The 72089-nt window shown below is 46.7% G+C and overlaps 1 protein-coding gene and 1 long non-coding RNA gene across 5 annotated transcripts; one reads left to right on the top strand and one right to left on the bottom strand.

The window, feature by feature from the left end:
- The first annotated feature begins 23108 nt into the window (after window positions 1-23108).
- On the top strand, window positions 23109-42800 carry RIMKLB (ribosomal modification protein rimK like family member B). 4 transcript variants are annotated; one of them, XM_044299218.1, is made up of 7 exons: window positions 23109-23280; window positions 26223-26284; window positions 33986-34188; window positions 40563-40793; window positions 40887-40973; window positions 41111-41314; window positions 42267-42800. In XM_044299218.1, the coding sequence occupies exons 3-7, from the start codon at window positions 34017-34019 to the stop codon at window positions 42764-42766; spliced, it is 1194 nt and encodes a 397-aa protein (XP_044155153.1). In that variant the 5' UTR covers window positions 23109-23280; window positions 26223-26284; window positions 33986-34016; the 3' UTR covers window positions 42767-42800. The 4 variants fall into 4 exon arrangements, with proteins under 4 accessions (XP_044155153.1, XP_044155151.1, XP_044155154.1 ...); XM_044299216.1 differs by having other exon boundaries at window positions 23109-23375; XM_044299219.1 differs by lacking the exon at window positions 26223-26284.
- Window positions 42801-52661: 9861 nt separating this feature from the next.
- On the bottom strand, window positions 52662-64701 carry LOC122941783. Its single transcript, XR_006390521.1, has 2 exons — window positions 64434-64701; window positions 52662-53555 (listed from the first exon to the last, which is right to left on the bottom strand). It is a non-coding gene; the product is annotated as an uncharacterized LOC122941783 (long non-coding RNA).
- Window positions 64702-72089: the final 7388 nt, after the last annotated feature.

The following is a 72089-nucleotide window of genomic DNA, read 5'->3' as shown; positions in this document are numbered from 1 at the left end:
TCCACAGAGCCCCCATAACAGCGCCATCCACAGAGCCCCCATAACAGCGCCATCCACAGAGCCCCCATAACAGCGCCATCCACAGAGCCCCCATAACAGTGCCATCCACAGATCCACCCAAAACAGTGCCATCCACAGATCCACCCATAACAGTGCCATCCACAGATCCACCCATAACAGTGCCATCCACAGTGCCCCCATAACAGTGCCATCCACAGTGCCCCCATAACAGTGCCATCCACAGTACCCCCATAACAGTGCCATCCACAGTGCCCCCATAACAGTGCCATCCACAGTGCCCCCATAACAGTGCCATCCACAGTGCCCCCATAACAGTGCCATCCACAGTGCCCCCATAACAGTGCCATCCACAGTGCCCCCATAACAGTGCCATCCACAGTGCCCCCATAACAGTGCCATCCACAGTGCCCCCATAACAGTGCCATCCACAGAGCCCCCATAACAGTGCCATCCACAGAGCCCCCATAACAGTGCCATCCACAGAGCCCCCATAACAGTGACATCCACAGATCCACCCATAACAGTGCCATCCACAGAGCCCCATAACAGCGCCATCTACAGAGCCCCCATAACAGCGCCATCCACAGTGCCCCCATAACAGTGCCATCCACAGTGCCCCCATAACAGTGCCATCCACAGTGCCCCCATAACAGTGCCATCCACAGAGCCCCCATAACAGTGCCATCCACAGAGCCCCCATAACAGTGCCATCCACAGAGCCCCCATAACAGTGCCATCCACAGAGCCCCCATAACAGTGCCATCCACAGAGCCCCATAACAGTGCCATCCACAGTGCCCCCATAACAGTGCCATCCACAGAGCCCCCATAACAGTGCCATCCACAGAGCCCCCATAACAGTGCCATCCACAGATCCACCAATAACAGTGCCATCCACAGATCCACCAATAACAGTGCCATCCACAGATCCACCAATAACAGTGCCATCCACAGATCCACCAATAACAGTGCCATCCACAGATCCACCCATAACAGTGCCCCCATAACAGAGCCATCCACAGATCACCATTAGTTCAAAACCCACCAAAAGCACACCTTTTGGTTAAAAATATTTTTTTATTTGGCTATTCCCCACCCCTCTTGCAATTGTTCCGCTACTTGTGGGCTGCGCGGGCATGAGTTCAGTCACTTCGGTGTGCAATGCCGTCCTGCAGCCCGTGTCCCCCTAAATTTTACTTGCATCCCTGTTCTCTAAAGGGGCGTTTTTAGGGGGCGGTCCTAGGGGTGGGTGGGGGCGTGACCAGGGGAGGAGGGGGGGTGAGTTCCACCACCTTTTCTCTGAGAAAAAAAGCCCCGCCCCACTATACACGAGGGGTGTTAAAAATTCACAAGTAGACACCAGAGGTATTATAAATACCCCCAATAGACATCAGAGATGTTCTAAATACCCCCAATAAACATCATCCATGTTATAATTACCCCCACTGGACACCAGAGATGTTATAAATACCCTGCTAAACAACAGGGATGTTATAAATACCCCCATAAACACCATTAATGTTATAAATACCTCCACTAGACACCAGGAATTTTACAAATACCCCACTGGACATCAGGGGTGTTACAAATACCCCCACTAGACAGCAGGTATGTTATAAATACCCCTATTAGACACCAGGGGTGTTATAAATACCCCACTAGACATCAGGAATTTTATAAATACCCCCAATAAACAGAAGGGATGTTATAAATATCCCACTAAAAACCAAGTATGTTATACGTACCCCAATAAACATTAGGGATGTTATAAATACCCCCACTAGACACAAGGGGGCGTTATAAATACCCAACTGTACACAAGGGATGTTATAAATTCCCCACTAGACACCAGGAATATTAAAAATACCCCCACTAGACACCAGGGATGTTTTAAAAAAAAACACTAGACGCCAGGGGTGGTATACATACCCACTAGACAACAGAGATGTTATAAATACTCCACTATACACGAGGGGTGTTAAAAATTCCCAAGTAGACACCAGAGGAATTATAAATACCCCCAATAGACATCAGGGATGTTCTAAATACCCCCAATAAACATAATTGATGTTATAATTACCCCCACTGGACACCAGAGATGTTATAAATACCCTACTAAACAACAGGGATGTTATAAATACCCCCAATCAACACCATTAATGTTATAAATACCCCCACTAGACACCAGGAATTTTATAAATACCCTACTAGACATCAGGGGTGTTACAAATACCCCACTAGACAGCAGGTATGTTATAAATACCCCCACTAGACAATAGGGATGTTATAAATACCCCCACTAGACACCAGGGATGTTATAAATACCCCACTAGTCACCAGGGATATAAAAAATACCCCCACTAGACACCAGGGATGCTAAAAATACCCCCACTAGACACCAGGGATGTTATAAATACCCCAGTAGACACCAGGAAAGCACACTAGACGCTAGGGGTGGTATACATACCCACTAGACAATAGGGATGTTATAAATACTCCACTAGACACCAGATGTGTTATAAATACCCCCACTAAACACCAGGAATGTTATAAATACCCCAACTAAAAACTAAGTATGTTATAAGTACCCCACTAAACATTAGGGATGTTATAAATACCTCCACTAGACACCAGAGTTGTTATAAATACCCCACAAGACAGCAGGGATGGTATAAATACCCCACAAGACACCAGGAATGTTATAAATACCTTACTAGACACAAGGGATGTTAAAAATACCCCCACTAGACACCAGGGATGTTATAAATACCCCCACTAGACACCAGGGGTGGTATACATACCCACTAGACAACAGGGATGTTATAAATAACCCACTAGACACTAGGGATGTTATAAATACTCCACTAGACACCAGATGTGTTATAAATACCCACACTAGACACCAAAGGTGTTACAAATACCCCCACTAGACACCAGAGGTGTTATAAATACCCCACTATACACCAGGGATGTTATAAATACCCCCACTAAACACCAAGTATCTTATAAATACCCCACTAAACATTAGGGATGTTATAAATTCAACACTAGACACCAGGGATGTTAAAAAATACCCCCACTAGACACCAATAATGTTATAAATACTCCACTAGACACCAGAGATGTTATTAATACCACACCAGACACCAGGGCTGTTATAAATACCCCAATAGACACCAGGGCTGTTATAAATACCCCAATAGACACCAGGGGTGTTAAAAATACCCCCAATAAACACCATGGACGTTATAAATACCCCACTAGACAACAAAGATGTTAAAAAATACCCCAATAGACACCAGGGATGTTACAAATACCCAACTAGACACCAGGGATGTTATAAATACCACCAATAGACACTATTATAGTTATAAATACTTATAAATACCCCCACTGGACACAAGAGAGGTTTTAAATACCCTACTAGACACCAGGGATGTTATAAATACCCCCAATAGAGACCAGGGATTTTACAAATACCCCACTAGACACCAGAGGTGTTATAAAAAAAAATAAAATAAAAGACACCAGGGGTGTTACAAATACCACACTAGACACCAGGGATGTTATAAATACCCCACTAGAAACAAGTTATGTTATAAATACCCCCATTAGACAGCAAGTATGTTATAAGTACCTCACTAAACATTAGGGATGTCATAAATACCCCTACTAGACACCAGGGGTGTTATAAATACCCCACTAGACATCAGAAATGTTATAAATACCCCCAATAAACACACGGGATGTTATAAACACCCCCACTGGACACAAGAGATGTTATAACTACCACCACTAGACACAAAGGGTGTTATAAATACCCCTGTAGACACCAGGGATGTTAAAAATAGCCCACTAGACACCAGGGGTGTTATAAATATCCCCATTAGAAATCAATGATGTTATAAATACTCCAACAGACACTAGGGATGTTATAAATACCCCACTAGACACCAAATATGTTATAAATACTCCAACAGACACCAGGGATGTTATAAATAACCCACTGGATACCAAGGATGTTATAAATGCACCACTATACACCATGGATGTTATAAATACCCCACTAGTCACCAGAGGTGTTAAAAATACCCCACTAGACACCAGGGATGTTATAAATACCACAATAGTAATCAGGGATGTTATAAATACCCACAATAAATAACATAGATGTTATAAATATCCCCTCTGGACAATAGAGATGTTATAAATGCCCCACTAGACAACAAAGATGTTATAAATACCCCACTAGAAACCAGGAATGTTATAAATACTCCACTAGAAACCAAGCGTGTTAAAATACCCCCACTACACACCAGGGGTGTAATAAAAACCTCCAATAGACACCAGGGATGTTATAAATACACCGCTAGACACCACGGATGTTATAAATAGTCCCACTAGACACCAGGGGTGTTATAAATACGCCCACTAGACAGCAGGAGTGTTATAAATACCCCAAATAGATACCAGGGGTGTTATTAATACCCCCACTAGACACCAGGGGAGTTATAAATACCCCCACTAGACACCAGGGGAGTTATAAATACCCCCACTAGACACCAGGGGAGTTATAAATACCCCCACTAGACACCAGGGGAGTTATAAATACCCCCACTAGACACCAGGGGAGTTATAAATACCCCCACTAGACAACCAGGGGTGATATAAATACCCCCACTAGACACCAGGTATGTTGTAAATACCCCTGTAGACACCAGGGGTAGTATAAGAAAAAAACACTGGACACCAGGCATGTTATAAATCCCACACTAGACACCGGGAGTTTTATAAATGCCCCCATTAGACACCAGAGATGGTACAAATACCCAACTAGACACCAGGGATGTTATAAATACCACACTAGACACCAGAGATGTTATATATACCCCACTAGACACAAGGGGGGTTATAAATATCCCCACTAGACCCAGGGATTTTATAAATACCCCCTCCAAACACAAAGTATGTTATAAGTACCCCACTAAACATTAGGGGTGTTATACATACCCCACCAGTTACCAGGGATGTTATAAATACCCCACTAGACACCAGGAGTGTTATAAATACCCCACTAGACACCAGAGATGTTATAAATACCCGACTAGACACCAAGGGTGTTATAAATATCCCCACTAGACACCAGGGATTTTATAAATACCCCCAGTAAACACCAAGTATGTTATAAGTACCCCACTAAAAAGCAGGGATGTTATAACTACCCCCACCGGACACCAGTGATGTTATAAATACCTCACTGGACAAGAGGGATGTTATAAATACCCCACTAGATACCAGGGATGTTATAAATACCCACTAGACACCAGAGATGTTATAAATATCCCTCTAGACACCAGGGATGTTATAAATACCCCAACTAGACACCAGGGATGTTATAAACACCCCCACTAGACACCAAGGGTGTTATAAATATCCCCACTAGACACCAGGGATTTTATAAATACCTCCAATAAACACCAAGTATAAGTACCCTACTAAAAAGCAGGGATGTTATAACTACCCCCTCCGGACACCAGTGATGTTATAAATACCTCACTGGACAAGAAGGATGTTATAAATACTCAACTAGATACCAGGGATGCTATAAATACCCGACTAAACACCAGGGATGTTAAAATACCCCACTAGACACCAGGGATGTTAAAATACCCCACTAGACACCAGGGATGTTATAAATATCCATCTAGACACCAGGGATGTTATAAATACCCCCACTAGACACCAGAGGTGTTATAAACACCCCAATAGACATCAGGGATGTTATAAATACCCCTACTAGACACCATGGGTGGCAAACATACCCACTAGGCAACATGGATGTTATAAATACCCGACTAGACACCAGAGGTGAAGAAAAGACTCCAGCATATGATGTATTAAAAAAAAATTTATTATGAGGTTACTGGGGTATATCCGCATTCTACACTGCGCTAAACCTTATTCCTTCTCTCACCAGCGGCATTAGTCTGAAGAAGGCCATAAGGCTGAAACGTTATTCAAAGCCGCAGTAACCACATAATAATAATGAAAAACATATTTTTTTTTACACATCATATTCTGGAGTATTTTCTTCACTGACAATTGGGGTGGGGACCCTACTCCAAGCAAAAAACAACAGAGTGTGACAAGGTTTAAATAAGATAGACACCAGAGGTGTTATAAATACCCCTACTAGACACAAGGGGCGTTATAAATACTTTACTAGACACCATGGATGTTATAAATACCCCCACTAAACACCAAGTATGTTATAAGCAGTCCACTAAACGTTAGGCATGTTAAAAATACCCCCACTAGACACCAGAGGTGTTACAAATACCCCCAGTAGACACCAGGAGACACCAATGATGTTATAAATACCCCACTGGACACCAGGGATGTTATAAATACCCCCCACTAGACACCAGGGGTGTTATAAATACCCCTGTAGACACCAGAGGTGTTACAAATACCCCACTAGACACCAGGAAAGTTATAGATACCCCCAGTAGACACCAACAGGGATGTTATAAACATAGAATGTGTTGGCAGATAAGAACTATTTGGCCCATCTAGTCTGCCCAATATACTGAATACTATGAATAGCCCCTGGCCCTATCTTATATGAAGGATGGCCTTATGCCTATCCCATGCATGCTTAAACTCCTTCACTGTATTTGCAGCTACCACTTCTGCAGGAAGGCTATTCCATGCATCCACTACTCTCTCAGTAAAGTAATACTTCCTGATATTACTTTTAAACCTTTGTCCTCTCGTAGCAGTTTTTCTTCTTTTAAATATTCTCTCCTCTTTTACCTTGTTGATTCCCTTTATGTATTTAGCAGTTTCTCTCATCTCCCCTCTGTCTCGTCTTTCTTCCAAGCTATACATGTTAAGGTCCTTTAATCTTTCCTGGTAAGTTTTAGGGCTGTTTCACACGAGCGGATGCCGTGCGTGGCATCTGCTCCGTGAAAGAGTGCCAAGACCTGATGCAGACTGCAGAGGCACGGAGCAGTCACATGACTGATAATGCTCTGTGCCTCTCTGTGAGATAAAGTTGTCACTGTGATTTCGTAGTAAAGAGGTCACAGAGAGGCACGGAGCGTTATCAGTCATGTGACTGCTCCGTGCCTCTGCAGTCTGCATCACGAAACAGCCCTTATTCTGCAATCGATGTACTAGTTTAGTAGCTCTTCTCTGAACTCTCTCCAAAGTATCAATGTCCTTCTGGAGATATGGTCTCCAGTACTGCGCACAATACTCCAAATGAGGTCTCACTAGTGCTCTGTAGAGCCCCACTAGACACCAAGGATGTTATAAATACCCCACTAGACATCAGGGATGTTATAATACCCCACTAGACACTAGGGATGCAAAAAATACTCCCACTAGACACCAGGGATGTTAAAAATACTCCCACTAGACAACAGGGATGTTATAAATACTCCACTAGACACCAGAGGTGTTATAAATACCCCATTAGACGCCAGGGATGTTTATAAATACCCCCACTAAATACCAAGTATGTTATAAGTACCCCACTAAATTCCAAGTATGTTATATATACCTCCACTAGACACCAGGGGTGATATAAACACCCCAACAGACACCAGGGGTGTTATTAATATCCCCAATAAACACCATTGATGTTATAAATACCCCACTAGACAACAGAGATGTTATAAATACCCCTATAGACACCAGGGATGTTATAAATACACCCAAAAAACACCAGTAATGTTATAAATACCCACAATGGACACCAGAGATGTTTTAAAGACCCCACTAGAAACCAGGGATGTTAAAAATACTCCCACTAGACAACAGGGATGTTATAAATACCCCCACTGGACACCAGAGATGTTATTTTAAAAAAACACTAGACCCCAGGGGTGTTATAAATACCCCATTAGACACCAGGGGTGTTATAAATACTCCCAATAGACACCAAGAGTGTTAAAAATACCCCAATAGATACCAGGGGTGTTATAAATACCCACACTAGACACCAGGGGTGTTTTAAATACCCCCACTAGACACCAGGGGTGTTTTAAATACCCCCACTAGACACCAGGGGTGTTTTAAATACCCCCACTAGACACCAGGGGTGTTTTAAATACCCCCACTAGACACCAGGGGTGTTTTAAATACCCCCACTAGACACCAGGGGTGTTTTAAATACCCCCACTAGACACCAGGGGTGTTTCAAATCCCCCCAATAAACACAAGGGATGTTATAAATACCCCCACTTGACACCAGAGATGCTATAAACACCCGACAAGACACCAGGGATGTTATAAAAAACCCTATTAGACACCAAGTATGTTATAAGTACACCACTACACATTCTGGATATCATAAATACCCCCACTAGACACCAGGGGTGTTATAAATACCCCACTAGACATCAGGGATGTTATAAATACCCCCAATAAACACAAGGGATGTTATAACTACCCCCACTAGACACCAGGGATGTTATAAATACCCCCACTAGACACCAGAGGTGTAATAAATCCCCCAATAGACATCATGGATATTCTAAATACCCCAATATTATAAATACCCTTAATGGACACCATGGATATTATAAATACCCCCACTAGTCACCAAGTTATGTTATATGTACCCCACTAAACACCAGGGGTGTTATAAATACCCCCACCGGACACCGGAGATGTTATAAATACCTCCCTGGACACCAGGGATGTTATTAATACCCCACTAGACACCAGGAGTGTTATAATTCCCCTTATTAGACACCAGGGGTGTTATAAATACCCCCAATAGACACTAGAGATGTTATAAATACCCCACTAGACACCAGGGATGTTATAAATACCCAGGGGTCTTATAAATATTCCCAATAAACACCAGTGGTATTATAAAAAACCCTAATAGACACCTGGGGTGTTATAAATATCCTAACTAGATACCAGGGATGTTATAAATACCTTACTAGACACCATGGATGTTATAAATGCCCCACTAGATACTAGAGATGTTATAAATGCCCCACTAGACACCAGGGGTGTTATAGATATCCCCACTAGAAACCAGGGATTGTATAAATACCTCCACTAAACACCAAGTATGTTATAAATACCCCCAGAAGACACAAGGGATGGTCCTGTAAATCCATTGGCTATAGAACAGTTTTTGGATTCTATTGATCTCCCAAGTCTTAATGCGGCTCAGTTAGAAAAATTAAATTCCCCAGTAACAGAGCAGGAAATTGTTGAAATTATTACGAAACTACCGAACAATAAAGCTCCAGGACCAGACGGCTTCTCAAATCCATATTATAAGTTATTCCAAAAAGAACTTTCTCCTTATTTATGTCAGATTTTTGGGGAAATGATGAGCACAGGTCGCACTCCTAAAGAGATGCTGGAGGCTAGGATAGTCACCATCCCCAAAACTGACCCACCTTCGGACGATGTGAGAGGTTATCGTCCGATTTCGTTATTGAATACGGACGTAAAGATCTACGCTAAGGTTTTGGCAAGTCGTCTGGTCCCATATATTACAACTTTAGTCCACAAAGATCAGGTGGGATTTATAAGGGGCAGGCAATTACAGGACAACACTAGGCGGATATTAAACATCCTGGATTATGTCCAGAAAACGAAACTCTCCACACTTCTAGTCACCCTTGACGCCGAGAAGGCGTTTGACCGCATTAGTTGGCGGTTCGCCTTCTCGGTGCTGGGGAAGATGGGATTTAGGGGGGCAATCCTGGCGGGTATCAAGGCACTTTATACTCAACCTAGTGCCAGAGTGTGGGCCAATGGGGCACTCTCTGATCCGTTTGACGTTGGTAATGGTACCCGCCAGGGCTGCCCACTGTCCCCTTTGATGTTCGCTCTGACTATTGAGCCCTTAGCCCAGGCTCTCCGCCAATGTTCTGAGATGAAAGGAGTTGACATAGGGGGTATAGAACATAAAGTTAGTCTATATGCAGATGATACTATTCTGATGCTGTCTAATCCGCAAACATCTCTGAAGGCAGCAATTGAGGTAATAACCCGATTTGGTGACCTCTCATTCTATAGACTAAATCCTTCTAAGTCTCAGGCTCTCTTAATAAATATTCCCCCTGATCAGATGAAGGAGCTGAAGAATAGCTTTGATTTTGACTGGCAAAACTCCCAATTAGACTATTTGGGGATAAAACTTACAGTGTCATTTAAGAAGCTATTTGTGGCAAATTATACCCCATTGTTAAAAATAGTGGAGAGGGATTTAGATAAACTGGCTAAGTATGAGGTGTCTTGGGTAGGCCGCATCGCCTCTTTCAAGATGTTTACACTACCAAAACTTTTGTATATATTCAAGACAGTACCTATTACGCCCCCATGTAACTTTTTCCAGAAATGTTCTAAACTGATTAACGCGTTAATTTGGAAACGACACAAACCTAGAATAGCAACGGCAATAATGCAGAAACCTAAACTTCAGGGTGGATTAGGTCTCCTGAATATCTATGAGTATTTTTTAGCCTCGCAGGTATCACAACTGAGGGAATGGTGGGTAGATAATGAGGTGAAACAATGGGCACAAATTGAATCAATATTATCTCCTGGTAGGAACTTGAAAGCTCTTCTACTTGCGGCTCTTTGCCCGACATTTAACTGGCCACCTCTCCCGACCTTAGTAGGTATGGCTTTGAAAAATTGGCTTCGATTCCATGGATTATGCACTTTGGAGTCTGGATCCTTTCCACCCAGCGCCCCAGTAACCATATTGAATTTTCTAATTCCGAATATTTCGGTGTCGTCTTGGGCGCTGGGCGGATTGGACCTTCTCTCCAAATTGTTTATATCAGATACCCTTGGTCCGTTTGACTACCTCCATGAGCGGTTCCTGGTCCCACACACAGATTTTTATAAATATTTGTGTATTAGACATTTTTTTAAAGCTAATTATCCGTTTAATCTGGTGTGCAACCGGGAGGTGTTTAGGCTGTGGTCAGCGACCCCACCACAAAGTACACGTTTAAGGCCTCTATACATGATGATGGGAAATAAGGGATCATTTGTTAAAACGACACCATTGATCTCATGGGAACGAGATCTGGGGCTGAAGATCACTGACGAGCAGTGGTCTACGGCTTTTATTTGCATAAATAAAAATATCAGATGCGCTCTATATTATGAATCTTTGATGAAGACCACATTAAGGTGGTACTTCACCCCAGATCGTTTGAATCATATGTTTCCTGACCTTTCATATTTATGCTGGAGGGGATGTGGCAATAGGGGTACATTATATCATATTTTGTGGTTATGTCCGAGATTACGGGATTTGTGGAAGGCTATATTTTGTCTTGCCTCGGATTTGTTGGGTCTCCAGCTCCTGCCATCTCCCTCTCTGGCCCTCTTATGGATTGATTTGGTTCAATTACCATGTGAGGGGAGGGTAGTAACGGGTCATCTTTTCTTATCAACCAAATTAGCTATAGTTAAAAATTGGAAATTACGTCACGCCCCCTCCGTAGCTGAAATTGTCTGTAGGTTAAATTCTACCTATATACATGAGCGGGCGTTGGCAGGGGCTGGAGAAGCAGGTGCGAGGTTTGAGAGGGAATGGGGAGTATGGAGAGTTTCTCCATTAGCTCTATCATCCCCTGATTAATATATCTGCATGTATTTGGGATACCGTTGATCCAATGCCGTATATATGTATATATACATATATATATACAGATATGCCTATATAAAATCAACGTGGTATAAAGCCTTTTAGTAATTTGCACTGCATGTATATTTTTTTTTTTTTTTTTTTGTTGTGTTATTTGTCTGGTATGTCCTGTGATATGGCTAAGCCTCGGTCAATAATACGATGATGTATAGAAAGCTGACTGTGTAGCCATGTCTTTCCTTTTTGCTTTTCTTCTTTTTTTTTTTTTTTTTTTCTTTTACTTTTATGTCTTAACAATGTATGTTTCTCTTATTTCTCTTAAAAATTAATAAAATATGGAATGACTAAAAAAAAACAAGGGATGGTACAAATACCCCACTAGACAGCAGGGATGCCATAAATACCCCCACTAGACACAAGAGGTATTATAAATACCCCACTGGACACCAGGGGTGTTATAAATACCCCCACTAGACACCAGAGGTGTTATAAATACCCCCACCAGACACCAAGTATGTTATAAATACCCCCAATAGACACAAGGGATGTTATAAATACCCCACTAGACAGCAGGGATGCCATAAATACCCCCACTAGACACAAGGGGTACTATAAATACCCCACTGGACACCAGGGGTGTTATAAATACCCCTACTAGACACCAGGTATGTTATAAATACCCCACTAGACAACATGGAAATTATAAATACCCCACTAGACACCAGGGATGTCATACATACCCACAAAAGACACCAAGTATGTTATAAGTACCCCACTAAACATTAGGGATAATATAAGTACCCCCACTAGACACCAGGGGTGTCATAAATACCCCAATAAACACCAGGGATGTTATAAATACTCCAATAAACACCAGGGTTGTTATAAATACCCCACTAGACACCAGGGGTGTCATAAATACCCCCACTGAACACAAGGGTTGTTATAAATACCCCAATGGACAACAGGGATGTTATAAATACTCCACTAGACACCAGGAATGTTATAAATACCCCCACTAGACACCAGGAATGTTATAAATACCCCCACTAGACACCAGGGATGTTATAAATACCCCACTAGACACCAGGGATGTTATAAATACCCCTACTAGACACCAGGGATGTTATAAATACCCCTACTAGACACCAGGGATGTTATAAATACCCCCACTAGACACCAGGGGGGTTATAAATACTCCCACAGGACACCAAGGATGTTATTAATACCCCCACTAGACACCAGGGATGTTATTAATACCCCCACTAGACACCAGGGATGTTATAAATACCCCACTAGACACCAGGAATGTTCTAAAAACCACAATAAACACCAGGGATGTTATAAATTCCCCACTAGACACCACGGATGTTATACCATTAGACACCAGGAATGCTATAAATACCCCCACTAGACCCCAGGGATGTTATAAATACCCCACTAGACACCAGGGATTTTTATAAATACCCCCACTAGACACCAGTGATGTTATTAATACCCCACTAGACACCAGGGATGTTATAAATACCCCCACAAGACAGCAGGGATGTTTAAAATACCCCAATAGAAACCAGGGTGTTATAAATATCCCTACTAGACACCAGGGATGTTATAAATACCCCACAAGACACCAGGGTTGTTATAAATACCCCCACTAGACACCAGGGTTGTTATAAATACCCCCACTAGACACCAGGAATGTTATAAATATCCCACTAGACACCAGAGGTGTTATAAATACTCCCACTAGACACTAGAGATGTCATAAACACCCCACTAGACACCAGGGATGTTATAAATACCCCACTAGACACCAGGGATGTTATAAATACCTCCACTAGACCCCAGGGATGTTATAAATACCCCCATTAGACACCAGGCATGTTATAAATACCCCACTAGACACGGCATATTACATATACCCTACTATATACCAGGGGTGTTATAAATACCCCCACTAGACACCAGGGATGTTATAAATACCCCCATTAAACACCAGGCATGTTATAAATACCCCACTAGACACTAGGGATGTTATAAATATCCCCACTAGACACCAAGTATGTTATAAGTACCCCACTAAACATCAGGGATGTTATAAATACCCCCACTAGACACCAGTCATGTTATAAATACCCCCACTAAACACCAGGGGTGTTATAAATACCCCACTATATACCAGGGATGTTATAAATACCCCCATTAGACACCAGACATGTTATAAATACCCCACTAGACACTAGGGATATTATAAATACCCCACAGTACGTTTTTAAATGGGGCAATTTATAGGAGGTTTCTATTATGTACACCCCTCAAAGTCACTTCAGAACTGAATTGGTCCTTAAAAAAGTGGGTTTTGGACATTTTCTTTAAAGGGGTTCGCTGCACCTCCCGCAATGCTACGGAGGCTCATCCCGGTCGTGGCCTGCTATTGGCTGCTACCCTACCCACACCGGATGTTTTGATCGGTGCGACGTGGAGATGCAGCAGCGACCACGCAGGCATCAGGAGAGAAGTGGGTGCTGCGGAGCAGGGTAAGTATAATCTATATGAGATGTCCGGGCATTTTAACATTTTTAAAAATTGCTTCCAAACTTCTAAGCCAATATTCTAAACTATAACTATTTTATAAGGTTTTATTACCTGTCTTAAGAGCAGGGAAATACACATTTAGAACATTTTTAAAAATAAAACATATTGACCACATTTACCAGTAACATGAAGTGCGACGTGCCACGTAAAAACACTCAGAATGGCTGGGATAAGTAAAAACATTCCAAAGTTAATACCACATTAAGTGACACATGACAGATTTGCAGTTAGGCTTGGTCCTTAAAGGGGTTGGTCATCTCACACATTGGTGGCATATCACTAGGATATGCCACCAATGTCAGATAGGTGCAGGTCCCACCTCTCACGACTGGGCCCCCAAACTGTAGAGGTGCGCACCTATTTCTGGAACTCCCACAGAAGTGAATGGAGATCGCACCGCTCAAGCTCAGCCACCCCTACATTCACCTCAATGGGAAGCAAATGGAGGATGGGCGTGCTTTCCCCTATAGTGTTCCAGCAGTATTCAAATTAGTGTCCAGAAACATTGATGGACATTTTAGGTACCCATGGGCCCCCCAAGAGTGTCAGGCCCCGTATGGCCTCCCCAAAACACCCTCTAATAATCCGCCATTGCCACTCACACACTGCCTGCTCTACATAACATGCTCCTCGGGGTATCCCCTGGGACTGGATGTGGTGACGGATCTGCCATGAACAGCCGACCTGCTGTGCCGTACCTTTAAGGCTGCTGACAGACTCCTATGGCGGTATATTTGTAGCTGCACTCTGCCGTGCAGAGGGATTCGTGAAATACAAATAATACGCGATGCATCTGTATACCGCAGACCACATGGTCGTATTATACAGTAGAACTCCTCGCTGAGGACGGCCGCAGTGCCTGATGGTCCGACAATAGTCCTATTCATTACATCTGATAACGCAGCACCTATCTCCTCCGTGATGCCAGATTAAAGGAAATTTACTGCCGCTCTTAGTATGTATTCAGATGGTGCGGTAAACCAGATCAGGTAAGACCTAGGCATTTTTTCCAAGGTTTCAACCGCCATACTATGCTAAAATCCTATTCGCTATACCATGCAAGAGCTGTTATGTCCTCAGACTGGCACACCTGTTCAATAAGACCTGTGAATATGGAGATGGCAAAAGTGCCGCCATATAAGTATCAACAACCAGTGCCTCCATATCAGTACCAGCCACAAGGCTCTTGTATAAGAGCCTGCTATCAGTGCCAGTCACTGTGCACACATATCAGTGCCAACCATGATGCTCCAATATCAGTATGTCATACTGAACCCATATCAGTGCAAGCACATTGAGCCCAAAACAGTGCCATCCATGATGCCCTCACATCTGTGCCATCCATAATGCTACCATATCAGTATGCCATACTGAGCCCATATCAGTGCCAACCACAAGGCTCCCATATAAGTGCCAGCCATAGCGCATGCATATACAGTAAGTGCCAGCCACGAATCGCCAATGTCAGTAGGTCATTCCGCACCCATATCATTGCCAGCCACAATGCCCTCATATCAGTGCCATCCATGATGCTCCCGTATCAGTGTCATGCATGATCTTCCAATATCAGTACTTCATACTGTGCCCATGTCAGTGCCAGTCCCAGTGATCCCATAACAGTTCCAACATAGACAGCCTCAGTGTTTCTTGCCCATGTTATTTCCGCCACAGTGCCTTAAACATGTCCGCCAAAGGCCTCGTTTAGATGGCCAAATGTATTAGGCGCCACGTAGTGCCATATCTAGATAAACCTCCCCCCCTACCTGCCGCACCAGATGACTATTGTGGCACAGTGAGAGGTTTAGCCTGGGAAAACAGGTATTTTCCTCCCAGCATGTGCTGCTGAGCTGATTTACAGCCAGGTGAGGTCAAATACCGGACTGGATTTTAAGTGCCGGTCCAGGTTTTGGCAGCACCTGGCTGTCCTTAAATAGGCAGCTGGGCTCAGAAGCCATGTCTCTGTGTTGGGATCTGGGAGCCTTGTGTCTGGATGAAGGCTTGCTACCTGTTTGGAGTGAAAACAGGTTGGTGCTGCTGTGGTTAAGGATTTTTTGAGGCAGAATTGCTGCATGGTGTGAATTACCACCAACACCGCAAGGTGACTGGTTGATTATGACTGCTTGTTTTGTCACTTGCCTAAAGTGTGAATAAAACACTGAACTGTTTAATCCAAAGAACTTGTTGTTGCCTCTATACTGCGTCCGCTAATCATGTCTACCAGAGCGAAACCCCACAATTGGTGGAGGATGCGTGCAAGAGCAGTGAGGCTGGCGTGAACGCCGATATTTTTTTGGTTTCTGCATTTTTCAGGCACGGTTGTATTTTGTACATTAAACCAGCTGTATTACAACCAGTGCCCCACGACAAAATGGAGGCTGTTGTGAAGGCCCTTATGGAGGCTAATCTGCAGCAGCGATAGACAAACCTGCAGCAATGAGAAGCTAATAAGCAGCAGCAGGAGACTAACCAGTTGCTGCTACAACACGTGATGGCTTTGCAGACAGTAGGAGCATCCCCGAGAGTCCACGATCCCCGGAAAGCAGTCTTTGTCGCGATTCCTAACATGACCCCCGCAGACGACAGCGAGACCTACCTGGCGATGTACGAGAAAGTGGCCATCAGGGAAAAGCTACCCTGTGACCAGTCGATCCGTTCCTGGCATCTGATTCCCAGCGGGTGTATTTCGACTTGCCGGACGATCAAGCGGCCGACTACCAGAAAAGTCAAGGGTGAGATTCTGGCAAGACTGGGGGTGAATGTGTTGGTCCGGGCCCAGATTGTACATCAGTGGGGGTTTAACCCGGCTGAGCCTGCAACACCCCAGTATAATAACTTACTTCACCTCTTGCAAAAATGGCTACAGCCTTACGTGCTAAATCCCCCGGCTTTGCTGGATCGTCTGTTAGCAGATATGTTCTAAAGGGCTTTGCCATACCCTCTCTAGCACTGGATCGGTCAGGTGTCTCCTGGCAATGCCCTTGAGATGGTGGACCTGGTGGAGCGCTATGAAGCTACAGGAATTCAAAGGAGGGTTCTGTCGGGAGGGTGGTCGGCAAATCCGCCCGGGATGTACCCACGGCGGACCTGGCTTCGATAGTCTGCTGGCGTTGTCAGGAGTCTGGCCATGTAAGGGCTGACTGTCCCCATCAGGTTGAGCCCATGGACACTAACTATGGCTACCGTCAGTCTCTATATGCCAGGAGGCTGTGTGCAACAGGTAGCACGGAATCTCTAGACCACTTGTGCCAGGTGGAAGTGGGAGACACTCCGGCGGAGGCTCTGCTGGACTCAGGGAGTCTGGTGACCCTAGTAAGGGCTGACCTGGTGCGGTCCCCTGAGTATACTGGCTGGAAAGTTGGGGTGATGTGCATCCACGGAGACTTAAAAGCCTACCCCACCCCGCTGGTGTCTCTAACCACGGTGGCCGGTAGATGGACCCACGAGGGGGCTGTTGCCACAAATCTACATTATGAACTCATAATAGGGAGAGACTTCCCAGCACTGTGGCTTGCTATGAGAGTGACTAATGCCCATGAGACAGGGGTAACCCTAGCAGAGTGGCCCGGCTCAGAGGGGGGACCAGAACCCTGGGAACCTGAGACTAAAGGGCCAGCGGTAGGGGTGACCTCCACTTCGGTGGAAGAGGGGGAGACAACCCCGCTAAGTGTGATGATGGGAAATGTGGAGGACTTTCCGCCGGGTCCTGAATTGGCAGGGGATAATTTTGGCACCGCCCAACATCGGCACCCAACTCTATCCCGCGCCTGGGAAAATGTGTTAATAGTAGATGGTGAACCCCAACAACCTGGGGCAGAGTCAGTGTTTCCCCGTTTTGTGGTTCATCGGGATATGTTGTATCGAGTAAACCAACTACGGGTTGAGCCTTTTGAACAGTTGGTGGTCCCCAAGGCTTATCACAAGCTTGTGTTAGATCTAGCCCACTAACACGTTCTCGGGGGTCACCTGGGGCTGCAGAAATCTCAGGATCGTATTCTACAGCGGTTTTACTGGCCCAGCATATTCAAAGAAGTGGAAGAATTTTGTAAGTCTTGCCCGACCTGCCAGATAACTAGCCCCCAGCCACATTTCCGTAGTCCCCTAGTACCTCTCCCGATTATTAAAGTACCGTTTGACCGAATAGCTATTGACCTCATAGGCCTAGTACCGAAGTCCGCCAGAGGGCATGAACACATCTTAGTCATTCTAGACTATGCCACTCGGTACCCGGAGGCGGTGCCACTGCGACATACCTCGGCCAAACTCATAGCTAAGGAGTTAATGGAGATGTTTTCCAGAGTAGGACTACCTAAAGAGGTTCTGACCGACCAAGGGACCCCTTTTATGTCCAAGGTGATGAGGGAACTCTGTAAGTTGCTGCACATAAAACAACTACAGACGTCTGTTTACCATCCACAAACGGACGATCTGGTAGAACGATATAACCAAACATTAAAAAATATGTTGAAAAAGGTAGTGTCTAAAGATGGAAAGGACTGGGACCTCCTTCTGCCCTATCTCATGTTCGCAGTGTGAGAGGTACCCCAGGCCTCTACTGGGTTCTCGCCCTTCGAACTGCTATATGGCAGACACCCTCGCGGTCTCTTGGACGTGGCCAAAGAGGCGTGGGAACAACAACCCACTCCACATAAAAGTGTCATTGAGTACGTTACCCAGATGCAAGATCGGATAGAGACAGTGTTGCCTCTTGTTAGGGAGCATATGGAGGCAGCTCAGCGAGCCCAGAGTCAGGTATGTAATCGGCAGGCTCGGGTCCGGATCTTTAACCTGGGTGATCGGGTTTTGGTTCTGGTGCCGACCGTGGAGAGTAAGTTCCTGGCTAGGTGGCAGGGGCCCTACGGGGTACTCGAGAAAATTGGAGATATAAACTACAAGGTACACCAGCCAGGGCGGCAAAAGCAGAAGAAGGTTTACAATGTGAATTTACTCAAACCATGGAAAGATAGGGTAACCTGTACAGAAGACAGCTTGCGGCCGGGTTTTCTAGGAATAGAGGTACCAGCCCCTCTGTCTGAAGCAAGAGAGGCAGCTGCCACAGTAAAAATTGCTGACAGCCTCTCCTCTAAACAGACTCAGGAGGCCAAGGAGTTCGTTAGTCGGAACAAGGATGTGTTCTCGGATCTCCCTGGATGCACTTCCATAATCCAGCATGACATTGTCACTGAGCCTCAGGCAAAAGTCTGATTAAAACCATACCGGCTACCCGAGGCTCGGCGACAAGCCATATCGGAGGAGGTACAGCTAATGTTGCAGCTAGACGTCATTGAGGAGTCAAAAAGTGAGTGGGCCAGTCCTATAGTATTGATACCCAAGCCGGACGGGACGTTGCGGTTTTGCAACGACTTTCGAAAACTTAACGAGGTTTCCAAATTCGATGCGTATCCCATGCCCCGGGTGGATGAGCTCACCGAGAGGTTAGGACAAGCCCGGTATCTTTCTGTTTTGGACCTCACAAAAGGGTACTGGCAGGTGCCCTTAACCGGAGGCTGCCAAAGAGAAATCTGCCTTCATCACGCATGAGGGGCTGTATCAATATAAGTTCTTACCCTTTGGTCTGCATTGCGCCCCCGCCACTTTTCAACGACTAATGGACATCGTGCTTCGTCCACATCGTCGGTACGCTTCTGCTTACCTGGACGATATTGTCATCCACAGTACCGACTGGGAAAGTCACCTACCCAAAGTGCAGGACGTAGTGGATTCCCTTGGGAAGGCTGGACTAACTGCTAACCCAAAAAAATGTGCAATAGGGTTAGAAGAGACTAAGTACCTGGGGTATGTCATTGGGCGCAGAGTCATCAAACCCCAAGTAAACAAAATAAAGGTGATATGGAATTGGCCCCGACCTGTCACCACTAGGCAAATAAAGTCATACCTGGGAATGGTGGGCTATTACATGAGGTTTGTTCCCCACTTTGCTACTCTAGCTGTGCCCTTGACAGGACTCTTGAAGGGACACAAGTCACTGATGGTTCGCTGGGATGATCGGGCGGAAGAGGCTTTCTCCGCTTTGAAGTCTGCCCTGTGTGGGTCCCCGGTTTTGGTGGTGCCCGACTTCAAAAGAGAGTTTATAGTACAGAACGATGCCTCTGAAGTAGGCCTCAGTGCTGTACTGTCTCAGGAAGTCAATGGGGAGGAGCATCCCGTTGTCTTCCTCAGCCGTAAGCTCACCCCAGCATAGTATAGTGGAGAGAGAGTGCCTTGCTATCAAGTGGGCACTCGAGTCTCTCCACTACTATTTATTAGGGAGAAAATTCTGCCTGGTGACTGACGACTACCCTCTCAAGTGGATGAGACAGGCCAAGGACAGAAATGCCCGGGTTACCGATGGTTTCACTCCCTACGAAACATTAAGTTTTCGGTGGAACACAGGACAGGCCGGGTACACTGTCTGGCGTGTGTTCACCTATGTGACACAGTGAGGGGTTTGGTCTGGGAAAAACAGTTATTTTCCTCCCAGCATGTGCTGCTGGGCTGATTTACAGCCAGGTGAGGTCAAATACCAGACCGATTTTAAATGCCGATTCTGGGTTTTGGCAGCACCTGGCTGTCCTTAAATAGGCAGCTGGGCTCAGAAGCGAGGTCTCTGTGTTGGGGTATGGGAGCCTGGTGTCTGGATGAAGGCTTGCTACCTGTTTGGCATGAAAACAGGTTGGTGCTGTTATGGTCAAGGACTCTTTGAGGCAGAATTGCCGCATGGTGTGAATTACCACCAACACCGCAAGGTGACTTTTTGGTTGATTATGACTGCTTGTTTTGTCACTTGCCTAAAGTGTGAATAAAACACTGAACTGTTTGGTCCAAAGAACTTGTTGTTGCCTCTATACTGCGTCCGCTAATCCTGTCTACCAGAGCGAGTCCCCACACTATCTAATGTGTATGGGGTCCTCCCAGCTCTGTCCCAACGGCTGATTTCAACTGCCTTTCTCTGCTCTCCCTATTGAGAGCAAATGCATACTTGGCCGCGCCGGGTGTGCATGTTTATGGAGGAGTTGGAGAAGATGGCCACCAGCTTATGGCCTGCCTTTAAAAGCGGTACCACTTGTTTTGTATAGTACAGATGAGTCAGTATCCGAAGTGTAACCCCCCCCCCCCCAAAGAGGGAGACTTAAAAGGGAAAAATTCACAACCATGCGACCTGCTACACAGAATTCCCATTGAAATCAATGGAAGGCAGGTTACCGGTCTAAACCCACTGTGTGAACAAGTGCTTCAAGGCCTCTTTCACACGTGTCTGGCTGATCGGCTCACGGTGCGTTCAGTGAAACTCGCACCATTTTGCAAGCAAGTTCAGTCAGTTTTGTCTGCGATTGGGTTGTTTTTTTCCGCAACCATCAGTGAAAAACGTACCCGCACTTGCTTGCGGATGCAATGCGTTTTTCACTTCTATGGGGCCAGGGCTGCGTGAAAAACGCAGAATATAGAACAAGCCGCGATTCTCACATAACGCAGAACTGATGCGTTAAAAAAAACACAGACCCATTGAAATGAATGGGTCAAGATTAGTGTTGAGCGAACTTGTGTTTTAAGTTTAGCGTCTAAAGTTCGGGTTATTGAAGTATCCCGTTATGGATTCCGCTACCACGGACCATAACGGAATTTAGAATCCATAACGGGATACTTCGATAACCCGAACTTTAGACGCTGAACGTAAAACACAAGTTCGCTTAACACTAGTCAGGATTCAGTACGGGAGCTATGCGTTTATGTCACGCGCGAAAAACCACGCTTGTGTGAAAGGGTCTAGCTCAGGGGGGTCACCAACCCAGTTGTGAAACTACTACTCCCAGCATGCACACTTGCTCTGCTATTCTAAAAAACGCTCTTGGAAGTGTAAGGCCTCATGCACACGACCGTTGTTTGTTTCCATGTCCGTTCTGCCGATTTTAGCGTTTCAGATGCAGACCCATTCATTTCTATGGAGCCATTGAAAATGCGGATAGTCCACCGTTTGCCATCAACGTCTGTGGTTCCAGTACGTAAAAAAAATATAACCTGTCCTATTCTTGTCCGCGAAAAACAGTTTGCGGACCCATTCAAGTCAATAGGACGGCTAAAAATGCGGAGGCACACCCAATCGTCATCCGCGTCCATTTTATTCCTATCATTTGCATGGCAAACCTGTCTTACACTTTTTTTTTTCCTTGCTTTTTTTCTGGTGGTCCTCCAAAAAAAACGGAAGAAACACAACGGGAAACGGATCACGGAACCCCATTTTGCCGAACCGAAAACAACAGTCGTGTGCATGAGACCTAAGGCACATGCTGGGGGTTGTAGTTTAACAATTTGACGGCTGGAGGTAGCTAGGAGAATCGGCCATATTGGAGGTCACTCATCTTTCCCAGGAACAGATAGCACTATGAGGTATTATGAAAGGCTGTTAAGTCCTCCTGTTAGCCCGCGCTCGCCACAATACTCGCAGTCAGAAGAACCCACTGAACCCGAAGAACCCGAAGAACCCAATGAACCCATCACTCCCCTCAGCTCTTCCCGCCCACCGTGCGCTATTTATATACAGGGAGGCCCCTGCTGACGTCATCGGAAACCCCTAGAGGAGTACGAAGAAGATGCAAGAAGGTAGAACTGCACGATGCCCCCTGGCCCCGCATCCTCAGTACCTGGACCAATCAGCGCTCTCCGTGCTGCCGCTCCCTCTGTCACTCATTTCCTCCCTCACGTCCGAGCGCCAGCCATCATCTTCTTTTCTCCTCCTTTCCCGCCATCAGGTTCCAGCCAAAGGGCGGCGCCAGAGCTCCTCTTCCACCAATAGGGCGGCGGCGGTTGAGGTAGGTGGGTGTGGCTGAGGGCTGCAGCGTGTGCTTACTGTCTCTCAGTCGGTGTGAGTGAGTGGTGGAGTGCGGACGTGTCTGTGCGGGGCTGCGTGTCTTTGGAGGGAACTCAAGTCACATCTCGTCCTAGCTGCTCCGGCGGCGGGGGTCTCCGCCCGTGTCCCAGCCCGCCAAGGGGGAGGCAAGCCCGGCTCTCGCATCGCTCTGTGCTGCTGTAAGTGGCTGAGCCGCTCCTTTGTGCTGCCGCATTGTGCTCATCTCCCCCCACCTCCGACATAACAAAGACGACGTCGTTTGGAAGGCGGCTGTGTGAGTAGACGACGGGGCGCCAATATGGCGGAGCAGGGGGGGGTGGGGGTGGTCGTCTCTGCTGTCAGGGCAGGGGGGTTGGAGGCGAAGATGGGAGAGTTAATCGCTGGTTGGTGGGAGTCGGCTGCGCGCGGGTATCGCGATGATATCGGCCGATGTGGGGGCGATTAATCGATAGGGGGAGGGGTAGTCATTTGGGGGTATCTGAAGTTATATTGGGGGGGGGGGGGGGTGATTGTGGGATTTGTGTGTTTTCTGCCGCGCGGGCGTGTGGGGGGCGGGGGGTCTTAAAGGGATATGTCTCTGGGGGCTGGTGTAAAAAGGAAAGGCATGCAGAACAGATGGCAGTCAGCGAGCATATGGCTGGCACTGAGTGGGGGGTCAGGGCTGGGTGATGGTGGGCAATAGGGGTGCCATGGGTGCCTCCTGATTATGATGGGGGTGGTTGGTGTAATGCGCATGGCTTCTGATATGGAGGATGATGGGGGTGGTTGGTGTAATGCGCATGGCTTCTGATATGGAGGATGATGGGGGTGGTTGGTGTAATGCGCATGGCTTCTGATATGGAGGATGATGGGGGTGGTTGGTGTAATGCGCATGGCTTCTGATATGGAGGATGATGGGGGTGGTTGGTGTAATGCGCATGGCATCTTACGGAATAGATTCTGTGGTAGAGTGGGTCGGGTATTGCCCATTGTATTTAGGGGTGATGGAGGGTGCATGAGGGAAGGTAGTGTTGTGTGAAGAGCAAAGGCCAACCAGGCTAGGATGAGGTGGGCACAAGGTGGGGGGGGGGGGGTATGGGCACTGACAGGTCTGGTACAGATGGGGGGTGCTGCTGCGCAGAAGCGGATTGAAGTTCATGGTGTCTGTGGAGCCATGATATACACAGACCACGCATGATGCCAGCCTTCTGTTGGGTTGTGAGGCTGGCACTGACGGATTCATATGGGCGTCTGGGGTTTATTGAAGCCTGGAAATGGTTAGGAGTCACAGGGCACAATATACCGCCATCCGTGGCCCCCGGTCTGTGGCGGTACATGACGCCATACTGATCAGATGGGAACCTAAGGGTGCCCGTCCTGGGGAGGATGACGTGAAATGAGCGGTGTGCCGGGAGGAGGCGATGGCCAGGACCGCGGCACGTACAATAAGACGGTCGGGGCTATAGATGTATGGCAGGCTGCATGTTCTGCTTCCACCACTAGGGGCCGGCTCTGAGTCTGTGTACACAGCTGGACACATGTGGCTCATGGATGGAGGAATTCCACTTTCTGGTGGTTCCTAGGGGACCTGGCTCTACATTTCCCGCCGTCCCCTACCTGCCACGTTTTTGTGGTTTTCTAACTTCAATCTAACGTGCCTAATTTCCTATGACACGTAATCTGTTTTCCATAGAAGCCGGTCTAGGAACGTCCTGTGCACCCGCTGTGCCAGTCCAGGAATGGTTCGCACTGTTTCTTCTCTCGCAGCTGACATTCGCAGATCTGCTACAGGGTAGAATTAAGAGGGGCCCAAACCTGCGTTGATTGGCGGGAGTAGAGACGCTGAGCTGTGGGAAATGAAGGGTTAAAGAGGAATATAGCTTCTCCTTAGGGGTCAGATTGGCTAAGCAAGCCAGTGGGACGGCCACCTGGACCGCGCCACCTGCCTCGCGCTGGGTTATTTTTTTCGTGTCATTGTTTCGACGAGCGCCTGTGACACTGGTGGCTGAGAAGGTACAGTAGGGGGCGTCTTCTGATAATGTCAGACACTCTGCATCCTGCAGCGCAGGAGACTCCAGCTGCTACAGACCTACAACACTCATCATGCCCTAGCAGCGGGTATGTCTGATGCAGATCAGCACGTGTGTAGGGGGGGGGGGTTGATCCTGCCTCAAGCAGGATCTCTGCAAGCCCCGTTCAGGTGGATGTGACAAAGATCCCTGCAACAAATCTTCCACGTGTAAACGCGCTCTAATCGCAGTGAGATTCGGCCCTTCAGCTGTTGCAAAACTACAAGTTCCAGCATGCTCCTGCCGTCTGATAAGCAGCGCACAAGCTGCCGCCGGTACATGCTGGGAGTTGTAGCTTTGCAACTGAGAGCCCCATTTTTGAAAGGGGGGTCAATCTTAGGGCTCATGCACACAAACGTATTTTCATTCTGTGTCCGTTCTGTATTTTTTTTTGTTTGGTTCTGTATACGGTCCTAAAAAAACATTCATTTCAATGGGTCCACAAAAAACAGAAGGCACTCCGTGCGCGTTCTTTTTTCTGTCTTTATGTTCCGCAATAAAGTCCTATTGTCCGCATTACGGACAAGGATAGGACTGTTCTATCAGGGGCCGGCTGTTATATTCTGCAAAATACGTAATGCACGCGGACGTCGTCCGTTTCTTTTTCTTTTTTGTGGACTGCAAAATACATACGGCCTTATGGAAAGTTACTTTATAGAGCAGGGGGTCGGCAGCCTCTGGCGCTCCAGCTGTTGTGAAACTACAACTCCCAGCATGCGTACTTGAAGTGAATGGAGCTTGCTGGGAGCTGTAGTTTCAGGCGGTCTGCCGTGGTTGATGACCCCAGCGGCGGCGAACATCTTGAAGGTTGTGTGGAGAGTTGACGCGGACCTCGTCTGCCCTGATGTCCATGAATACAATCTTGACATTTTAAGGAGACACAATATGCGCCTCGTGTTGTCTCCACGACTGTCTGGAGATAAGCGGAGACAGATAAGAGGCGGCAGCACCTCTGTGGTTAGGAGCAGCATGGGTGTGATTGTTCTGTTGTGCCACACTTGTTTTCGTTGGGTTAATGCGCTGTGTGCAGCAGGAGCGCTGCTCTTGGTAACTTAATGCTTTGTCTTCTGTAGGAGCCTGTGTGGAAGATCTGCCCTGAGATTCTGCAAACAACTCACCCCATCGTCCGCTCGTAGTAAGTGTCTCTCCCTTAGTGCCCTGTATTCTTTAAGGCCTCTCGGACCGCCTGTGTATCCTTGATCTTCTGGGAGAGGGCAGACCAGAATCTGCCTGAGGACTGAGCATAGTCACAGACGGGAGGAACGGTGCCCAGCCAAACCCGCTGACTGCACCCCCTGGCCACTTGTGGATCGTTCACCTGGAAGGAGCTGGGTCGTCTGACGGCTCCTTCCCTACAGTCTTGGTCTTTCTCTTTTATTTTTTTTCATTTGAGGTGGTCTCATCTGGACACTTCATCATTTATAGGTGGTCAGGGATGTCATCCAGCGGGGGTCTCCTGTGCCAGAGCAGGGAGCAGCACCATCCACGGAGAGGGCTGCCTGCAATACTAGAATTCCCCTCTAGTGGCCGCTGCAGCTGTAATGCACGGCCTGAAAGAAAACAAAACCCATAGACCTTCAGACAGGACTGAATTCACATGTGGCAGATCTCTTCCAGAAACTTCTGCAGCCGTCGCCTCCACGAGCTCGCTGCTGCAGATTGGTCACCAGTCCGATGAAATGTACGTGGCTGCAGTGAGCGAGCGGGAGCTCGTTACATGTTTAAATGCACACGTTCACTTGGTCACAGATGTCTCTGGTTCCCATGGAGATCGTGGCGTGTGACGTGTAGATATTTGTGAGCCTTTGCGTATCAGCATTAAATCTGCTGCCGTCCTGAGGCCTCCGCCTGCTGCAGTCTCTTTAGTTACTGGAAGTAATTCCTGAAATTCCCCAGAACAGTCCGAGGAGTAGCATGCCTCTCGTGGGTTAGGATGATGGGGGTAATCTGTGAGACCTTGAGACTCTGACAGCTGCTGCAGATTAGGTGTGGCCTTGACTTTGGGAAGGGGAGCAGTTGTCAGACTGTTCTACGTGGGTCATATCTGGAAATACTTGACACGTGAATCTGAGTGCAGCTCTGGAGTATAATGCAGGATGTAACTCAGGATCAGTACAGGATAAGTAATGTATGTACACAGTGACTCCACCAGCAGAATAGTAAGTGCAGCTCTGGAGTATAATACAGGATGTAACACAGGATCAGTACAGGATAAGTAATGTAATGTATGTACACAGTGACTGCACCAGCAGAATAGTGAGTGCAGCTCTGGAGTATAATACAGGATGTAACTCAGGATCAGTACAGGATAAGTAATGTATGTACACAGTGACTGCACCAGCAGAATAGTGAGAGCAGCTCTGGAGTATAATACAGGATGTAACTCGGGATCAGTACAGGATAAGTAATGTATGTACACAGTGACTGCACCAGCAGAATAGTAAGTGCAGCTCTGGAGTATAATACAGGATGTAACTCAGGATCAGTACAGGATAAGTAATGTATGTACACAGGGACTGCACAAGCAGAATAGTGAGTGCAGCTCTGGAGTATAATGCAGGATGTAACTCAGGATAAGTGATGTATGTACACAATGACTGCACCAGCAGAATAGTGAGTGCAGCTCTGGAGTATAATACAGGATAAGTGATGTATGTACACAGTGCAGTCCTTGTTGGACACTTAGTTCTACATCTGTATTGTTCCATATCCTGTTGCTCTCGGTCGTGGGTGTATTTGGGTCCTTGCGATATGAACACCTTTTTGTTCAGTTGCAGCCGTTGTGCTGAGCTTAGTGAGCGCGGTGTCACATGGCGGCAGAGGACTTGCTGGAGGTGTTGTAATGTTGTGCGTAGTAAATGTTGGGTGTAATCTTGCTGCCTTGTAAATCAGGTTCATTGATGTGTGTGTTTCCAGTAACGTTTCCCCGCTCCTGGGCCCCTGAGGTGTGTTCTTGTGTAAAGCACTGACACATGAGGGGAAGCTCGGTGTCTCTGCTGAGCCGACACACTGACTTCCTGAGCACATGCAGCGCAGGCATGGCGGTATGCCTTCTAGGAGGCCCCTGCCTCACTGTAATACTACTTTTGTGTTTTATCCTGTATTTGTAGATCTGTTAATTTTGTGTTGCTGGGCTTGGATAGAATGCAGGAAAATGCAGTGGAGACTGACACGCAGCACCAGTGGTTTGAGGTTTCTGCCTAGCAGTGTAAAAAGAAATGAGACCGCGCTGTCGTGTACTTCAATAGTAAATCTGTCATAAGCTCAGCAGCCGGTATAGGCATCGGGGGCAGATCTACAAAGGTCCCTTTATACTGGCCTGTTTTTCAGACTATTGAGAAGGAAACTTTTCTTCCTGGAAAGCGCCTGTTTGTCGGTGGAGGAGACACATCTGCATGCAGCGATCTCCTCCACAGTATGGCTAATGCTGCATCGTCTCCATACAGACAGTTTACACAGCGCCATCTGCCGCCGCCGAGCGATGATCTAGATGCCTACACAAACGATCCAATCACCCATCGAATTAGCATTTTGCGCCGCCTTCAGGTATCGGCAGCACCTTTTACACCGCCATTTAATCTCTAATGAGTGTTCATAGGATTATCTGGCGGCTTCCCGAACTGTGTAAAGGGCAGGGGCCTTTTAAAAATTTGGTAACGCCTGTGGCAGTCTGTGCACCAAAAGGTGAAATCTACAGGCTACAGGCGGGCGTAGATTCCTGCTATAATTTATGCCACGTTCTGGGGCGCCTTCATAAATCTGCGCTGTTAGATGCCGTCCTGCGGAAAACTGCTCATCTGTGGGCGCTGTAGTGGCGGCTCATGCGGACTGCAGGCGTTTCCTTCATGGGGATCTTGCCATTACCTGACAGCCATGCTGCAGTTTGCGGCGTGGACCTTGTGTCGGAGCGGTGCGCGTTCCTTCCAAGACATGAACAGAGGAGGGGATGCGGGTGGCTTGGCCATACGAGGCTCGTTTCCAGACCACGGTGTTGGCGGCTCTGCTGACTTCTATTTCCTGCTGACTCGCACATGTTTTTCGTATTTGATGCTAAATTTATGCATTTTGCATCTGTCACTCCTTACTCCATTAGAGAGCAGCATCCTGTTCGTCCTTCTCTGCCGTTTGGAGTAAATTTTCTGCCCCTCTAGACCTTTTCTGTAACGTGCTGAGGAAATGGAGACCATTGGAAGTGCCGTTTAGCCCCGGTCACTGCTGCGGTCCGTTTTATGGGACGACTGGCTGTCCAGCGGTCACTGCTGTCAAGGTTTTCTTGGGTTTAAAGCTGCTTGGTGACCGCCAGATTGCCGCTGTAGGTTCCTAGCACTAGTCATAGGTGACGGAAAGTACCAGCGGTTCTTCTAACTTTGACTTGTAAAGAAAAAGCATCTTAAGGGTGCGTTCACGTGACCATATGTTTTACGATTCACTAAACGCAGATCTGATTTTATATATTTTTTTCGGATGCCTATTCATGTCTGCAAAATGGACCAGAATAGTCCTATTTTCGGGACTGTGGAACGGACATGCAGTAAGTAGTCCGTGTGCTTTTCGCATTTTTTTCCGGCCCTGTTGAAATGTATAGGTCCACATCTTGCCTTATGTGCGGTTGTCGGGGGGATAGCCAGCTGTCTGTGTATGGGAAGCTTTAATTGGCCCCCTGGCTGCGGTACTTTACGTGGACATAGATTTCAGTAGCGCAGTAACAACATGATTGCAGGGGTCCCAGCAGTGGGGTCTTCTGACCTGGTAATCGGCGTGAGACCTTTTGGGGTGATGGGGTCTCCTCTTTAAATGGAGAAAAATCAGATCGATGCTGGAAATGATCCCCTCCTGTGAGCGCCGCGGCCTTCTCCCAGCTCGCCAAGCACAGCGCTGTGCTTGGTATAGCACTCGGCCTCATTCACTTCTATGGCGCTGAGCTGCTCCTAGGCCCCGTGACCGATGAACTTGTCACATGGCCTGGGAAAAGCAGGAGAAGGCCACAGCACTACTGCAAGCCCTGGTGTCTTAAACAGCTGATCGGCAGGGGTCCTGGGTGTTGGACCCCCACCGATGAGATACTGATGACCTATCCAGAGGATTGGTAATCGGTAGAATGCTACTTGCACACTGGCGTTTTGGCTTTCCGTTTGAGATCCGTCAGCGGTCCAAAACGGATCAGTTTTGCCCTAATGCATTCTGAATGGATAAGGATCCGCTCAGTTTGCCTCCGAAACTGAGCCAAACGGAACAGTTCTGACACACAATGTAAGTCAATGGGGACGGATCCGTTTTCTGTGACACTAATTTGGCACAATAGAAAACTGATCCGTCCTCCATTGACTTTCAAGATGGATCCGCCTTGGTTATGTTACAGATAATAATAAAACCGGATCCGTTCTGAACAGATGTAGACGGTTGTATTATCTGAACAGATGCGTTTTTGCAGAACCTTGAGGGTCCATTCACACGTCCGTAGAATGGGTTTGCATCCCTTCCGCAAATTGCAGAATGGGTGCGACCCATTCATTCTCTATGGGGCAGGAATGGATGCGGACAGCACACAGTTGTCTGCATCCAGATCTCCGGAGTGCGCCCCCTAACATGTCCTATTCTTGTCCGCAATTCTATGGGGGTGCCGGCCAGGTGTATTGCGGATCCGTAATACACTATTGACGTGTGAATGGGACCCTTAGTCTCGGAAAGCACTTCCCTCAGCCTGGAAAAGTGGGTTTAGAAATGATCTGATTTCATCCTGAAACCACCTAATGTGTCCACGGACGAGAGCCCACAGTGGGACCAAACCGAGATCTTCGTGTGATATTTAAAGGGTTTGTCTCATCTTGGCACGCCCTTCCATATGGCCAGAAGCCCGTGTGGCAGACCCCATCAGTTGAGGTGAGCGGCCTCGTGTAATGTCGCACACGGAGATCTGATACTCGAGTACTGTACACGTGAGGTAACAGAACTTCCCTCCTTGACACGAGTAGTCGATTGCAGTGCACCTTTGAGCCCATTCTCCCCAGGAGCGGAGGCCTGTGGGTGTCTCCACCTTACGGACAGTAGTAGATCTGTGCCGTATCCACTGGTGGGGGGGCCTATTCTATATAGCGAATTTCCCATCCAGATGCGAGGCGTGTGGTGAACGGATAGCCTCCAGACTGAATCCTGACCCGTTATCCTCAATGTGTCTGTGCACACCAGTTTCTCACTGATCCTCTCTGCATTCTGGAATATTGTGTTTCGTAAAAGTGAACGGGGCTGCGTGAAAAAACATTCGGCATCCGGTTACAGTGGGTTTTTTATTTAATTTTTCAATCGCATCAAAAACTGAGACGCTGAACACAATCTCAGACAAAACTGATTGGACTTGTGTGCCAGAGCATCAGATCCTGACAATCTGTATGGGCCTAACGCTGTAGGCGTGCCGCGTTGCGTCAGGCGTACTCCTTGCCTGTGGCGCCCGTCTGCCCTGCACATTGGTAGCTTCATTAGCTGTCCACCTCGGTGGCACACCCTGTCTGCATTGCTCAGTGCGACGCTACGAAATTCTGACACCGTCGATGTGGCCCAGTATCTAGCATGTCACGCCTGACTGGCTGTCATGTGTAGTCTAATAATGGTCTGTAGGCCGGGTCACACACGCGGTGTGAGAGGTGAGGAAGGGGTTAAATTGAAGTATCCGGCCGGTGGGGGAGACATTCTAGTGCTGACATGGCCGATTGTTCAAACAGGAATATTTTTTTTTTCTGTAACCACATAGTGAATTGGAGAGTGAGCTTCCAGCCCTGCGCGCCTTAACTCCTTCTATGCTGGGAAGGGCTGGTAGCGTTTTCTCTTCCCTTCTTGCGGCGCTGGGTGCGATTATGGCACAGGAGAGGGGGCTGTCTCCGAACCTTCTCCCGTCTTGTACGCAAGGCAAAAGGGTTTCATGGAGAAACATGCCAGTTCTGTGCTGCCTGCAGTGTGCTTAATTCATGGAATTGGGAGGGGGGGAGGCAGACGTATGATTAATGGTGCGCCCAGAGGCCGGATGAGAGCGGCGGCATTGTGCAGCGAGGTGGAGCTTCTCCAGGCCGGTTTGGGCAGAGGGGGGTTGGATCCTGCTTTTCTCCCCTGCATCTCTTTTGTGCAGCGCTCTCCAGGTTGCAGGATGGACGGGGGGAGGGCGTCATGTGGCCGCTTCTTACATTACACTGAGCCTATTGTCTGCCGGCTGCGTCTCTGCAGCAGGAGGGGGTTGTGGAGCTGAGCTGCGTCAGCAATGTCAGCCTGCGTCTCGAGGAGGGCGATGCTGAGAGAGTGCCGTAAAAGTTAATAACCATCCTTTTTCCGCCAGGTAGACATGGTGTCTTTGTGCGCCTCACCGTGATGATTAACACATTAGACGTCTGCATCACATGTCTCCTTGTGGTGCAATTTTTTTTTTTTTTTTTTTTTTTTTTTTTAGAGCATTGACGTTTGTAATGTGGATAGTTGTATGGTTCGTCATACAGCCGGAATCGGTGTGGGTGACGCCACTCTGTGTAAGGCCTTGTGCGCACGACTTTGTAATTTGCGATCCGCACAAAATATGGCTGTCCATGTGCATTCCGTATTTTGCGGAACGGAACAGGCGGTCCCTAATAGAACACTGATATCCTTGTCTGTAATGCGGTCAATAATAGGACATGTTCTATATTTTATTTTTTTTTGTGACACGGAATGCACACTGAGTTTATTAAAAAAAAAAAAATTATATTTTTTGCGGACCCATTAAAATTAATGGTTCCGCATACAGTCCGCAAAAAAATGGAACGGGCTTGGAAAGAAAATACGTTCGTATGTATGAGGCCTAATTGTTACAGTTCAGCCCCTTATTATAAGTGATCAGACATGAGGCCAGCCGCCATTTTTAATGTGCTGCAGATACAGATGGCGCACAGTCCATGTCATACTGGGGTGTAGTTATTCTAATGTGACGCTCACGTCTATCACAGCCCCCCAAGGCAGAGCGGATCCATTATATAGATTGTGGTCACTTGTAGATGGAAGGGATCTCATCAGATATCTAATGTGCAATATTCACTGATTGTCTAATGCAGGGATGCCTAACCTGCGGCCCTCCTGCTGTTGCAAAACTACAACTCCCAGCATGCCTGGGCATCCTACAGCAGGGCGTAGGCTTGGAAGTTGTACTTTTACAACAGCTGAAGGGCCGCTGCTTGGGCATCCCTGGTCTAGTGTGTGCTGGGTCAAGGAAGAATCTGGCATGTTGGATTTCAGGGGGTTCCTCCAGGACATAGGTGATGCCTCGCAGCCACTTTTCTCATTTGTTCTTGGGGAGATCTGTCAGATTACTGCTTTCTAAATGATATGGAATGTGGGGGAAGTGAATCCTGCTTATATAAAGCCTGGAGTTAAAGGGGTTGTCACCAGGATCACCTTTTTAACGTCTGGTGGAATGGGTAAATAAAGCATTACTCTTCTCAGTGCTGCCGTTCTAGGCCCTCGCTGGTCTCTGCTCCTTGGTGCTGGCTCGACGCACTGTTTGGCATCTACTGCCATTTCCTGTCTATCAAAATGGAGACCTGGGGACAACCCCTTAAGGCCACCTTAAAGGGCCACTATAGGTCTTGACTGTAGTTATAGTATTCCATTGTTTCCTTCGGAATATCTAGAGGGAAATGGCGTTACACATGAGCATTCAGAGTAGATGACCGGAGACTAGCTTAGGTCAGAAGTAGGGATGGGCTTGCAGGTCACGCCTGGCCATATTGTGCCTTCTGCTGTAGGTGTGATCAAGGTCCTGATGTGTTACAGACCAAGGCCCATGTTCTCACTGAACTGAACGCTTCTCCCATTTTTCTTGCAGACCACTTACCACTCCCTCTGAGCCTGTGAAAATGTGCAGCTCCAATGGCCGTGTCTGGTTTCTGACTGACAGAAGGATAAAGGATGACTATCCCCAGCAGGAGATCCTCCGCGCCCTCAAGACAAAATGTTGTGAAGAAGACCATGAGTTCCGGTATTTGCTCATGGATGAGGTGGTCTTGACCATTGAGCAAGGAAACCTAGGTAAGCCGACATAACGAGTCATGGCCGCAGCTTGAATTGACACTTCTGAAAATGTGCGGCCTAAACCTTACACGCGGAGGCCTGCAAAGTGCTTGACCTGTTTACCCGAGTTTGGTAGACGCTTTCCCTGCATTTCACTATCTGACGTGGCCTGAAACTACTGTTCACCACTGAATCCCAGTGACTGCAGTGGCATCAGACTGGGATCTGTCCGAAACCTTGCACTTGTGCAGTAAACCATTGTAGTCAATGGAGTCTAGTAGTCAGCAGCTATGTCGCCCTACACAGCACACTTACGCTATATTGTTGCCCTGTGGTAACGCCTCGCGCCTGTCCTCATCAGTGTATAAATATTACCATTTACATTGACCGAGTAACACTGCCATACAGTGTAAGTATACAGTGCTGCCACCAACGTAGGCAGTACTTATGTTGCCTACGTAAATGGCGCTATACTGCTCCATACATAAAGTAATCGAAGAACTGTGCTAGACCAGGTTTATGTAATATTTGATGACCGATTTGCCCACCCCCAAGTCTACATTGTGATCTTGATGCATTGTAGCACTTCATGCGTTGCAGCGAATGGGTTCCATTACAACCTGCAGGTAGGTACGTCATAAGTCGCAAGAAATCGGCAGGCTTCGGATTTCTTTGGTACTGCTGTGCTGCAGTCGCGGAGGCTTCCTGATCGTAATTCGGCAACGTTAAAGGGGTTTTGCCATCGCATATAGTGGGGGCATATCACTAGGATTTACGACCTCAATTGTCTGATAGGTGTGGGACCCTCACCTACAACAAGAACTGAGCGTTAAAATTAATGGAGGGCGCACTGCGCATGCACAGCCCCCCTCCATTCTTTTCAGTGGGGCCGCTGAAAAATAGAGCGCTGGTTCGGCTATTTCCGCCTGCCCCATAAAAATGAATAGGAGCAGTGCTTGGTGGTGGACGGACCCCAGGAAACCCGGGGTCCTCCAGCCACAGCTCTCCATGCTCCGTAGGACTCGCACCTATCTTAGCGATATGCCCCCCATTGTATGTGATGGGAATACACCTCTAATTTTACAAAAGAAATGTGTCGCTGCAGGTTAAAGTCCCTGTGCAGCCCTAACCAGAGACTGGTCCGGAGTGTGTGAACAGATCCAAATGTCCCCTTTAGGCCTCATGCACACAACTGTTTTGGTCCGCATACAAGCCACAGTTTTTGCGGTTTGGATGCGGACCCATTCACTTCAATGGGGCCGCAAAAGATGCGGACAGCACTCCGTGTGCTGTCCGCATCCATTGCTCCGTTCCATGGCCTGCCAAAAAAATATAACCTGTCCTATTCATTCAGAGAAATAGATTTCCAGCATGAAGGAGATAAAATCTTGCATGTTCTTTATTGAATATTCAAAACGTACACATGGTGCTGTGAAAGAGGTCCCTCCGTGTCCCTGGTCAGACCGACATGTTTCGTGCCAGCCGTTTTGCAAACAAGAATAGGCAGTTATATCAATGGCGGAACGCACACGGACGCCAACTGTGTTTAGTGGATCCGTAATTTGCAGACCGTAAAACACACAACGGTCGTGTGCATGCAGCCTTCTAAGCATAGGAATGGGAGTCGTCCACCATTGCCCTGTGAATGGCTCTGGAGCGTGCAGGCATTCTGTAATGTATTGTCTGATGTCCACATAGTGCTATAAAAGCTGATGATGGCTTCTAGGAGTCGCCTCCTTCAATTTATGTTGCTTTCATAACCACTACGGGGGAGGGGTTGCTCTTTTGCTGCTGGTTTATTATAGTGTCCTTGTGGGATTTTTTCCACTTGGCAGAATACGCAGTTTGTACAGTAAAGTGGAAAAGCAGAGAAGGCATCACAAGACCCGAGTGCGGAGCCGCCCCCTCCTCACCCTGTTAACCCCCCCTAGTCTTGGGACGAGCCCACCCCGCTGTAATAAGGGCATGTGTTCAGCCCGTTCTATGGACGTGCTGTCTAGGGTTATGTAAGGCGCTGGACAATGTTTGTAGTTCATACATTGGATTCACTTATAAATTAACGGAGGTTAAGTAGAGGGCAGGTGGGGGGAACAGGGGGATAAACTGGAGCTTACACCCTTCCTGATGGAGGATTACAACAGGACAGCTCCCCAAAGGATGACTTACACGATGCAGACGTTGCCCCCCACCCCACGTAAACCTCCGTTCTGTTAGTGTGTACCCCTCCAATCTGAGGGGGCTGTTTATGGCTAAGATGATGGTGCCGGGGGGAGTGGTTTCTGGGACTAAGACAAGCCTGATAATGAAGGGGTGTAGCGGTGCAGCGCCACAGCCATTCGTTTCATTGGAACTGTGCTGAAGCCCCTTGATTTTTGGAATCGTTGGGGGTCCTGGGATTCCTAGTGCAGGGATCAGCAACCTCTGGCACTCCAGCTGTTTTGAAACTACAACTCCTGGAATCCTGTTCACGTCTATGGGAGTTATTAGAACAGCAGAATACAGGTGCATGATGGGAGTTGTAGTTTCACAGCAGCTGGAGTGCCAAAGGTTGCTGATCCCCTGTCCAAGGCTAGCACCTAATATATGTATGTGTATAGAGTACAGGTGCACACCTCCATGGCTGCAGTGCAAACTCGGATGAGAACTACAAGTATCAGCACGCTGCGTTATGCACAGACACATGCAAACATTGAAAACGTGAATAAATGTAGACTGCATAACGCCTGTACTTTATGAAAGTTAGAAGCTCTTTACACATTTTATTTCATCAGGAATGTCGGGCCCATCTGCCAGCTTCTATCAGACAGGACCTACACTAAGTCTTGCCTCTCCTGGGCGTTTGGCCCACAAGTATCCCAGTGAGCTGCCATTTATAAGCCGAGAATACATCTTAAGATGGAAGCATTGTATTGCAGATTGGGGGTTGTTTTAGCAGCGTCAGCTCTTCATCTCCCATTTCTGTTTTGTTCACTCAAGAATTTCCTCTGTTTCTCAAGTCGTCTTCTCAATCAGCATTCCAAGCACTTTCCAGTGTCTGCTTCTCCCGTCTGTCCATCTCCTGCAATGCGGCAGCTATAAATGTGTAACGCAGACTGAGCCGTGTCCTTTTCAGTGTCGCCATCTCTCCGGTTAGAGATTATACCATTTTTATGTAGCGCTCTAGCTAAAAGGAAAGAAACCAGTCCTCTCGTGCAATCACTGACCCGGTCCCCGATGGCCTCGCAGCTGCACGAGAGGCACCTATTGTGGTAGAGACGTTAAGGTCACTGAGCAACAATGAATGGCTTATCCTCGGCAGGGCCTGAAGTGATGGAGCCGCTGTGTGGCAGGGCGGTTTGCACGGTTGTGTGCGATGGGGCTTATGGGCCAGTGTCCACCCTATTATGAAGGGTTGACATGGTTTTCCTGTTGGCTCGCTGACCAAGCAGTCGCTTTCTTACTGCATTTCCCATGCATGAGATCATGTATCATGAGTCTTGTGAAGTCCTCTGTAAACACGCACATGTCTGACACCCCCCCCCCCCCCCCCCCCCCCCCCCCCCGGGCTGAGCAGCATCCTGCATGCCTCAAAGAGGGTTTACATGACCTTTCATTTAGGATCACTCGTGGCTGTGGAATGGTTATACATTTTTTATTTTTTTTTGTAAGTGAGGCAAGTAAGGATCCGTTACTAACTATTCTGGAGCCCAGCACCACCGCGCATCCCCCAACGTCGCAAAGTTAGAGCGCTGTAATGTCGCGCATTCGCGAGTACGCCATATGTCAGTGCCGGCATAGTGTTCCTTCCCTGTGCTGGCATCAACCTCGGGGAACAAACCGCATGCGCTAGTTGCAAGATTACGGCACTCTAACTTTGCAATGTCAGGGAGCAAGGAGGAGATTCAGAGGATGTGCAGCGGTGCTGGGCACCTTCAGTGGCTGGGCTCCATAATTGTTATATTGAGAGTAAATAAATAAATTATATATATATATATATATATATATATATATATATATATATATATATATATATATATATATATATATATATATATATTTTTTAGAGGCAGCGCTTTCAGTGAACAGGTGAAGACCCCAAACTTTAATCCAAGCGACGTTTTCGGCCTGCTCAATGAGGCCTTTATCAAGCTTGAGCTTGATAAAGGCCTCATTGAGCAGGCCGAAACGTCGCTTGGATTAAAGTTTGGGGTCTTCACCTGTTCACTGAAAGTGCTGCCTCGTTATTTATTCATTATATATCGTGGAGGAAGAGCCGACCTCTGTGGGGATTTGCACCCAGTCCAACAACTCTGACTGACTGTGCTGCTGCACTATCTGTATGGATCTGTATATATATACATACAATAAAAGCACACAGAGCTATGGGGACTGGGTATTGCAGATGTGCTAGGGGCCATCTAGCAGCCCATGTCCTCAGCTCTATACACAAAATCCAGGTGACAGGTTCCCTTTAAAAAGAAATTGTAAAAAAAAAAGTTATATATTATATATCCTAAACACCCACAAAACATCTCTCTAGCTACTCCATTCACATAAAAAACAATACATGCAAAATAGGAAACCCATTTTAAATTTATTTTGCTGTCAATTTGGCCTTTTAAAGAATAAGCTATAGTTTAGGGGGAAAAAAATCCTCAAAATTGGCGGGTGGAGGTCATTAAATCTAAAATTAATTTCTACTGTAAAAAAAAACTTTTTACCAAAGTTCGGTTCCAAGGTAGCACTAGTCAAAGTTTTATGCGATTCGCTCATCCCTTAGTTAGGCCCATTAAACCACCATGTGCTAAATCCTGTCTGGTCATTAAGGCCTTTTTCAGGCCTGGTCATTAAAGTGTTAATTGCATCCTACTTCTAGCAGCAGCTGTGCTTGGTATTGCAGCTTTGTCCCCTTCGAACCCCTCAGCACTTTCGGACCACTGACTAGCCGCGGGTGCAAAGAGTCTGACCCGAAGGGATGGTTAGTTTCCCCCTCCCTTAAAGGGATTCTGTCACCTCCCCTAAGGCAAAAAACGATTTAAAACCAGCCATGCAGCACAGCTTACCTGGATTAGGCTGTGCTGTTCAATCTTGAAATCCGTCCAGCAGTTAGTTCAAAAAACGAGTTTGATCAATGAGGAAATGCGTCCTGAAGGTGCCCAGAGGGGCGTTTTTTTCTTCTGAGAGAGCCCAGTCCCGCCCCTTTTTCAGTGCCCAGCCCGCCTTCCTTTTACTTCCTAACCGCCGCCCCCAGCCTGCCACAGCCTCCCCTTCCTCTCCTCCCCCTCCCTCTTGCCGAACGAAGTCTCGCACAGGCGCAGTACCCACTGAGGGCTGCGCCTGTGCGATCATCAGGAGACTGAGGGCGGCAGCTTCATCTTCGTCACTGGGCATGCGCCGAGCCCAGTGACGTCCGATGCTCGCTCTTCCCTGCTGAGCGAGCATCGGACGTCACTGGGCTCGGCGCATGCCCAGTGACAAAGATGAAGCTGCCGCCCTCAGTCTCCTGATGATCGCACAGGCGCAGCCCTCAGTGGGTACTGCACCTGTGCGAGACTTCGTTCGGCAAGAGGGAGGGGGAGGAGAGGAAGGGGAGGCTGTGGCAGGCTGGGGGCGGCGGTTAGGAAGTAAAAGGAAGGCGGGCTGGGCACTGAAAAAGGGGCGGGACTGGGCTCTCTCAGAAGAAAAAAACGCCCCTCTGGGCACCTTCAGGACGCATTTCCTCATTGATCAAACTCGTTTTTTGAACTAACTGCTGGACGGATTTCAAGATTGAACAGCACAGCCTAATCCAGGTAAGCTGTGCTGCATGGCTGGTTTTAAATCGTTTTTTGCCTTAGGGGAGGTGACAGAATCCCTTTAAAGGTGGCTGAACCTGCCGCTCTTGGTGGGAACGGCTGGTTTTCTAATGGGTGAGATGGACAACTGGTGCGGAGATGGGGTTGGGCAGGGAAGGTTTTTGGCATGGACGATCCCCCTGTTCCCATAGGTGGCAGCTCATTCCTCTCCACAGCGAAAACGCATGGATGCCAGCGCAAACCGAGCATGCATGTGTATTGGGGGCTGGTAGGGAGATCTGAATAGCTTTTTAAGGTGTTTTTCTACAGGGCACATACAGAGAAATAATGGTTTTTGCCAACAGGCAATCCAAAAAAGTGTTTTTGGGGAAAGTATTTGTAGAAGGTGAACTATTTCTTTCCATGTACGTCATGGTTTCCTGTCCTCGTTTTAAGTGCAGGGTCAGCACAGTTTAACCATACAGCAGAAGCAGTAGTTGTGTAGCCTCCCCTGTCTGCGGCTGCCCTGCCTCATTTTGTTTTACTTCCGCAGGCGCTGTGCGCGCACTGTACATATGCATCACACAACTATATTATCTGCATGTATTTAGGTCTGACATCTGTACTTTGTCATTTCAGGTCTCCGTGTGAATGGAGAGCTCATCACTTCGTATCCCCAGGTGGTTGTAGTCCGCGTGCCCACTCCCTGGGTGCAGAGTGACAGCGATATCACTGTCCTCAGGCACTTGGAGAAGATGGGCTGTCGACTGATGAACAGACCACAGGCCATCCTCAATTGTATCAACAAGTTCTGGACGTTTCAGGAGCTAGCGGGTCATGGCGTGCCCCTGCCAGATACCTTTTCCTATGGTGAGGCATCTGCTTTTCTTGCTTGCAGATCCATAAATGGAAGACTACTTCTTATTCGTTCTTATGTTGACGGGAATGTGTTTACTTTCACAGGCGGTCATGAAAACTTTTCCAAGATGATCGATGAGGCAGAAGTCTTGGAATTTCCCATGGTGGTGAAGAACACCCGGGGTCATAGAGGTGAGTCACATAATGCCAGCCAAGGCCTGGTGGTGCATGATGGCAGAGCAGCCCCCTGCACTGTACATGGTATTACGTCTACTTTTACTGCTGCCTCTGCGTCTAGAAGCATTGCTCATGGTCTCTATGCTTTGTAGGTAAGGCTGTGTTTTTAGCCCGGGATAAGCACCACCTGGCTGACCTGAGTCATCTTATCCGGCATGAAGCTCCCTACCTGTTCCAGAAGTATGTGGAGGAGTCGCATGGACGGGACGTGAGAGTCATCGTAGTCGGCGGTCGTGTGATTGGCACTATGCTAAGATGCTCTACGGACGGCAGAATGCAAAGCAACTGTTCTCTAGGTATAAAATCAATCGTTATAACCTTCCTATTCTTCTTAATTGGTATTTTATTGTATATTCTTATTATTCTTATTCCCCTCCTTGAATTATTAATGGGAACAGTTCAAATTGGACTGATACCTGCTGGAACACTAGTCAGTCGGGTCTGTCTTATGCTGTTTGTTTGCGATTTCCAGCACTTCCGTTATCTTTACTCCGGTTCTATAACTGAGCAGAACCGAGATCGATAACCCTGATGTGAAAGCAGGAATTGTAACTTGTGAATATAACTTAACGTGGTTTACCTGCCCTGGGCATAGATCTCTGGGGGGGTCCATAAACTAACCACTTCCCAGATAGAGCCTTCTGCTTCCAGTACTGGCACTGCCAGTGTACTCCAGCTCAGCTCCCATTCAGGTGATCTAGCCCCCCCACCTATCAAAAGCCTTTAGTTCCTGCTTTCCTTGGTTGAAGTCATAAACTTGTCCCCTGTCCACAGCAGGGTGGGGGCATGCAACCATATCAATGGAGTCTGTGAAGGTTCTCATTTATCCAGGTCATGGTATATATCTGTAAAGAATAAATCAAGGATTTCTTGAAAAGAACGGGTGAAACGTTTTCAAGAAATCTACAGAACGTCCAGTTGCCTTGATTTATTCTTTACCGTTACATATCAATGGAGTTGCAGTGTGCACATATTCACTGCCATCCATTTGATCTGTATGGGTCTGCTGGAGCTCATGAGGACTGTACTTTTGGCCTAAAATGCAACTGCAGAAATACATTCTATAGTAGGGAGGGGGAGAGATGCAGCTGCAGTTCAGTAAGGTGCTAGCTGATGGAGTTTTTTGTTATTTTTTTGCACTAGATTGCTATCATGACAATAAGAATGTACAATGTTTGTTTAGTAGTTTGTTTTAGTCAAATTGTTTGTCGCTTTAATTCTAATCGTAGCCTTCCTCTTTTGTTACAGGAGGAATCGGGATGATGTGCACACTAAGCGAGCAGGGCAAGCAACTGGCTATTCAAGTCTCCAACATCTTGGGAATGGATGTGTGTGGCATTGATTTGCTCACCAAACAGGATGGCTCTTTTTGTGTCTGCGAAGCGAATGCCAACGTGGGCTTTATTGCGTTTGACAAGGCCTGCAACATGGACGTAGCTTCTCTCGTGGCCGACTATGCCCTTTCGCTCCTTCCAAGTCGACTGACCAGGCGAATGTCCCTCCTTTCTGTCGTGTCCAGCACAAGCGAGACGAGCGAGCCTGAGCTGCCTGGCGTCACCTCCGGCACAGGCGTTGACGTGCCTGCTCCTTTACTCCATCACCATGAAGCTGGAGACAGCATGAGTGCTAGCTCCAGCTCTGTGGACAGTGATCCTGACACTGCCACGGAGAGGGAGCTCCTCACCAAGAGCGCCATCTTTAACATGAACCAGCTTCTCGCCAGCGAAATCAAGCTTTTGGTGGAATAGAAAATTGGGAGGGGGGAGGGGGTTGTGAAAAGTGGGTGGGAGGGGAGTGGGGTTGGATTATGTGGGAGGCGGGGGTGGGGGAGTCTAGCACGTGTAAATATGTTGGGGCCATTACTGCTGGTGTTGGGGTTTGGGAGGGTTGGGCAAATGCAGAATCCCTGTTGTAAATGAGGCTGCACCACTGAGCTGTGAATTGGGGAAGGTAGTAGCTAGGAGACTTCTTCCATATTACATTGGGCATATTTAAAGGAGAAGTATATGTAGCCTTTCTGCTGCTTTGCTCAATTATTGCTGAACGTTGCAACTTAATCCGTTCTGTAATTATAATTTTTTTCTTTCTAGAAGGGACACCATGTAAGTCTGGAGAGACGTCTTCTGCTGGTTATATTCATGTGGCGGACGCAAAGTTTGAGCAAAGTTATATAATTTTTGTCTTAAATTTTTCTCACCAATGAGCTAAATAACAGTTCTCATTAGTCTTGATATTCACGACCCGTGTGTCTTGAGCACTTGATGTAGCCTTTGGAGTGGGCAGCCGTCATGGCACATGGCATTCCATCTCACTCTCTGCCCGCCTTCTGAATGCCACATCGCAATCCAGAGGCTGCAATTGTTGAGCTCGGCGGCGTGAGGCAGTTTTATAGACTGTAATTGTAGCCACTATACTTCCCTCTTTAGATGGCGTAGGGGAGAGCACGGTCTGTTGTAGGACTCGCAATCGACGTCTGTGTTCCATAATGTCACCGCTGTTGGCTGTCGTTAGGAACACCCGTCCAAGATATGTTATCTTGGACGGTTCGGTTGGAGTACACAGCTGCGTGACCCTGCTTTACTTACATCGCCCAAGTTGCTCTTTGTAATTTGGAAACACGAAGGGGGGAAGGGGGGCTTTTCTGTTTAAATGGATCCGTCTGCTTGCTCGTTGGACCTGGCCTTGCAGCAAGTGGTGTTTGGAGGATCTCGTGCTCCTCTACCATATCATCCTGCTGACCTGGGTTCTGTGGCGAGCTAGTGACGTATATCTCAATCCTGTACCTCCGCATGCATCTGCATGAACAGGTATTCCCTCCATTTTCTTGCCAGCAGCACATGGATTGTGGGATGCATTCCTAAGACGTCTTGGTTCCACAAGGTCTTGTGCAAAATGCTCCCTACATACCATCGGGTATCTTTTCTCCTGTGAGTGACACAGAATGTCATTGCAGATCACTTACCCGTGGTGGCTATTGAAGAGGCTTTCTCTTCCACCGTGCCTCTTCACATGCCAGCCCCTCCTAGTTGGCACCCATGGCATACAGCCGCTGCACGGCTTGATCCAACATCCCCTTGAAGGAAGCAGCTTTCCTCGCTAGACGCCTGAATGTTGGTTGAAGCCGCCTAGTCATGGCTGCCACAGCAATGGGAGGTGGAAGACTTCTCAAATTCCACATTTTTTTCTCCTGCACCAAAAGCTGCCGTATGCCTCCTCCCCTTGACTACTCCTCCCCCCCCCCCCCCCCCCCCCCCCCCCATATACTGGTCACTTTGGCACATTGTCCAAGCGCCACCTTTAAGATCTCCTCTATAATATGTATGTATATATGTATGCACGAGACTATATGGTTTACTTTTATGCAACCCCTTGACTCCTGGAATATCCTTGCATTGCAGAGCGTTGGATCATGTCAAGCAGCAGTGAAGGGGTTCTGCGCCTTCCCCACTTTCATTCGTTAACCCTGTCACTGCTGTGCTCCAGCAGCAGTAGGGTTGATAGCAGTGTTATGATGCTGTATTTTTATTGCAATTGAAAAGTGTACATTTTTTTTCTTTTTTTTTTTTTTTTTTTAAACCCAGGTTGCTGCTTTTATTTTTATGTTGCACTGGATGAAGGTTATCAGTGGGATAAGGGAGCTTTATAAAAAAAAAATATATATATTGTAGGGCGTTACCCATTGTACCTGTTCCTCTGGCTGCGGGGTTTTAGCATTTAATGAATCCTCCCTCCTTCCCCCGATAGACTGACTTTTTTTTTCTTTTCCTTATTTCCGTCGTTTTCTCAACAGTCCATGTATCGCGAGGCGAACACCCACCGTATGGCTGTGCGTTACATTAACATTGCCAAGTGGAGAATGGGCATCTGGGACATGGCTCCTAGTGTATCGCCTCCTTTTTGGTTTTGCAAAAATGTTTTTAGGTGTTTTGATGTAGGACCTTAGATCTCAGATGCGAGAACATCCTATTTCCCTGGTTGTTTTTTGTCCTCCCCCTTAACCATCCTTGCCTCCCCTCTTTTAAGATGGCCGTAAGCGTATTGAACCATCTTTAGCTGCCGGTTAACACTGAGATCCCCCATTAGCATGCAGGCTTGGTTCAGCGCGATGCATATTAATGTCCTTGCACTCGGGAGGGGCGTGCAGCTGTCTGACACTTTTCATTGCAGCTTTTCTTAAGGGTGGGAAAACAATAGGAATTTGCCAGGAACCGAAAGAAAAAAAAAATCAGCCAGTCTTAAATCTATGGGAAGCTTTTATTTCTGTTCCGTCAGGCCTAAGCAGGGATTCGTAATGTCTTAAGGGGGTGGGGGGGGGGAGGACCTGCAGCTCGTTTCTTACATTCCTACCTCCTTCTCTGGTCAATAATTTATTTAACCCTTGGAAAACCACCGACACTACAGAGAGCAGCGGGGGCTGCGCCCTTGTCCCACTCCTTCATTGCAGTGCTTCTTTTTTTTTCTTCTTTTTATATATTTTTGTTTTTTTTATTTCTTATTTAAGCCAACAGCCAAATACATTAAAAATATGAAATAAAAAGCTGGAATGTAATAAACTGTCAACTATGAAACCGAATCCCGCCTTTTGGATGTTTTCATGTGCAGTCTGGCTGTGGCTTTGTGCTCTCCAATGGTAATTGTCCAGTGTCGGGCAGATAACCGCGTGCGCCGTTCCCTGGGTATAACTAACTGGATCGGCGTGGTGAAGACCACCTCTTATTTCTGTAGGGTTCACCCTTGTTTGCTAACTTTATGTGGGTGCTTTAGAATTGTATAAGTTGTACATCGGCTTCGTTAGATCTAAGAGGCGGGAGGGAAAAATGTCATCCCTGTGGTAGCCTCGCATGTGGCCTTTGATTTTCTTAAGGAAGCTGCAACTTTGGCCTAAGCTATAATATTTCCAAGTCTATTCTATATAATGTATAATAAGGGTGGATTCATATGTAATTGTTTCAGACAAATCTGCATGCCGTCTATTTCTATCCTTGTAATTCAGAGGGGGAAACCTGTGGCAAATCCACATTCAAGACCTTGATTTGTCTGAGCGTCCACCGACCTAGTGCACACTGCCAGAAATCGCCCCGTTTGCTTACAGCGTACACCCTCAAAGGCTGTATTTTGTTGTGTTGTGGGCGGCAGCAAGATCGGGTTCCCACCCCTTGTGGTTGAAGTGAGTCATGCTTGAATTTCTAGGTGAGAAGACGTCACTACAAATGTAATCTCTCAATCCCGGGTCCACCTAGTCATCGTAACCCACTCTAGATGTTTCTAATTGGGTCATTTCTGGCCTTCGCTGTCAACAGGACCCAGCCAGACGTGGTTACAGGGGACAGGACGTAGGACGTCAGCTGCAGAGATGTAGAGCACGGTCTTCATGACGCTATCCTCTGTCGGCAGGCTGACTCATTTGTTTGCCACAGTCTAGTAGAAAATGCTTTTTATTTTCCAGCGAGTACTGCGCAAATTAAAACGCACGTGGGAGGGAGATGACTTGTCCTAATTCATTACAGAAATTGGGCACTTGCTTCATAAGCGAAGTCTTAACTGGGAAATGGAAGCTTCCGAGATGTTCTGAAGGCAACGTCCTTTAAGTCAAAGACCACATTCGAGGCCGTGGGTGGTGGAATAAGGCTAGCATGTTACAATCTTGCGTAGGGTTGGAAGGGATTGCGTTCTTATTTTCCTTCGTCTCCGCGATTTTGGCTGCACAGGGGGTTTCCACTTGAGGGCTGCATTGTTCAAGGTCCTATCTACGCCATTGCATGATGTGTCCACTTGGCTCAAGGTGCTTTAAAAGCCCTTACTCTGTTTAATCTCGACGCAAGACCATATAGGGTTAAGTTCTGTACAGAAGACTCTTGTGTATTGTATTTCTGCTTTTTCTAAATTTTAGTTTCTTTCTTGTGACTCTGTAGTTTCCTCCTGCCCTTGCTCATGGAAGATGGCGTTGCTGGCTTCCTTCTGAGAAATGCTCCTCCAATGGAAAACTGCCCTGATCGCATTGTGTACAGAATCGCAGCCATGTTGTGTGGGTCTTGTCACATGGGAGCCGCAGAGGTTGAAATATGACCAGCGGATGAGGAACCAGAAAAGACACGAGCAGTTAGGAGCTTGAGAGGGTCTCGGCAGATGCTGGAAATGGGAGCGAATGCCAGGAAAGCGTGCATAGACCTCACTGGATGAGAAAAGAGAGGAAACGCACATGTGATCAGGAGCTGTACGTAGATATCCCTCAATGGGCGACCCTGTAATTATCACTGGGTGAGCGACCAGAAAGACGTGTCGTTGGTATTCGATACAAAAATTGTCGCTGCATTATTTATCAGTTCACAGCTCGTACTGAGATCGTGGTAATCATCTGCTGAGAACCAGGTCTACGGTGTACGGTTGTGATTACAGAGCAGTGCCTCAGTAGAAAGGTGGACCGAGCCACGTATGTCTGGTCTATCACTCAGTGATGAGCATTTATTTGCTTGCATGTACCATGTAAAGGTGACTTGTGCTGCACCCCTTAAAGTAAATGTACGCCTTTTTGTGCAAATTCCTTCGTTCTGACACTTCTCGGAACATGTCTGCAGGCGGCACCGGTGGGGGGTGGGATGCAGATGCTCTCACCGGTCTCTGGAACAATGGGGCTGTGGCACTTGACTACATCCTCATTCAGACAGCTGTATTGTGGGCTTGTTTTTCGTGACGGCAGGCCAGATGCAAATCCCATTTGACCGAAACGCAACTGCGTCGTAGAGATCTGTGCTGCCTTGCATTCGGATCATTAGATCTGCTGTCAGGCTGTCCACGTTATGGCTGTCTGGATGGTGTAGCCCCTCGTCTTTCTCTTTTGAGGCCATTGTAGAGTGCTTTCAGAGATTAGTGAAGCCTTTGCGCCTGAGCCCCCCACCAACAGTGTCTTAAGAGAAGCCAGAAGTTTGTGCGGTGCTTCACATTTCCTTTAAGACTCTTTGCAATGCCCTTTAAATTTTGTACCCATATTGAATCTATAGGTTATCCCCGTTTATGTGATTGTTAATCTTTTAACATCTTATCTGCCCCAAGTAATTTTCTTCCCTTGTAGTCGGGTGTTTATAGTGTGAACTGTAAGTTCTGGTTCAGGGTGGCGGTATTCGTTCTTGTGCGGCCAACATTTGACTTCATCATACAGTCCGAGCACTCTTGGATATTTGCTTGTAAGTAGTGTTAAAATGGTGGGATTAACGTGTTGCTGCTGTATTGTTTCCCTATCGGACACAAGTTCATGAGACCATCCTGCTGAACGGATCTGGCCTTTGGCTGCAGGGTTTGTGAGCTTGTTTGAGCCAGGAAAACAAAGGGTTTGGCCAGTTTCTGACTTAAAGGGTTTTCTGTTTCCTATATTGATGACCTATCCTCGGGATGATAGGTCATCAATATCAGATCGGTGGTGATCCAACCCCCCCTTGTTAGAAGAGAAGGCTCCGCTTGTGCTAGAGCTGAATTCTCGGCACCATTTACGTGCTGGCCATCGACATTGCAGCGGCGAGCAGGTGTAATTGCACTCCCTTTGTCCCAGTCACTTCAATGGGAAGGAGCAGATGAAGTGTAACTGCTCCTTCCCATTGAAGTGCATGGGCTGAAGGAAGTGCAATTGCACCTGCTCGCTGGTGCAGTGTCAAAGGCGTGCAGAGAATGTAGCTGTAGCACAAGTGCTGCTTTCTCCTCAAACAGCTGATTAATGGGGGTGCCAGGGGGCAGACCCCCGATCTGATACTGATGACCAATCCTGAGAATAGGTCATTAATATAGGAAACTGTCCAGCCCCTTTGTCAGTGACATATACAGTCATATATGCTACATACACACATTCTTTACTGTTCCTCCTCTGATCTATTGAAGGTCCCATTGACCTAAACATACTTGCCTGTCACCCGCTGTGTCCATGGCCTGCAAGACGGCGGCGACGGCTTCCCCTAGCTGCTACAAGGAACCTCTTGTTAAGCTCCCGTACAGAGTACAAGATTGCCAGGAGCAGCCAGAGGAAGCGGCTGCCGTCATCATGCAGGCCATGGAAAGGGCGGGTGACGGGTAGGTTTACTTCACGGAGATCGAGAAAGCTGGTGAACTCTATAGTCATGTATGTTTGTATGGCACATGACTTTTTGTCAAAACTCGCCAACCCCTGTAAGGTTGAGTCACGATGGTGGCATTCCATTATTTTTACCACAGTGCAACCACATGTCAGCTTGTAGCCTTAAAGGGAACCTGTCACAATGATTCTGGACTACTATCTGCAGTAATACACGGCTAGTGCTGGACATAAGGAGTCCAGGTTGTGATTTGTAATTCTCCTACTGCCTCCGGTTCACAGCTGGTCAGTTCTGAAAGCTGCGCTGAAATGCATTGTCAGGACTGCTGTGCCAGTCTAACAGTACGGCGCGGACTCCTGTGGGCTTGCACAGCAGTCCTGACAATGTATTTCAGCACATCCCTTTAAATGCTGACAGCTGGGTATTGGGGGGCAGTAGGGAAATAAATTATGATGTGGACTCCTTATGTGCAGTACTACTCGTGTTTAACTTCAGATAATCCAACATCGTGGTTAGTTTCCCTTCCAATTAGTATGATCATGGCGCCATCTGAACAGCCTTTTTAGCCCTAGCCCCAGGTTTGCATGTCCTCCCTTAAGGAGCGAATGTCACACTGCGAACTCGCAGAGCAGCTCCCGTCCTGAACTTCCAGTCACACAGCATTATATTGATTTATGATGCTATATAATCCTTAGAGGTGTGGAATGTATTGGATAACACTGACATAATACTGTCCCGACTTCTAAGGGTTAGATAGCATCATAAATCAATATAATGCTATGTGACCCCGGCAGTGCTGGACATTGAGTAGGAGTGCTGCGAGTCCGTGACTCTCATCTGAAAGCGGCTTAAGAGACCTCCCCTGGATCGATCGCAAGTCTGATCTATCTAACTTATTTTGCTCAGATGAGAAGTTAGGACCCAGTTTTTCACATTAAATTTTGTACAGGCTAGTCATAAGTGGAGAAGCCCTTTAGGTTTCTTTATGTCCTGTACTATTTCACTTACGAGCCTTACGAGCCTATCTACTTAATAAAGTACCTAGTGCACTCATTTCCTAGATAACTAGCAGACCATTGTGGACCTGCTTACTATTGGGGTATCACTAGGTAACTGGTAGGTAAGCCATATCTAGCATTATACTGCCACATGGCTGTTCTCGGAGTGTGCTGTCAATGGCAAAGTAAAGGGGACAGAACTAAACCCTCCCATAAAGTGATTACGGTTATCCAGGATATTGACTTTAATGGCCTATCCTCAGGCTAAGCCATCAATATTGGCTCATGGTGGTCCGCCACCCCGCACCCCCACTGATTATGTATCTGACGTTGCTCAGGCCCTGCAGCTACACAGCGCCATCCATTTTGTTGTGGACAGAGCGGGAGCAGCACTGTGGTTACCAACCCCGTCCACTACAACATTAATGGAGCCGTGCGGTTCTGGCACCAGATCTACATAAATGGCTGATCAGTAAGGGTATCGGTGACGGAGCTGTGCCGATCTGATCTTGATGGCCTATACTGAAGATAAGCCACCGAAATCCTGAACAACCGCTTAAAGGGCTACAGTTGGCCCCACAATAGCCAATATTTGCCACTCTGAGCTCAGAATTACCGATGTTTTTTGGTAGGCCTTGTTCAGACTAGCATCTGACAGATCAGTTTTAAGAAGGTAAAGCCACCTTTCAGACACTAGTGTGAACAAGCCCTAATATAATGTATGTACTAATGGATCAATGTCTCAATTGTGCTGGTCTCAGCCTAATTGGAGATGTCACATCAGGGTTCAGCTTTTGGCCAGACCCATGGGGCTCCCCAAAGTTTTACCTGTGCCACTTTTAGAGATTGACCTCTGCTGACCAAGCAGCAATGACGTTGGCCCCATGGCAGTTGTCATAGGGCGTTTGGGAAATACCAGCTCCCAGCATAGGCTTCACTTGTGGCATCCTAAATTTTGGGGAATAGGCTGCATGGGTGTGAACTAAAGCTGAACTTCCAGCTTATCCCCAGAGCTGCATTTTAAAAATCCAGTAATTTCCTTCTACGATCTAAGGTACGCTGATTCTGCTGTTTGAAGTTCAGACCTACGACCTGGGGGGGCATCAGAGTCCCCCAAAAATATAATCTAGTTCTCTAAACTCTACACTGAAGTGTAATTTTTAATTTTTTTCCTTTTTTTTACTGGTTTGAACTTACTGCTGCAGTAATGTTAATATTGCTACATGTTCTGGGGTCGCCACGGTCAGATAACGAAGTCAACAATGTGGAAATCCTGTCGTGGTCTCCCCGCTATACATTTATCATTGGCAGTTACGCGGTGAGATTCATACAGGCCCGACCGCTTGGCTGTTCATTTTCCGGTCAGCTTCTGCCTGGAGTGATGGGAAGATGGCGAGTGATGGGAAGTCTGGAACTCTGAGCTAAATATCTAAAGGTCTTGTCCTACCAGACAGTAGCCTTAAAGGGACTCCGTCGCCAGTTTATGGTGTTCCCAACTAAGGGCAACACAAACTAGTGATAAATCCCCTCTTCAAAATGCTGCGTCACTTTCTTTAAATTGACTCGGCCATTTTGCTAAAATCTTAAACAGCTCCAGCGCATGCTAATGCGTACTGAATATTCATGAGCTCCTTGATTTCTACAGATCCTCTGCTACTAATTAAGTTGGGGGGGAAAAACTGTCAATCTGTGACAGGGGAGCAGAGAAAGCCAGAAGCTCACGAATATCAGGACTCGTTGGTATGCGTTGGAGCTGTTAGAACCTTGCAGCATAAAACTGCTGACAGATGGTCTTTAAAGGGCATCTGTCAGCAGTTTTGTACCTATGACACTGGCTGACCTGTTCCATGTGCGCTTGGCAGCTGAAGACATCTGTGTTGCTCCCATGTTCATATGTGCCCGCATTGCTGAGAAAAATGAGGTTTTATTATACAGAAATAAGTTTCTAGGAGCATTGAGGATGTTGCCGTTACACCTAGAGGCTCTGCTCTCCAACTGCTGCGCCCTCTGCACTTTTATTGGCAGGGTCAAGTGTGATGACATCTGTACTGACTGACAGGACCAGGCAGTGTAAAAGGCGCAGCAGTTCCAGAAAGCAGAGCCTCTAGGTGTAATGGCAACGCCCCCATTGCTCCTAGAGGCTAATTTGCATATATTAAAACATCATTTTTCTCGGCAATGCGGACACATTTGAACATGGCAGCTGAAGGCATCTGTGTTCGTCCCAAGTGTACATGCCACGGGTCAGCCAGGGTCATAGGTACAAATGTGCTGATAGATGCCCTTTAAAAAGTGGGTGTCCCTGCTCTTGGTTTATGGCATGTAAATAGGATATACCTTGATTCTCTGATGGGTGCGGCACCCACTTTTAGTACCACAATGGGGCAGTGCATGTGGGGCTTTCTCCATCCACTGCTATGGGAATTCTGAAGATGCCCCGCTGCTATGCTTGATAGATGTGGCAATCGACTGTGTTGGACACTTATGGCATAGCCCATCGTTGTGCCATAAATGTTATGGGGTCATTTGTGACTTCAAGAAATAAAGCCAACAAGCAATGTGAAATTTTTTTATTTTCATTTTTTTTGTTTTACTTTGCCGGTTAATCTAGAGAGCAGTGATTGGCTAAGGTGGTGGCATGGATGTACAGACGATCACTCTTATAAGGAATTATACCGGTGAGAGCCACCAGGTCATAGGTACTGTAGTAGCGAGGGAACACATTTTTAATTTCTTAAACTCCCAGACAATCCCTTTAAGACTAACCTTTTTATATATTTTTTTTGCCGTCAGTTTGTCGGGATGAGCACTTACAGACAGATATTTCCCACAATACGAAAAGATATTCCCATGGGAATTTGTTAGTTTTTCGTGAGCTACTGTGCCTTGAGCGTTGCCTTCAAATCGGTGAGAAATGGAAATGTAAAGTTTTTACATAAATCAACATCACCCCGAGCAAGTAGTCGTGTAAGTGGCACTCACATTACTGCAGCAGTTCCAAAGTTCAGTACCCTTTTTATTAGTTAAGAAACTAATGTACACTGGTCAAATGGAAAGAAACAAAGCCTCCCCTTGGTGATATGGGGGAGTGTATGGAGTCTGGTGTGGGGGCACCTCAAATTGTTTCTAAGCATACAGTAGTGTAATACATAGCTTTTGTACATATTACTATGAATTGTACCCACAAATACAAAATGGTTTGTAATATCTGTTTAAGCCGATCAGCTCTAACATTTTTTTTATTTTTTATTGAAACAAATCTTGTGTTTTAAATGCAATGTCCCTATGAATAAATGAGTTAAAAAGATCAAAAGTTGTCGTTTTTATTATATATGCGTTCCACGTGCCAGTACGGCAAAAGAATCAGTCGTGTGAATTTGCCGCTTGGAGGAGGATGAGACTGGTGGAAGAGACCTTGTTGATGTGCAGTAGGCTGGAGACTTGACTTTCAAGTTAAAAATGCAGAAATCCGGAAGGCCTTTCTATATATAAAAAGTGAAACAATAGAAAAGTGAAGTAAACAGGTTATGTCAGCAGGGATTGTAGATGACTCTAACTTAATGTGGCCATACGCCTCAGATTCCCATTTCCTGACTTGTCGGTCATACGGTTGTAGGTTTTTAAAATTACAAATAGATCGATTTCTGCTGGGATCTATGGAAACCTACATTTGTCTTTTGGAATGAACAACTTTCCAACCACAGCCCCAAACAAAGTCAACCTAAAGTGACAGATCAACATCTCCGCATGTTGCCTTTGGTTGATATCTGTCACCCTCTGTTTGCATTACAAGAAGTGATGGTGATCAGGAAATGGTCTAGCATTTGGACGGCTTTTAGATACAGTATTTTATTTTGCATTGGTGGACTTCTCAAGTTAGAAATTGGCTAAACCTGCCTTTTTGGCCTCCAAAATCTCTAGCGTTTGGGCAGCTTTTAGATAAAGCATTTTTCTGAGTTCACCTATTTGGACTGCTCAGGTTGGAAATGGAAATATCTGAAAAAGATGCCTATAGACTATTCAGAGTCAAGGCAAAGATTCAAACAAAGCCATGGAAGTGGATCTAGAAGAGAAGGCGTTGAAGTCTTTAAATGTTGGTGCTGCTGAAGGCTTCAGAAAGAAATGCATTGCTTTAGAAAAGGAAATGTTAGACCAGAGGACCCCTTCTGTACCTGCCCTGATGTACCCTATTACCTGAACTATTGAGCAATGACTCAGATCATTGAGAAAAAAAAATGCAATTAGTTGTGGAAGACTCTTAAGGACATAACCAGATGGATTGGAACGGTGCACCACTCTAAAGCTGAACGTTCTGGAGTTCCGATTCCTGTCGCTGGAAGACGATATTTTTAAAATGTTCAGTCTACACAATTCAAGGGTCTGTCTTTTTATATTTTTACAGCCCTGCTTTCTCTAAATTCCAAAACGGACATCCAGCTGGCTGAAGGAGGGTAATGGAAAAATTCTTCTCTTTCGGAAACATTTGTCTGAAAATGTATTTGTGGATGGTGCTTAACTTTATTTTTTATTATATATTTAACCTTTTGTATCTGCCCCATTTCCCCTCAATCTGCCTCATATTTTCTCCTTGCTGGGTATGAAAAAATAATGGCTCAGCGCTCCAAATTACAGGTGACCTGATTGATCTTCATATACAAGCAAACTGAAAAAAATATGGCATGGTGTTTGCTAATATTATATTGACCTTTCCACAAAAATTTTACTGTGGCACAGAGATGGTAGCATGCACCTTTTTGTCAAACTAAGCAATCCATACGGATGAACACATCAGTGCTGAAGAAAAATAATACACACTTAGGGGTGGAGATGTAATTACATAGTTAATACAGTTGGGAAAAAAGACAAGTCCATAAAGTCTGAACAAAACGTGAAAGTAGCCTTACAGTAAAGAAGCGTTGACGCTGCTGGAGATTGAACTTTTTCTTCTCCAGTCGGAGGCAGTGCCCCCTTGTCTTTTTAAGGGCATTTTACATGGAACAGTTCACTGTAATTATATATTTGTATAGATTCATGTCCTCGGACCGGCTCTTCAGACTAAAGAAATGTTTTTTGTTTTTTTTTTAAATCTTTCTAAGACCCTCCATGACCCTTGTCAGTTTAGTTGCTCTCCTTTTGTACTCTCTCCAGCTCCAGGGCATCCTTTCTATGGACTGGTGCCCAGAACTGAACTGCATATTCCAGATGGGGCCGCAGCAACACTCTGTAAAGTGATATTACATCCCTGTCCTGCAAAAAATATCCTGGTAGTCTTATAAGCAGCTGATTGACATTGTATGCTGTTATTAATCTACAAGGACACCTAAATCCTTCTCTAAAAGTGATTCCCCCCCCCCCACATGTTACAGCCCCTAAGACATATGATACACAGAGATTACTACCAAGATGCAGAACTTTACATTTATCCACATTGAACTTCATTTGCCAAGGTGATGCCCAATCGCTGTGTTCAAGTCAGCTCATAGTTTATGGTCATCTTCCATAAACTGTACAGTACTACACACCTGTGTCATCTGCAAAAATAGAAATGATATCACAAAAAAGGACCCAGCACTGAACCTTGGGGGTACACCACTTATGTAATGCATACAGGAGCTAGGTCATGCCCAACAGGGGCAGCAGATAAGATTCAGAGTGGAGCACCTTTTCTCTGCTTACCTTGCCGCTCCTCTTCTGTGTGAGCTTAGGAGATGATCTAAAGCCTCATTCAGACAGTAAGGCAATGTGGTTGCATTTTAACCAACGTGTCACAGCTGTAACTCCAAGCCAGACTGAGGGCCAAGTGATCCAAACCTACTGCATTATTTATCCTTTATAGTATTAGTTTGTCATTAAACCTATCCTCAGTCCAGGATTTGTGGCTGTGCTGTGGACACCATCAAACTCTAAGGCGAGTCATAACCTTTAAAAATGCACTTAAAAGGGTTGTCCCACCAAAAAAATTATACAGTTTTCAAACAAGCACCTGGATCTGAATACCTTTTTCTAATTGCATATAATTAAAAATTTTGCATAGCCACGGAGTTACTCAATAAAATGTATCTGTATAGCGCCACCTGCCCTTTTTCCTTATTTCCTTGTCCCACTCGCGGAGAAGGCCACACACGCTCAGTTTCATCCTTCAACTGCTTCCCGAACTGTGATAGGTAGAGAGCTGACACACCCCCTGAGCTGCAGCAGAAAAGACACGCCCCTTGAGCTGTCGGTTTGAAATAAATCTAGCCGAGCAATGAATGAGGAGATCTCAGGATCCATGTGAGGTGCAGGGCTGGTTCTAGCTTCGTTAGAAGAGATTGTCATGTACCATATGATGTCTGATTTTCATTTCTTACATTAGTCTTGGGATAACCCCTTTAAAAAGGAAGTGTAGCCTGGTCCCAGCTTCCTCCAATAACCTTAAGGCTGTATAACACTGGCCAATTGTCAGCCAGATCATATGCAACTAGCGTTCGTAGGAGCGCTTGTTTGCAAAATTCTGGCAGTGTAATGCTGCTGCTGCTTACCCCCTGTTTATCAAGCAGTCCAGCTTTTTAAGCTGGTGTAATCCTCATTTGCCAGAGGCAGATTGCACTTTCTGATGACTATCTGCTGCTGGCAAACAAGTAGTTAGTATGGGGACTAGTGATGGCATTAGCGATCGCTCCTTCCCATGCTTTGGAGGAGATTGCTGCATGTAATAGCAGCAGTCTCCTCCACTAGCGAGCAGGCTATTGCCAGACGAGCGAGTATTCTGTGCGTGTGCAATGCGTGATGTGAATGCATTGCACCCGCATGGAATCTGGACCCTTTAATTTCAATGGGGGGGGGGGGTGTGTATTTGTGCGTTGCGTGAAAATCGCAGCATGTTCTGTATTACTGCGATTTTTCATGCAACGCTGGCCCCATAGAAGTAAATGGAGCTGCGTGAAAATCGCACCTACAAGCAAGTGCGGATGAGATGCGTTGTGTTTTTCATGGATAGTTGCTAAGAGATGTTTGTATACCTTCAGTTTTTTTAATCGCTTGCGTGCAAAATGCATTAAATCGCATTGCACCGTGCGATATGAACTAAAGAAAACGGAATGACTTTGCAAAATCGTGCATTTTTCACTGAACGCATTCGGATCTAATCCACACACGCTCGTCTGCAAGGGGCCTAAGTGTCTGCATAATGGTCTACAGAATCGGTTTGGATCCAAATCCATTCTACCCGAACCAAAGTTGCTCCAAATTGCCCTGGGCATATAACCCTTTCTAGTCTCCTTACTTCAAGATGCTGTTTTATTAGTGATGAGCGAATTTCATATTTTGAAATTCGGGTTGTGGTATAATCTGAATTGCGTTATGGATTCCATTACCACGGACCATAACGCAATTCCATGACTGAATGCCTTTAGAGGCGTTCCATTATTCATTCTGTCATAATAGAAGTCTTTGGTCTCCAGCCTCACGTAAACCAGACGGATCCGTTATGCAGGCCATAGACTTCTATTATGACAGAATGAATAAGGGAATGCCTCTAAACATTCTGGTATGGAATTGTGTTATGATCTGTGGTAACGGAATCCTTAACACAATTAAGATTATACCACAACCCGAACTTGAATTTCAAAATATGAAATTGTCATCCTACTGTTTTATTTATTTTATGAGTTTTATTTATTTCATGTTATGCTTTTTCATTCCAAAGCTTCCAAAAATTGTCCCTTATCGGGGGCAGATGGTGTTTAAACACAAATGGTGGTGAGGGGGGAAAAAAGAGTGGTTTGTTGGGTCAGGTGTTCAAAAATTATGCCTTTAAGGGGAGGGGAACAAAATGCCTACCCATAGGACATGGACAAGTGTTGTCGGAAGAAACAGTGGCTTGTTCGGACAGCCTCCAAAAGTTGTGTTAATATGTTCAATCACCCAAGTGATAATTGTCAGAAGAAAAGCTCATTATGAACAAGCCTAGAAAAATTCTCCCTTTTAATTGGGAGCAGCAGAGTGCATTGTGGAAGGGGAAAGGGTAGGGTAATTGTGGCAATAGTAGCATGTAGATCGGCTGTTTAGGGATAGTAGTAGTGGTGGCAGTAGCTTGTGAAGCAGTAAAAGGGGTTGTCCAGGAAAAGATATTTGACTTCTCCCCAGGATAGGCCATCGGAATCAGATCTGCAGGGATGCGACAGCTGGGACCCCGCCAATCAGCTGTTAGAGAGTCCTTGAGCGCCGCCAGCTCCTCTGCCTAAGCCAGTGACATCACCGTACATCAGTCACATGGCATAGTTGCAACTCAGCCCCATTCAAGTCAGTGGGGCTGAGCTGCAATACCAAGAACTGCCACTATACAATGTACAGCGCTGTGCTTGGTAAGCTGCCGGGAGCCTGCATCCACTCCCCAGAGCACAGTGGTGGGACTTGGATCCCCCGCTGATGTGATGATGACCCATCCTGAGGATGTCATCATTACCTTTTCCTGGATAACCCTTTTTATAGTGGTCGCAGAAGGGGATTTGCAGTGGTGGCAGCAGACAAATGGTGCATAGTGGCATGATGACAGGGGCTATAGGGTATGGGACATGATGGCAGGCAGACAGCAGTGGCCAATATAGGGCACCTCAGCTGGCGGAGTGTGAAAATCTGTCTGAATCCAGGCTTGGTTCTCCTTGATAAGTGATGTTTTAGGTGTCCCCATGCCCCCTGCCAAGCTGAAACAGTTCTCTAAGAGGATATTGGAGGCTGGGCAAGAAATAGAAGAGAGCGTACTGGGCCAGTTTGGGCCACTGTTCTGGTCGGCCTGCCCAGAAGGCCATGGGGTCAGGGAACAATATATGTGCCGGAGAAAGACCAGAGTCCAAGTAGGACTGAACTTGAACATTGAGGCAGTAGTTTCCATTTGCCTCAGCCTGGTGTGGCATCAGAAAAAAACTGCTCCATGTTGTTAAGGAGACTGAACTGGCTTCTGCTGCTTGTGACTGTAGGTGGTGGAAAGCGGCCACTCTTTCAGACACTGGCAGCAGGCGGCAGCACTGGCCAAAAACTGTGGCAAGCTGCATACTCAGTTTGCTTTAATAACGAGGGTCTAAAAGCATGGATATCCAGTAATCATTAGACTGCTGAATGTGAAGGATATGCCTCTTAGGGCTCATGCACACGACCGTGTGCAGGCCGGGCCTGTGCTGTGGACCGCAAACTGCAGTCCGCAATGCACGGGCACCAGCATGTGAATTGTGAACCTATTCACTTGAATGGGGTCCGCATCCGACGTCTGCACTTGTTTGCGGTGCGGCTGCATGTTCAGAAACTCCACGGATGCACTCAGTGGGGTTACGATCCGTGCTTCCGCACCACATATCCAGGGTTTGCGGACCAATTCAAGTGTGCATTTGACCAGGGAGGAGCTGTTGACTGCTCAGCATTGCACCTGGGTGGTAAACCTGCCCCGGCCGGAACCTCCGTGGATACCTGGGCAGGGACAACCCACCATGCCTCTTCCTCATCTGAGGGACTTTCCTCAATACTCTGAGCGTGAGAGCACCTCCTCCACGCACACCGGCTTATCAAAATTGCAATGTCTCAACATATTACGGTGCAAGTTTCGTGAAGGTCCCCCTGTCCTTAATGGCTCTACCTCATAGACTGGAATAGCGGGGTCTACCCTTCTCTTCACCGTGTATGGAACCGCCTCCCACTGTCCATCCAACTTCCCAGACGGCCATTTGGCTTTGACCATCACCTGATCACCCGGGGCATAACTATCTTTCTGCACTGGTCTTGGGTTAGGGTGTACCACCTGTCCCAGGCGCTCCTCCACAACCTTATGAACTGCTCTTATCTGGCGGCGGTGCTTCTGCACCCACGAGGTGGTACTTCTCAGTGGGTGCTCCATCAGGTTAGGCATGTGGAGATCTTCAATCTCCCGTCTGGCACTTCCAAACATGAGCATATGTGGAGAGTATCCGTTGGTACTGTGTATCCTGTTATAGGCCCACATCAATTCGGGTAGGTACGCGGGCCACTGAGCTTTTTGGCTGTCTTCCAGAGTCCGCAGTATCTAAAGCAAGGTGCAATTGAAGCGTTTCGCACTCCCCGTTACCTTGTGGGTGATATGGAGTGGTGCTGGAGCGTTTGATTCTATACAGCTGGAACAGTTCGTTCAGTCGATGCAGAAGAAGAAAGAAACGGATATCTCTCCTCCGATGAATGCTCTCACAGCATGGGCTAGAACCTAGGCAGCAGTGCAGGCACCCCGCACGCTGATCGGGTAAATCAGGTGTTGTGACTTCTCACAACATTTTCTGGTAAGAGTTCTTACTATTATTTTATGATACAACACCATACATGAGGCGCTGCCTCCTGTCTTTTCTTTTATCTTCACAGTTCGTTCAGTAACGTACACTGAAAGCATGCTCCCTGGTCAGAATGTATTCTCCGTAGGACACCCGAACACCTGTATAAAATGTTTACAGGCAGCTTCGGTGGCCGACTCTGTGGTTTGGTCTCTGATGGGCACGGACACCACATACTTGAAGTGATCTGTCATGACTAGACAGTACGAGTGTCCCGAGGTAGAGTATCCAATCTGTACATAATCGATCATCAGAAGTTCTAAGGGTGTGGATGGTCTGCACAGGAGACCGCTGTTCAGTACTCTTACTGAGCCCGCAGGATCGACACTTAAGACATGCCGCGGCCATGTCGGCCAGATCTGGACAGTATACCAGCCCTTGGAGCCACTTGAACGTTTTGTTGCTCCCGAAATGAGCTTCCTTTTCATGAGCTTCCCTGGCAGCCCCCGATCCCAACGACATGGGGATGACAATCTTTTGCTGGTACTGCAGCTCTGACTGTAGGTATATTGTCCTCCGGCACAAGAGACCCTGGGTAACTGTCAGCTTGTCCCTCTGCCTTAACAACTTTTGGCCCTCTGGGGTCAGACTGGCTCTACGGGATAGTACGGCCCCCAGACCATGTAGGCTTTCGTCACTGTACATCAGGAATGGGGTGTCGAACTGCAGCGTAAGCCAGAATCGGGGCACTTGTCAGCACCTCCTTTACCGCTTCAAAGGCATCTTGTTGCCGGGGTCCCCAGTCGATGGGACGTTTCTTCGGGCCCCCATCCGTGCCCCTCAGTAACTCTAACTGGCCCACCAGCTGAGGAAATTTGGGTATAAACCTCCTGTAGTAACTGGCCAGTCCCACTAACGCCCGCACCTCTCGTAGTGTATTTGTCCGGGGCCACTTCTGAATGGCCTCCACCTTGCTCTGTGCCGGTTTTACCCCCTCCTGGGTGACCACATGTCCTAAATACTCTATCTGCTGTCAGAACAGCTGGCACTTCTTGGGCTCGATCTTGAGCCCATGGTCTCGTAGCCATAACAGGACTTGTCGCAGCTTCTAGAGGTGATCTTCAAAGGAGTCACCAAACACTACTATGTTATCCAGGTATATCAATACTGACTCGAAGTTGAGATCCCCCAGACAGTGCTCTATCAACCGCTGAAATGTCTCCTGGAGCACTGGAGAGGCCGAATGGCATTCGGTTGAACTCGTAGAGTCCCATAGGTAGGATGAATGCCGTCTTGGCTTTGTTCTTCTTGGCCACCGGCATCTGCCAGCACCCACTAGCCAGGTCAAGAGTCGAGAAGAACTTCGCTTGGCTTAGGGCTGACAATGACTCCTCAATACGCGTAAAGGGGAAGGCATCCCGGACAGTCTGAGCATTCAGCTTCCAATAATCCACGCAGAACCGGAGACTCCCATTTTTTTTTCCGCACCAAGACTACCAGAGCAGCCCACGGACTTTGACTCTCCTGGATCACCCAGGTGTTTTCCAACATGCTGGCCACCATATCTTTCACCTCCTGGTACATCTTAGGTGGAATTTGCTGGTAATGTTCCCTGATCGGTGCAGCATCCCCAGGTCAGGGATTTCGTGTTTGGCTGCAGCAGCACACCCAAATTCCTCATCATGTCTCGAGAAGGCCTCCTGAAATTCCCAAAGGGTGTCTTCCAGCAGCTTTTGTTACCCCTGTGTCAGGGTTCTGCAGTCCACCCCCATCCGGGCCATGATCACTCGACCATTCCACTCCGCTGTCAGGGTTTCCCTTCGATCTCCACGGCATAGGTCAGGGCTGATCTCCTATCAGGCTGTAGCGTGAAGTCCCTTTGTCAAATGATACCCCCTTCGGACACATAACCTGTGGCTAGCAAGGTGTTTCCAGGTAAGGTTAACTCGCAGTACTCCACATTGCGGCAGCGTACAGGCACACATCCATCCTTCACAATGGCGAGGGCCAGGGCTACCAGCGGATGAGCCTGTGTTTCTTCCTGATAAGCGGGCTCGATCCAGTCTATTCAGTCATCGTCCCACTCCCACCGGCAGCATCAATATTCGCTCTTGTCTAGAGATCTTCACCGGGGCCTCCGTGGCACCCTCACATTTCCAATGGGCCGACCGGACATGTTACTCTTTTGCAGGCTACAGCTCCTCACCATCTGTTGTAAAACTTTCTGGGTAGGCCGGTGTGTGGTGGCCCATTGCCAATACTTCGGCCCTTCTTTGGCATAGAGTTGATGGTCTAGGTCTCTCAGTACATTCATGGCCAAGGTCAAGTCCATTCCTTTCCGGGACGAATGGTCCACCAGCACGACCCCCTTCTTGGATATGTCTTGCCCAAACAGTCGGACCCGCATCCAGACTATCCCTTGGACATCCATCTCTCTGTTATCGGCAGCCGTCAGCCTGATGACGCTCCCGTCTTCGGGCTCCATCATATGCTGGAAGTGCCTCTCGAAGACCTCCAGAGGCATAAGGGTGCACTCCGACCCTGTATCGACTAGGCAGCAGACCTTCTGGCCTTCCAACTCTGCTTCTATAACGGGGCTGCTGGCATACAGATCATGTTCTTCACGCAGAGGGATTAACTTCTGGTGCACCGCCGCAGGACGCCCATCTACTGCAGAGGTCGGAAGTTTAACGTCAGCTTAGCTGCTACCTGTTCTGGGCACTCTTTGGCCATATGGTCGTACTTTCGGCAAGTCCAACAGAGAGGTCCTATTCTGAACGGCCCCCTCACCTTAGTTGTTCTGGTTGAAGTGGCACGAGGTGCGGGGATCAGTTTCCTGATGCCGATGCGGCTCGGTCTTCATCTGGGACACTTCCAGCCGAAGCTCTTTCAATTCCGCCCGCAGGGCCTGGACCACATCCTTTAAGGTCTCATATTCTTCAGACCCCGGCTGTTCCCTTGTAGCATGCCGTGCTAATCACTACCCTCGCCTCTGTAGGTATGGGCTCTTCCTCTCTCTCCACTGCGGCTAAGTAAGCGCTGTAGAATGTTTTGTCGGCCATTCATCTCTTGTAATTTGTCTTGTAAGAATTTATTTGAGAGCTCCACTATGAACTGATCTCGTAGTAGCCGGTTCACCTCCCAGAAGGCGCCCATGGCCTCGGGGTCCTGTCGTTGTATCTCATTCAGCGTCTCCTGTAGAGCATTGGAATATTGCATCACGGTCTCACCCTCTCGCTGGGGTCGGTTAAAGAAGTTACTCTGTAACTGTACCACTTTGGCACGCCCCCCTTGGGCTCTCTCTAGCAGGGAGAATATCTTCTCTAGGGTATCTCTCTCTGAGTCGGGCCTTATCACTGTCCGTCTGATGTTACCCCCTAGGGCTCCCAACGCAACCTCTGCCGCAGTTCAGGGGTCAAGTTACACATTTTAACTGGACTTCACACCCTTTCAATTCAGTCCTGCAATGTCATGTTGCTACTGTCATACTTTGGCAGATGACTCAGCAGTTCCCCCAGGGGGATGTATCCTACTGGGGTGGCCATGTTGTTGGGGGCAAGCTAGTCTTGCGCCTGTGCACCCTGGGCTGGGTCCTCATCTGGCACTGGGGGACAGTCTCCCGCTGCATTCCTGTCCATAATGGTCGCTGTATCCTGCCGACTACACCAAGATGTAGGCTGTGTACCAGGGTGGGCTCCCCAGGATACAGCGAAGTCACAGACCAGAAAAGAGATACAGACATCAGCTTTTTATGCAAGAACAGAAACTTAACAGTAGTAATAACACAACAATATAAAGACACCCAGAACATCTCGTATTCCAGACTCCCTCCCCCAGTCAGTGTCCCTCTCCGCTGGACAGGTCTAGACCGGTGGCACACACAACAGAGCCTACAAGTCGTGCTGTGCCACAAAAGGGGACAAACCTAGCCGGTGGCGGACACAGCAGAGCCTGCAAGTCGTTACCGCTCCGCAGAACAATTCCGTGCAGTCTAGCAAAAATAGAACCCTATCTATCTAACTACTTGCAGGCCTAAACTTTGTTTCTGGTACTGGAGTCACTGATGCAACATAAAGCATAAACGGGTTCACTGACCTGAGTCCCTTCTGTATTAGAGGGTGGCTTTGACCGGGATAGCCACAAGTCCCTTTACACAAATGCGGCCTTGTCGAGGTAGATGATTGTTTCACTACACAGCTCACAGCAGCCTTCCTAGAAGCAATCCTTTCTCCAACAAGCAGGATCAAATAGAAAGCAGCGATCAGTCTCTCCTTTCCGCGACTACGATCACTTTCAGACTTCCTGCAGCCAGGATGTAACCAGATGGCCTCCTTCACACACAATCCTCTCAAGATGTCAGCACCTTCACTTCCTGGTTCTCCTCACAAAAAACTGCCTGCATGAGTCATCATCTATTTTACATATTCAAATCCCAGAGTGTACTGGTTGTAACTGCGAAACAGTGGCATCTAGTGGCAGAAATGCCAAATAACAATTATATACAAACTTTGAACAAAGAGAGCTGGCTCATAATCTCACACCTGCATCACTCATCAGAGCTCCGATGAGAGCAGTGGCTTCTTGAAACAGCTGATCGGCAGCGGGGCTGGGACGTGGATCCCTGACAATGTGATAATGAACCTTTTAATATGGGTAGACATGGTAAGAAGAAGCTATTTGAGATCAATGCAATATGGTTCCTTAAAGACCTTTTTAATGCCATTGATGAGGATTGACCTTACAAGTTCTTGGTTAGTGATGACAAGAGGGCGCCCTGGACTGTGATCTTGGGTTCCTGTTGCTCTTCTGAATGTTGCTGACCCAATCTTAGTCACTGAAGTACACACAGTGAATCTAAACTTAAATCCATATTCTCCAGCCTGCGGAAAGTTGTATTGCTGGGAGTTGTAGTTTCACCATAGCCATAAAACTGCCATCCTAAATAGACATACAGCTTTCAAGATCACAATGTAGTTACCAAACCGAAATGAGCAAATCTGTCTCGTAAGTTGCTGTTTTCAGCAAACTGGTCAGGAAAATACATTCCGCATCAGTATGTACATCGCTTCCTGCCTCATGAGCAACGACAGAGCAGGCTTGCCAGAGACAGTCTATACGGTTTTATAAAATAATCTGTTGTAGGAACATTTCACTAGAATTGGATTCCACATAAAACCCATCACTGTTGGAATACTCAGTCCATAAGACGTCCCTAGGAGATCTATAATTGAAATAGCCAAACATTATTTTTTACCTTGTTTCCCCTACCTGCAAGCTAGTAGTTATCTCTGGCAATTATTACCTACTCTCCCGCCTCAAGAATGGAGCCCAGCATTGCAGGCATCTCTTAAGCATACCCTGACCCTCAGGGGCGATTACATATTCTTACATACCCCTCAAGACTACGCTACTAGAGAGATGGCCATGTCTAAATGGCTTAAGGATATTCGGCAGCTAACGATGTCTACTTTATAGAAGGCCTTAGAATGCAGTCTTCACAACCTAGCCTCGGGCCGCTACAGGGATATCCCTGACAATGCAGATTTATCACCAGGCATATATCGCTCCAGTACGAAGCCATCGCATGGGCATATTTGATCATGACCACTCGATGCAGAGCTACAGGGGCAGACGTGCCCGGTGATACAGTCTTTCTGATGCAGAACACATACATTTTCTACTACTCCTCTTACATCAGCAGCACCATTGGACTGTATATGGATTATATTTGTGTACATTGACTCTGTTGTTACAAGACGTTCCCCATGCAGCAGGAAATTACTATGTATTATAGCGGTTGCTGGAGTCAAGACCATCATCCCCACCTGGATAGATCCTGCAGCCCAGCCATTCAAGTGGTTTCTTGAACAACTAATTATAATGGAGATAGACTGGGTGGAGGCATCTTCTAAGAAAGAAAGACAAGTGAAGAAGTTTTTTTTGCTTTATTGATCTTTACCAAGACATGTTAGACAGTCCATATACGATCGTTCCTAGCTCACATCATGGTTCCAGTTCCATCTATGTTAGGAGACCTGCCAGTGAGTGTGACGTAAGTTGATGAAGGATTCCACATGTTGCACATGTGTTCTGAACACTCTGCAAACTGCAGAGTTTAAAGGCCCAATTACACCTGCAGATGTAGCAGGCGATTATCGGGAATGAAGCGTTCCTTCCCAGCAATCGCCTGCTCGCTAGCAGAAGAGACCGCTACTATTACCTGCAGCGATCTCCTCCTCAGTATGGGGAGCAGTGATTGGTAATGCCATTGCTCACCCCAATTCTGAATCAATGTTTGCCGGCAGCAGATCGCTGATTACACGGCACAATCTGCTGCCGACAAACGATTATTTTTAAACATGTTGAAAGACTCCAATTACCCGATGAATGAGCGTCATCAGGTAATCGGCGGCAGTTTTACACTGCCAGATCATCGGTAACGAGCATTACTACGTACGCTTGTTAGCGATGATCTTAGCGATAATCTTCCAGTGTTAATAGGGTCTTTAGGTTACAGTTGACTTGTTGACTTTGCAGTTCCTGTTGTTTCTTGCTTCTTAACCCCTTCCTTTCCTTCCATTCCCTTTTATTTATTTATTCTATTAAAAAGCCAACGATGGTCGGTGGGTTGACATTTTCTTCTTTGGCTGCTGCTGGAGCTACTCTCATTATTTACTATCTATTTACTACCATGTTTGTAATTCCTTTCTTGTCATCCTTGAATAAAAACATTTAAATGTAAAACCCATTCGCTGCCGCTGTTTTTCTAACTGAGGACTGACCTGCGCTCATGCATTGCACCAACCTTCGGCTGTGAGCAGAATAGATCTGTATGGTTCTTAACTTGAAAATGTAAGCAGGAATGTTCACAGATGCCAGAGATTTGGTGAGGAACTGGAAAACAGTATGTTAGAAAGTGAATGGTTAGTCCCCCAGAGGGTTTAGCATAGGGGGGCACAGGAACCTCATATATTTGTGGTATTGCCTTTCTTCCCCCCCTTTTTTCCCCGCTCTGTTAATTTTCAGAGATACCTGAATTGTGGCTGAGGTGCTGAGGTGCTGAGGTAACCAGTTGGTTCCAGTTTGGCTGTAAATGCTGGCTCAGGAAATCCATTTCTGATTGGTTGTGGCGGGATGCGTGTTCCCTTTATATAGCAGGTTCTTCAGAGGTTCGGGGCCAGTTTCAAGAAGAAGAGGAGCATCGCTGGACCTGTGCCATGGACATCCTGCTGCCAGCTGATCGAGAAGGTGGAGGCTGCCGGTGGAGAAGACTGGCTGTGGCGGTGCCCGGATTAGCCGCCAACATCAGTCAAGGAGCCGGAAGAAGGAACCAGCGGAGCACCGGATATGCGCCATGAAGAGTCGGCTTCCTGTCAGCAGAGGGAGGAGGAGGTGGCTGCGCTCCCCTGCAAAAGAGCCAAAAGAGCTAGGAGCGCTTATACTCCACCGCCTGAGGCAGGGCACCGGCGGAACAGAGCGGGCAGAACGGGATGCGAGGCAGCGCCATCTGTTGGAAGAAGACAACGGAGCAGGTCCTCCAGGAGCAGCAAGGTGGGGCCACAGAGCGCCCAGCCTGTCAGGAATGGAAGTGCTGGCCTCTACAGGGAGCAACGCCCGCGTGACAACGCAGAGGAGGCGGCGGACAGCTAGAATCCCGGCACAGGAGGGCAAGCGGTGGAAGAGTTAATGGGGCAGCCTGTTGAGAGGTTCCCACATTCTGTGGTTGAGCCATCTCCAGACCCCTATAGAAGAGCTATGCAGGAAACATCCTCTGCCTCTGTGTCCTCCTTGTCTGAGTCTGTGTTACTCTCTGGTTTGGTTAAGCTGCTGGCTGATGTGATTCATCCAGCGTCTGATGTCTGGATCCCTAATGGGAATAATTCTACTGTTAATAGTGCAGCGGTGGAGAAAAGCGTGCCCATTTTGGAAAAAGGTATTGGTGTAAATGAGATTTGTGTTAAGGAGGCGATGGTTTGTGAAATATCGCCAATCGGTTTCCATTTAAGCAATAAAAAATGTGATGAAGTGATGTCTTTCGTGCTGATGAGAAAGATGAGAAAGCTGAGGATGATAGGAGACGTTTTTTCTCCTAGGTCCTTTAATAACTGGATTCAAGCATTTAGTATTTATGCTGCGGTACTCGGTGAAAAACACCCAGAGTATTGCAGCGGTTTGTTTCAACACTTAGATATTATTCAGGAGGATTACCGCAATTTTAGCGGGATGGGTTGGTTCCAATATGACAAAATGTTTAGCCAAAAATTGGCGATACATCCGTCACTGAAATGGGGAGTGAAAGATATTAGATTGTGGGTTAATTTAATGTTACCACAAAAATCGTTGCCAGTGAAATCACCAAGTAACCCACAATTCCAGTATGAGAAAAGTGGTCTGGTTCGCATTTAATGAATCTTCATGTGAATGGTTGTCTAATTGTCGGTATAAACATGAGTGCTCTTTCTGTGGTGGGGCGCATCCTATGGTGAGATGTTTTAAAAAGAACTCACAGCTCAACCAGCAACAACCAAGGATCAGGTTTCTAAAAGCCTGGACTCCAGTAAGGGCTTTCAGAAATGCTGCCATGGCTAAAGCAGTACCCAGATCAAGTGAAAGCTAATTTAATAATTGATGGTTTTAATGTTGGACTTGAAGTTCCTGAATTCCTTGGGCATGGTTGTTGCTGGGTTGATAATTTAAAATCAGTAAACCGCTTTAAGGAAGTGGTGAGAAGCAAATTGCAAAAGAAATTGGAACTTGGTAGAATTGCTTGCCCTTTTGTTAGCCCGCCTTTCTCGAATTTTAGATTATCACCATTAGGGATCGTTCCAAAGAAAGAACCGGGAGACTTTAGACTTATTCATCACTTGTCGTTCCCTGATCAAGGTTCTTTAAATGACGTGTTGGATAAGTCTAATGCTTCAAGTAGAATATCCTTCTTTTGATAAGGCATTTTGGTGCAGGGGCTCTACTTGCAAAGGCTGACAAAAAAACAGCCTTTCGCTTACTTCCAGTTATTCCTTAAGATTTACCTCTTTAGGTTTTCAGTTTGATGTAAGTTTCTATTTTGACAAATGTCCTCCAATGGGTTTTTCATTATCTTGTTATTATTTTGAATCTTTTTCCACATTTATTCACTGGGTAATTCAGTCGCAAGTTCCTTTGGGAGGTGTACTACACTACTTAGATTACTTTTTATTTATAGGTTTTCCGTATTCTGTTTTATTTTCTACATTGTTAAACAAGTTTTTGGAGATTTGCAGTTTATGCGGGATTCTAGTAGCAGAAGAAAAAACTGTTTTACCTTGTCATTGTTTGGAATTATTAGGCATTGCTATTGACAGAGTTAGTATGGAGTTTCGTTTATCAGTTGGTAAGTTAGATAAGATTAGGTTGTAATTAGTTTCTTTGCTGAGGAAAAAGAAATGTACGCTGAGGGAGATGCAGTCGTTATTAGGCTCTTAAAATTTTGCCTGTAGAACCATCCCGGTGGGTCGCGTTTATTCGAAACAGCTTGTATTTTTTCAATGAGAAGGTCTTAAATCGCCTAGTAAAGTAGATGCAAGCACTATATATGGACAAAGTCCTCATTCTGATATGATAAAATCTGAGACACTTAGCCAATATATTTTGATGAAAACACATCTGTGCCCACCTACCAAGCGCCAAGGTGGTCTCAGATCAGGCGGGTCCTACGCTAAACCTACCTAAGCCGTTGGGCTTCTATGTTCAGGAGCGCAGACGCCGCACATATGGTGTGCTCCTCCTAGTCACCTCCATGTGCATCAAGCAACCGATGAGAGGAGGAGCAAGCACACCTATATGTACCACCTAATCAAGGCGCTCTATTGGATAGGAAGGCCAAAAGTGCAAAGGAATGCTACTCCCAAGATAAAATAGGTGCGCATTCACACTTGAAGGTGTCACTCCCTCAAGCAAATACTACATAGACATTTACTTTACTAAGTGCATTATTATCTTATTTCTGTGATTTTCTTCAATAATATGGCCAGGGACATCCGCACATTTATATATCATACCGTGCAGGATGGTTTTATATTTTTTGTCTTAAATTGCCTACTTCACATATAAGGTTGTCAAGATTTTTGAAAGATGATATGGCAATCTGATTAGAATACTTTAGAAAATTTTTATGGGGCAAGCTGTTGGCAGGAGTATTTCTAAGAGTCAGATACCTTAGGTTTATTTAAGGATGCTGCGGGAAGTTGTGGTTACGGTGCATTTTGGGCAGGTAAATGGTCCGCTGAAGCTTGGACACGTTCTTGGGTAGATAATGGTGTGACAAAAAAATATTGTTTTATTGGAACTGTTTCCGGTAGTGGTATCCATTGTGATTTGGGGTTCTGAATTTTAGTAATAAGAGAATGTTAAGTACAGACAATAAAGGTGTTCTGTTTGCAATTAATACTTTATTGTCAAAATGCGATTTGGTAGTTAAGCTGTTAACACATTTGGTTCCATTCGCTGTGGTATTGTTTCAATAAGCTTCTGCAATGTGACAAGATTTATTTCCATCCAGTGTTGCATAAATTTTTCACCAAGATCTTGCATTGATGATGGTAGGAGTCTGACTGCTGCGCAAAGCTTCTCCAGAACATCCCAAAGAATCTCAATGGGGTTGAGGTCTGGACTCTGTGGTGGCCAATCCATGTGTGAAAATGATGTCTCATGCTCCCTGAACCACTCTTTCACAATTTGAGCCCAATGAATCCTGGCATTGTCATCTTGGAATATGCCCGTGCCATCATGGAAGAAAAAATTATTGATGGAATAACCTGGTCATTTAGTATATTCAGGTAGTCAGCTGACCTCATTCTTGGAGCACATACTGTTGCTGAACCTTGTGTGTGTGGAAGTGCACTTACTTTCACTATTAAACATAGCCCTACATTTCTACTGTTGTTTTTTTTTTCGATTAGATTTCACCAAACGTTTAAGTGATCGTCGATCACGATCATTCAGGATTTTTTTTCCAACCACATTTCTTTCCCGAATATGATGAGTCCCGACTATCCTTCTAGTTTTTAATAATGCGTTGGACAGTTCTTAACCCAATTTTAGTAGTTTCTGCAATCTCTTTAGATGTTTTCTCTGCTTGATGCATGCCAATGATTTGACCCTTCTCAAACAGACTAACATCTTTTCCACGACCACGAGATGTGTCTTTCAACATCGTTATTTAAGAAATGAGAAGCAGCTCATTGCACCAGTTGTGGTTAAAAAACCTATTGCCAGCTAAAAGATAATCGCCCGAGCAGTAATTATCCAATAGGAGGCTCATAACTATTTGCTTAGTTAAATCCAGGTGGCGCCTTTTTTTGGGACAGGCAGTGTATCTTTTCATTCCTTTAGAAATGGGGCAGCTACGGAGGTGGCTAGATGGGGTTTAGACGAGTAGTTAAAAAGATCGGTTGTTGGGATTCTAATAGATTCAGCTTGCTGCTGTATTTTTTTCGGCCAAAATACTGGAACACTACCGCACTTGCTGGATCCGGCATTAATTTCCATAGAGATGTATTTATGCCGGATCCGGTACCAAGTGTTCTGGAAATTGCCACTGTAGCGGATCTCCTGGCACCCCGACTGGGTACCTCCGTTGATGGATACTCCTAGTGCTTCCCGAGGGCTCCAAGCACTCTAATTGACACCATAAGCATTGCTGACCCCACAAACCGCTGCAGCTTGGTTGGGATCTCGCCTTATTCTACCCACCATGGACTTACGACAAGCCTT

This window comes from Bufo gargarizans, chromosome 6 (genome assembly GCF_014858855.1).
Source record: "Bufo gargarizans isolate SCDJY-AF-19 chromosome 6, ASM1485885v1, whole genome shotgun sequence".
Lineage (NCBI taxonomy): Eukaryota > Metazoa > Chordata > Amphibia > Anura > Bufonidae > Bufo > Bufo gargarizans.
This window is presented reverse-complemented; position numbering and strand designations above follow the sequence as displayed.

Bases quoted from the DNA above. Each gene is read 5' to 3' on its own strand.
- RIMKLB (XM_044299219.1), top strand. From the start codon at position 34,017: ATGTGCAGCTCCAATGGCCGTGTCTGGTTTCTGACTGACAGAAGGATA. The intron at 34,189-40,562 runs GTAAGCCGACAT...TTGTCATTTCAG, and splicing joins CATTGAGCAAGGAAACCTAG to GTCTCCGTGTGAATGGAGAG. The intron at 40,794-40,886 runs GTGAGGCATCTG...TTACTTTCACAG, and splicing joins GCCAGATACCTTTTCCTATG to GCGGTCATGAAAACTTTTCC.